The sequence below is a fragment of the Ananas comosus genome, linkage group 3, assembly GCF_001540865.1.
Source record: "Ananas comosus cultivar F153 linkage group 3, ASM154086v1, whole genome shotgun sequence".
Taxonomy (NCBI): Eukaryota; Viridiplantae; Streptophyta; class Magnoliopsida; order Poales; family Bromeliaceae; genus Ananas; species Ananas comosus.
The window spans coordinates 1,118,445-1,190,533 of record NC_033623.1 but is presented as its reverse complement, the minus strand read 5'-3'; the positions used below and the strand labels follow the sequence as shown (position 1 = coordinate 1,190,533).

Sequence of the window (72,089 nt, the reverse complement as noted above, 5' to 3'; positions counted from 1 at the left end):
ATTTATTTGCTCCGTCTTTGTCCGTGGACGTAGGCCGTTGGCCAAACCACGTTAAATATCGGCGTGCTTTTTTCTCTTATCTTTTCTTTTTCTGTATTAAATTATTTTCTGGATCTATTTTTCGCCATTCTGATTTTAACAGTTTCAAGTATTACCAATGCAGAAAAGCCTCCAAGAACATCAAACTCACTTCTTGCTAGGCGGAGGCAGTTGTACAGATAATCATGTGGAGTCCTTAACCTAAATCTGATGCCGAAACTTAGAGGGACACGAAAATAGAACAAACACGATTCGATAAACACTTGGCCCGCCACAGAATCTACCATGTTGAACGCGCATTCACCATTATGTGGAATCCACTAAAGCAATGGTTGAGTAACACTTGCCATTGCAAGGACTCTACCAACTACAGCAATTAAGCAACACTCTTCTTACAAGAAATTTACCTAAAAACTAACCGTTCCTAGAGCAAGTGGCAAAGAGCTTGATGGTTGGTATCCGAGACCCAAGTTCGAATCCTAATTGATTCACATTTCAAGCTAAGTTTATTTCTAAATAAAATAAACGAAGCGGGTAGTGTGCTACCTATCTCTCAAAAAAAAAAAAANAAAAAAAACCTAAAAGATAGGAGCAAGATAAGAAAAAATCCTTCTTCCCATATTAAAGTAGAAAACTCAATTCAACCTTTTTTTTTTATTTTTATCATGAAATTACATATATATATTTCATAAAAGACCTTTCGATTTCCTCATTAACTCGTCATAATTTTCATAAAAACCTAAAAGACACTCCTAGAAAGAAGACACATATTATGCTAGAATATTTTAATTCTTTTTTGAGAAAACAAATAGACTCATAATAAAACTAAAGGCCACACAAACACTCAATTATTGAGTAAATGTTTCATCCACCAATTCCGCGGACGGTGTCAAAATCACTCTACGTTTATTTTTTTTTTAAAAAAAAAACCTAAATCATTGGTTGGTTTGTGTAAAGTCATGTGCAATGCATTATTTGTCATCACAAACAGGCAACGAAGGGTATCTAGAGGGCAACATTAGATCTTGAAAGAAATGTAAGGGTTAAATTGTCTAAGTTAAAAGTTGAAAGTGTCGGATTATTGACGCTAATCATTAATCCTAATAACCTCGAGTTGTTACAAAGAGAAGACCAATTCACTTAAAGCATAGTCACACAGTACTGATAGGTTTTGATCGTGACTCTGCCGATCTCGGTCTTTACCAAGTAGCTTGTAAGCTTTTATCGTGACTTGTCCATCCCGACCTCTACCGCTTATCGCGCAAACTTTAATTGTGACTCGGCTCAATTTGGTCTTACACAAGTGACAAAATATTTAATGATTGATAACCACGGTTCCAAATTTAAAGTTTTTATATTTATAGCTAAATTTATTTTTAAAAATAATAAACTAAGCAATAGCATCCTACTATTATTCTCTCTCAATAAAACAAAAAACCCTTATGCGAACTCAGACACGTACGCCCAAAACTTCGAAAAGACTCACACACTAAAATAATTCATAATATGTAGGATGGTGAGATTAAAGTTGAACACGATTCATCGAAAATTCGTTTCGGTGCATGAGGCGTATGAATGCACCGGGTCCAGGGAAGAGTTTCCCCAAGACCGTGAAGGATATATTATTATTATTTTTAATTAATTTAGGTTGCTGGAGGTGGACGCGATGGTCGTGATGAGTAGCGAATATCAAAGTTTGCTTTAATCACCGTCCAATCAATTCAGATAGAGACGTCGACGGTGGATCTCGCGCGGGAGCATACTCACCACACACTCCCTTAGGATAACCCTTTTTGCATATTCCAATTTTACCCCCGGCATCAGTGCATTTACACAATAATCTCATATATTTTTGTGATTTATATTTTTCATCAAAATGCACCAAAAACCCCCTAATCTTTAGGTCTTTGCAAACAAACACCTACAATTTAGCCATGGGAACCACTATATAAAATAATTCACTGTTTTGATACAAAGTACTAATTATATCATCATTTTAATAGCTAATAATACAAGCACATAGAGTTTTAAAATAAAAAATTATTTTATATATCGTAAAGCATATGAAATAGTAATACAAATTGGAAATAAATTTAGCCTATTATTTAGTTATTATAATAAACTATTATAATTTAAAAATATAAATATGTTTTTAATTTAAAATTATATAAAATAATATGTAAGATATGCGATTTTATTGAGAAAAAGTAAAAGGTGAGATAAAGTTTAGAGGATCTAATTATTAAATCATTGGTGCACAAACCAATTTGAATACTGCAAAAGGTTAGGGGTTCTTTGTACATTTTCCCTTTTATTTATTTTATTTTTTATTTTTTATTCATAAGTAAACCTTCTTCTTCTTCCTCCCCATCCCAGTCTCTTCTCCTTTTTTCTTTCTCTCTCCTTCCGAGGTCGTCGCTCTGCTCTCTCTCTCTCTCTGCGTCAATGGCGAAGGATCCCGTACGAGTTCTCGTCACTGGAGCCGCAGGTATCGATCGCTTTATCCTCTATCCACTCGATCTTTGCTTCTCCTAGTAGAAGCTGACGATCTTCGTAATTTTTGGATCAACTGGTCTCAGATTTGGTAAAGTTTAGAGTTTTGAGCTTTAATTTGTGCAGTAGAGAGCTTCTTTAGGCTGTGATCTGCAACTGTGATGCAATTTCTCTGTGATTTTGTTATTGGAGTGTTGTGCAGTAGGCGAAGTGTTTGATCTGATAGAATTAGGGTTTATTTATGGAGAGGGTTTAGCAGAAGGGGCTATATTTCTTCACTATTTGAGTGTTCTTCTTTACCAAAGAAACTAATAACCATTTTGTGGGTCGAAAAATGGGTAACTTGAACCACTAGTCCCCTTTATATTAGCCTTACTTCAGTTTGGTCCCCCAAATCTTAAGCTAGAAAGCAGTTCACTTTAGTTTGTAAGATAGAAAATTATTATTTGCACTCAGATGCAACTGTCATCCCTCCATCTATCCCATTTCGTATTTTAATTAGGCTCCTTTTGGGATTGAGGGCCATCTAACGCTGACAGATAAAACAGAGTTAGGGCGAACGCGTGTAGGGATATACTTATTTGTTTTTTCACTGGAACCGCAAAAGATATATCTGATATGAGCAACATGATTTTACATATAGAAACAAAAACAGGATATTTTTTTTGTCGTACTTTTTCACTATATGTAACGCAATCTCTCTACAATTCCAAACAGAGTCTTAGTACAATGGTTAAGTTGCGGCCTCTTTCTAGTTAGAAATTAGGTGGTTGGATTCTGTGAATGAAATGGAGGGAAGGCCTAAGGACTTGTGGTGACTGCATATGTCGAAGCATCTGGTGCCAACAATAAATTTTTCTATAAGTTAAGAACTAAAATGGAGCACTTCCAAATGTTTGAGGTGGTTAATGTCCAACTAAAATTTGAGAGGACCAAAGTGAAACTTTAAAAGAAGTTAAGAGACTAGCAGTGCGGTTTGCTCGTTGGACAAGTGCATGATGAATTTGTATGTCTTTTGTTTAATGTGTACTTAGAATTCGTCACAAGAGAAAATATTGCTAATGATCAATTATGGGCTCATTTCTCGTTCAGGAGCAAAGTGATCTCATAAGCCTTTTAGAGTTATGAGAAATAGAATGTCAGTAAGAGTTCTTGTTTAGAACAGTAAAGAGTAACCGGAGAGTTTTAGTCACTGTTGCACTCTTTTTATTTGAGATTGGCCCTAACCTTTGTCTCGCTTGGAAGTGATAAACAGGTAGTATTTGTAAAGCATTACTGCTTTAGTTTTGTCCATTTAATGTGTTTTTGATTTATGAGTAAAAAGAAATCAAATATAAGTTGTGGACTTACATTATAAAATAATTAGACCTTTCTTCCTTTAGGTGGTTTCTGAGGTTTGCCTTCTTTTCAAGCTTTAACTATTATGTTGTTGTTAATCTTTCATATACGCATTCACATGCTATGGATTTGCTTCTATTTTGCAGGGCAAATTGGATATGCACTTGTTCCTATGATTGCTCGAGGTGTTATGCTGGGCCCCGACCAGCCTGTTATTCTGCACATGCTCGACATTCCACCTGCTGCAGAATCTCTTAATGGGGTTAAGATGGAGTTGGTTGATGCGGCGTTTCCTCTTCTTAAGGGTAGAATTTATTATTTTCTTTTGCCCATATGCTAAGATCTATCTAATTATGAATGCCATCCTTTTTCTTTTAGGTGTAGATATCATCTTTTTTGTTATGATGCTGAGCTTTTTAATGGTATTTCAGGAGTTGTTGCAACAACTGATGTCGTCGAGGCTTGTAATGGGGTCAACATAGCTGTGATGGTCGGTGGATTTCCTAGGAAGGAAGGAATGGAAAGAAAGGATGTTATGTCAAAAAATGTTGCAATTTATAAATCCCAAGCCTCTGCCCTTGAACAGTATGCAGCTAAAAATTGCAAGGTATCAAACGCTAGAGATTCAACCTATATTTCTCTGTTCTGTTTGAAACTCAGTAAACTGAAAGAGTAAATGAACATCTTGGTTACTTCAGGACTTTGAAGCCATGGTTTTGTTGTTCTGATCTTGATTTGATGTTTTGGCTGAAACTTTGAAACATAAACAAAATGTATTTCTTTACTCAGAATGAATCTAAATATGGCTTAGCTTTAGAACATCAGCCCTAATCAACCAAAACTGGCTTGCAGAACATTTGATATCGATGTTGGTTTTCTATATTTAGCATCCTGATCTTTCTGATAGACAACAAAATAATAGTTTGCTATGTTATTCTTTACATGATTTTCTACTGTTGCTAGTGTATTAGTACCTATTTTTTTTATTGCTAGTAATCAGTGTACACTTGCTGGTGACTAATCTCTTTCAATGTTATGTCTGATTACCTGTAGGTGCTGGTTGTAGCAAATCCTGCAAACACCAATGCATTGATCTTGAAAGAGTTTGCTCCATCCATCCCGGAGAAAAACATTACTTGCTTGACGCGGCTAGATCATAACAGGGCACTGGGTCAGATTTCTGAGAGACTAAATGTTCAGGTTAGTGATGTGAAGAATGCAATCATCTGGGGCAATCACTCTTCAACTCAGTATCCTGATGTAAGCCATGCAACCGTAAAAACTCCAAGTGGGGAAAAGCCTGTCCGTCAACTTGTCTCTGATGATGACTGGTAAGTTTGCATAGCGCTGCAGATTTAGATATTCAATTTTTCTAGTGATATAATTATTTTAATATTTGTTATTTAATTTATTGTCTTGCACTTGGTAGGCTAAAGGGAGAGTTTATCACAACGGTTCAACAACGTGGTGCTGCAATCATAAAAGCAAGAAAACTCTCCAGTGCTTTATCTGCTGCAAGTGCTGCATGTGATCACATTCATGATTGGGTGCTTGGGACACCTGAGGTTAGTTTCTCGTACAATTTGTTCGGCCCCTGTTGTTTTGTTTCTTTATGGAAAATCATTGAAGCTCTCATCTCATTGTAATAGGGTACATGGGTTTCCATGGGTGTGTACTCTGATGGTTCATACAATGTGCCAGCTGGGCTTATTTACTCTTACCCTGTTACATGTCGTGATGGGGAGTGGACGATTGTTCAAGGTATGTACATTGTAGGGACCTCTGATTTAGCAAATTATATGCATAAATTTTGTGTTAACTTCAGATTGTAAAGGCCATGGCCTATGGTCTATTGCCACACCAGCATTCTTGTCGTGGTTGCGAGGTGCAAGACTACCAACCGACTAATATAAATAACATTATTGATGTTGTGATTGTTTAAGGCTGTTTACTAGTCTACTTATGGAGAAGCTCTTGGTGTGACAAAATTATATACCAATTAATATTAGAAAAATGAACCCATGCCTTAATCTGCTAATGCTACCTTCATATCAATTAATGGAGCCAAGATTCTTTTAAGTCATATCTGTAAATATTGTAGCAAGCTACGCGTGCTTGTATGATTTGCATGTTTTTTTTCTTCTTTATTCTGACAGATCACAAAAAATAAAAAGACGTGTAGAATTGGCTGTCCGTGTATTTTTGAAAATGTTAGCTAGTCATCCTTGGTTTGACCACAAAGTTGAGAAACTTTTACTGGCTAGACTGTTCGATAAACTATGTTATGTGACTTTTTCACTTTAATTCAATCACCACCTGTCCATGAACTTCGCTGGCTTATTCGCTAGTCATGTCACAATGCTTAATAGCCGTAATGCACATATTAAACAGTACAGAAAGATTGAAATGACTATTCAAATTCCGATACTTGTTGTGGTTGCATGCTTGTATATTTATCTTGCCTTGTGATAGGATTCATAGACTACTAGAATTTGATCTTCCTTCCGACCATCTTTCTTTGGTCAGCATTCAAGCAGTAGTATATAAATTATTCAGATGAAAATTACACTTGGTTTCAATGTACACTTCTATTTGCTTGACATAAACATGTAAACTTAATCTATTATTAGGTGCTTCTAAAACTGTACGATTACTATATTTGTTTCTCCAGTTGATCAGGCCTTTTCAACAGCATTTTGGGAGCTAAGCTTTAATTTCACAAATTTGGTATGAACTTAGGAAGTTGGTTTCGATGAATTAGTCACTGGAAGATTTGCTGATCAGATTTTCTTACGGTTTAAGCCCTATTTTGGGAATTTTATTCAATTTCATGCTGCCTTTTGTTTGGCAAGTGCCTGCTTTCTTCTTGAGTAGACATCTTTCCCAAAGCTAGGCTAGTTGGCACTTAGGACTTTGTTCTGTAGGACTTAGGAGAAGAAATGAAATGCTGAACAGTAAAAATTTCATGGGGGAGTTGATCAGATTAAGTTTCTGATTCATCGGTAATATCGTGATATTTTACCCGAGTAATTTTAGTGAGTGTTTGTTTCGTATTGTGCTACTTTTATTGCAGTACCGTCAATGTTCAAATCTACTTATGCTTTCTAGCCATTGATGTTTCTTCCTCCAATTTTTGGCTAGGTCTTTCCATTGACGAATTCTCGAGGAAGAAACTGGACGCGACTGCAGAGGAGTTGGCCGAGGAGAAGGCTCTAGCGTACTCTTGCCTCTCTTGAATATCTCCCTTCTGACATCTTCATGGAGTGGTTGATCGCGCCTTTCTGGCTGTAAAAGGATACAAGTTCCTTCAAATTTTGAATAAAGTTTTTGAATAAATCAAACTTGCTTCTGCTGAAGCTGTTGTTGTATTTCTTGAAACTCTCTCTTTGTCGGTACTTGTTAGACTTGTGATAATCTTTCTGTTTAATTTTCATACCCTCTTTAATGCAATTGACTGCCTCATTTGATGCAGAATTAGGAATATGCCGTGTTTCGGTGCTGAGAACTTGGATTTTGTGCTCATTTGCATTAGAAATAGTTGCGTGTGCTGTGTATATGCTTCATGCTAATGTAACTACAGCTGCGGCTGTTGTCGTTCAGCAATCAGCGCATTAGATTGTTTGTGGTACAAATTGCGGTAAACATTAACGCAAAATATTTGTTTTTGTAAGCATTAGCTAGTTTTCAGTACAAATTTATGATTGTTTCTTATCGCCTTGCGTTCGAATTATACTTTATCAATTACCGTGCATAATCAATTTTGCCGGTGGTAACTTATCCGGGCCGAGAGCCATCACTGTTCAAGAACATGCAATTTGTTGATTGAATCAATGTTCCTCAGGATTGAGGTGTGCATTGGGCTCAGAGCTTAAATCTATGAGAAAAATGAGATGATGTTTATGGAGGGGAAGGATCTTCAATTGTGTGATCTGCAATAGACTTATAACAGTAAATAAACAGCAGTACAATGTTTATGTTAATATTATTCACTCAATAACTTAGCATGCCTCCATTCAGAAAGTAATGACTATTTACCATACCAGCTGCTCATGAAAATAACACGGCCAACATGTCGAAAAAATTATCTGTTTAGTCTCACTTCTGAAGGTTATCCATCCTAATACTATTTTGTTCCTAACATATTTAACCTTATTGACCTCTCAAACTTAGTCACCGTCTAAAATACTATAAAATTAAGCTATTCATATAATAAGTTATATAGTTTTTTTTTTTTTTTTAAAAAAAAGAAATGCTCAACGTGAACAACACTCCAAGGAAACTCTAGGACAAACTAGATTTCAAATGCTAACCAATCTCTCTGCAAACTGGGCTGGAGTGACAACTCTGACCAATTACGTACTCCAGCAGCCATGAGGACTCTGTAGATCTCTGTACCCGGCTTTTGCCAACTTGCAGGATATGTTTATCTTGTTGGTGTTCACATCTGAAGTGAAGACTCAAGTTGTAATCAATATATATATATATATATATACAAAATTGACAATTTTTAACGACCGATATGGAATACTTGCTAGTTTAACGGTGCAAAAAAATCTGAATAGGTTGAATTTTTGATAGAAAATTCTATTCACTATCTAGATAAAGATCAATAGCTCCGATCTTAAATTGAAGGATCTGATCATCTATTTTTAAGATGTCGTTCGATTTTGACCGTTCATTTTATACCCGTTTGATGGGCATTATTATGATTTCAAAAAATTACGAAATTTATTTTCTAGAAGTTTCAAATACTCTAGATCATATTTAACAGAGTGGATCGTCGATTCGGAAGCTCCATCATCGAAAACAACTTATGAGTACGAAGGGCTCAAAACTCATAAGAGTATAGTAGCCCTAATATATATATATATATATATATACTCATATTATATAGAATTAGCTGGAATACTATTAATGAGTAAAACGCTCTTTTTTTGCTACAAGTTTTAACCATGTGGAGAAAATTGTAGGTCAGGTGATATTAGTTTTTGCGTTAATTAGAGTGTTCCTCCTAGGTTGAGTGGTCCCCACTGGATTATAGTATTTAATCCACATGGTTAGAAATAATAAAAGAGTTTTTATCAAAGGGCCTAAAAAACTGATAGCTAACAAAATAGCGTTTGCTCTAAAGTAAGGCCCAGTCCAACTCCTATATATAATATATAATATATATATAATATATAACTATAATTATATACTATAGTAATTCAAAAATATATATATATATATAATTACTGGGAATCTACTTTAATAGTAAAACCTCTTTTTACTATCAGTTTTTAACCTTGGATGAAGAAATTGTAGGGTAAATGATATTAGTTAGTTAGAATTGAGTGGTCCCTATAGGGTTGAGTGGCACGCGACTGTTATAGTATTCTTAATCCAATGGTTAGAAATGATGAAAAGATGTTGATTCTAAAAGCTAAAAACTGGTAGCAGACAATGAGATTTTGCTACTAATAGTAGCCCATGTCCAACTTATATATATATATATAATATATATAGTGTAGGGTATTATCTATCGGAAGTATAGAGGAATCTGATATTTTTAACTTTTTCATTATTTATCAAAAAATTATACGTGCGATTGATGATTGCGATCCCCCAATCCCCAGGTTTGAGTTGTCTCCACAAGGTAATAGTATTAATCCAAGATTAGAGATGATCAAAGAGGTGATTTAAGGGTCAAAAAATCGAGCACCAGATTCTCTATGCTTCGCATAGCATATATATATATATATATATATTATATATATATTATAATATATATATTATATATATAATAATATATATAGTATAGATAGTACTTATAGGGTATATATGAGGACTACTATGCTAGTCGGAAGCCGCAGCCTTTCCGGCTTTCCAGCGCTCGTTTTCTGATGTTGGACTTTCGATATCTCGATCGTTCGTTAAACTTTGATCTAGAGATTTGAGTACTAGGGAAAATAAAATTTTATATTTACGATATCATTTGCCTACGTGAACGAAGGGCTCAAATCACCCGGCCGAAAATAAAAATCTTACATAAATATTAATAAATAACATTAAAAATTTAAATCTAAAGATATTTGATCTTGTTTTATATTAGATATAAAGAATTTTCTATTCAAAATTTTCCACGCGATTGCGATATTTTTCTATCAATTGAGTTTTTAATCCGTTATAAGCTTGCAAACCGCCTCACTACGTGCTCGTGTATAAATTGTTATTTTGAGCTCAATTTGTCGGTTATGTTCATTAGTCAAATGTATGAAAAATAATAAAATTTATTCAGGTACCCAAAATACTCTAGATCAGTTAACGGAGTCGATCGACGATTTGAAAGTCGTCAACCACGAAAACGAGCTCGGAAGCTAGGAAGGCTCCGTGGCTTCATAAGTATAGTAGTTCATCACTCTATATATAGTTAGACATATATATATATATATATATATATTGTATGGATTAGCCTATGTAACTCGTAATGCTCGAATACTTATTTTTGAAATACGGTGAAGATGATGGTGAAACATTTGATTTGCTCTTCGAGCTGATCATAATACACGTTAAGAATAATTTTAAACATTGAAATAATTGACTGTGACAAATAAATTTACAAACATGAAAGTGTACCGAGACCGCTGAACTATGGATCATTTTGGAATATGCCATATTTTACATCGATAATACCTCCTTAAGTTTCAATATTTATAATCAAATTATTGTAGTTAGTTAAATTAAAAAATAATTAAGTGTATACGTCGACCGAATCGTTTACCAACATCGTGGGTTTAATAAAAGTTTATTAATTTCTTATTAATTATTGGACTTTGGTTGTATTAATCTGATTTTTATGACAATGTATTGATAGCTATGGCCTTCACTAACTAGATCTGTCATTAATTTTGTCTACATTAAGAATTTAAGTGCTCATCGGCATTGGTCATATCGTACCAATAAGATATCGGTACAATACAAAATCCTCTGTTCTTTAAATTAGTAAGTAATTTTATCAGTAAAGTTCAAAAAATTTAATAAAAATATATAATAAGTAGTTAAAATATTTTGTTGCTAAAAAAGAAATATTTCATACTATTATGTGTTGACACATGAATTTTTTGTGACCGGTACACATTGATACAGTCTGATACGCAAAGTGCCGTACCGTACCGGCATATTTCTTGTATGATCCTGTGTTACGGCACTTAAATCTTTAGTCTACATCGTAATAGATTATTAATTGAGTTAAGTGAAATATTCAAATTTATAGCGGTCAAAATTTTCCTATTATAGAAAAGATGACCCTCTTTCAATGCCATAATTCAATTATATCAAGCTTCAACCCAATTGACTCTATCATCTCTAGCTGAACAATTATAGAGAATACTAAGTCATATGTGGGCCATAAGAAAAAGAAAAATAATTTATAATTTTTTTTAAAAAAAAATGATATCTACAAGGTGGCGGTGATTTCAGAAATGATCAAATGAAGAGCAGATTACTGGGTGATCCACGGGTGACATGGTGGGCATATGATGATCGGCAATTGTAAGAAAAATAACCGTTGTAAACTTATTATCTATACAACAGTTGTAGTGGAATTGCTTGTCAGATTGTCGCACTTGTCTTACGACCTCTTAAATCTTCGATCGGACGCCATGACAGGATCTGTAGATTGTATCATCGTGGGAGGCTATTAGATTATTCCATAATCGTCTACCCTCCAAAATAATAGAAACGTAGGTGGAAATACCAAAATGGACATAGAGATCGAGAGAAAAGAAAATAAAAAAAAGAGATGAATTCTTTTTTTTTTTTCTCTAATCCAACTTTGAGACGGGTTCCTATAGATGAGTACTATTTTTTTAAAATACTTTGATTCTTATACAGAGATTAGAAGAGTCCGGCTGAGATACTATCGATAGCACCAAGGATTTGGTGCTATCGAGTTTTCCACCGTTAGATTTAACCCTTTGATTATTTTTATCCGTTAGATTATACTATTCAACCAACCACTCACTCAACCCTAAAGGGCCCACATCATCCTAACCGCACATTTCTCAATCCAAGGGCTAAAAACCTAATAGCACCAAACCCTTGGTGCTATCGATAGTATTCCAGCCTACCTAGATATTCATTAGAAAATATATTTTTTAACTAATATAATACTTGATTTGCACCCTATATGGATTGGTTGAATTAGAGCTAATTAGCTAATGTGACACACCACATGACAATAGCAATCACCAGAAAAGTACAACTCATTGTTGAAAATTATAACTCTTTTTATTTTAAACCCTGAAGTTGGGTTAAAAAAATGTTTGCTAAGTTCTTTGCAAATTTTTGTCTCAACCTATCATTTTTCTATTTTGTTGCTTCCTTAAATGTGCCAATTTTTCTAAGAACTTGTCCAATTCTTGTATATATATTATGACCAAACCATGATAGGAGCAAAGAAGCAATCCTTCAACACGTTTTGCCAACTATATAACTGGGTGACAGCCACTTTTCTTTAAAAATGTAAACAGGTAGAGAATGATATTAATTTGATCTTAAGTTAAATGGAAGAAAATAACATTCATTAAACTAGAAATTTAGAAAATTTGGACCAAGGATCTACCATGATATATATTACGTGAAATAGTTGTTTGTTCTAAAATGTTAACGTGATTGATAATTGTATTTTAATACTTTATATTTGAAAATAAGAGAATTAGTGCTATAAACATGAAATTCCTCATGAGATTTAAACTTTGCATATTTGCAAATATAACAAATTAATTGATTGAAAAATGTAAACACATAAGGACGAATTTCCATTTAATGAACCAACTAACTGATCCTCATTATTAAACAATAAAAAAAAACATTTCTTGTTTGACTTGGACCATATATCAATGATCAATCTGTTGACAATTATTTAGACTCATGCACCACCTCACTTGGAAAGTTTGATGTTCATTAGTATAAGTTATGAGTAATTAATTATTAATTAAATCACCATTAAACTGGTTTAAAAGATGTGGTAATTAGCACAAAGCAACAAAAGACTCATTAAGCTTTTTTTAATCTTTTCCCTAATAGAATGGCTGCACCAAAGCTAGTGATAGTGTTCACATGAGAGAAATCTACATGTAGGGTTACAAAGTAATTGTTAATCTTATATAAAAAATATATAGAACTTAGTGCATATTAGTGCATTAATTCCACTGTATCTTGGTGGAGATTATGACATGTTTGAATGGACCTGTAATACCATACTTTTTTTTTTGTTGGGGGGGGTGTTCAATTCTACTATCTTTTTCCTTTTAGAGGATTACATGATTTCTTAGTTATATCACTTTGTGACTTATGTTGCCTTGCATCCTTTAGTTGTGATATCTCTTTACCAAAGTCTAGTTCCTTTCTCACTTTTTTACTAGAGACTTTTTTACTTGAAGAATTTAAGACTATATATTATGGATATTTAAATAATTAGATAGATCAATAAGAGGGTTATAACAAGTGTATGAAGCTCATAAAAAAGGAGTTGTCAAACTCCAAATTTCATAATTAACTTTAGAAATTGTGTGTTTGATTTTTTTGAAATTTTCAAGGATACACAACCGACACGAAATCGTAGTTAAAGTAACTTGATATGATCCTTAGCTTTTGACTTTTTTTTTTTTTTTCTTTTTTTGTTTGTTTTAACTACTACCAACTATATGTAAACTTTGATGGAAAAGTAGAAAGTTGTGATGCATTATCTTCGTATTTATATATTCATTTGAGAAGTTACCGACTCCTTAGTGTTGACAAGGCTCCCCCAATATGATATAATGCACTCGTCAGCAAACTATACAGTATACAAATGTGATAATTAGAGCCATGTATTGTCTACAATTTATGTGTAGAATTTTTATAGATACAAGATGATATATAGACCATTGTCCTTTCAATGGTGGGATGTATTCAAACCATTAGGTTGTGAGCCGTATAGTTGTAATTCACTAAATTGACCTAATACAAATTAAAAAAAGTACAATCGAAATCTTAATTCAATAGAAAATAGTTTAGAAATAATATATTAAGAGTAATTTCCTTTCTCTATGAGGATTCACCACAAGCAATGCAACAAATGTTACATCTAGCTCTAGGTTTGATGTAAGAGAGGACATCATAGGTGGCTAAACTTTTCAAGCTCCTACAAACAATACATTGAATTCAAATTGGTCTCTTCTTGGTTTGAACATAAATGGGTGGAGTAGTTGTAAATATAGAGCAGCAATTCCTGATCCATAATGTCTTTGACCTGTAAAAACTTTGCCTTGTTGTATATAATTTTCTCCTTTTGAAAAATGTATGATGCAAATCATCTGACTACAGCAATTGACTCACTGCTTTATTTAAATCCAATTTAAAATAAGGTTTTAATTTGATGATGGCTAATTGTTTCTTCTTTACTTTAAGATGACACCTCAAATTTGGATGTTGGAAATTATATGAGCTAAAATCAGTTGTATTGGTATGACATTTAAACTAATTTAACAAACTTTTGAAACCTCTAACCTTACCTTACAAGCCATTCAGAATATGCATAGTACTTTATTAAAAAAATAATTAAATATATACTGAAGAGCCGCTTGTTTGGCTGTTAATTAGAATAAGTTATATACTGATATCATATATGGTAAATATAAAAACATATAAACATCATTCTCTAACAATTTAAAATTTTAAAGTACAACGGTTGCTTTATATATTTTACAATATATTCGATGACAATTTCTGTCGGTAACTATAAAGTTGAACTTTGACTTTAGTCCATTGCTAGATTTGATCACGCTTTTAAAGGATAGTGCATTAATTCCCCTTATGAGATAATTTAACAATTCTAAAAAAAAAAAAAAAGATTGTCCATCTTAAAAGTAACTTGACATCTTTCAAAATTTGAGGCCTTTTTGCATTTTTGAACATGCTATTTGGTGATGACACGTTGAGACGGAGATTTTCTTTTCCGATTGCAATCTAAGATACCGCATTTTGTCCATCACAAGATCCTAATAATCATGATATCATAGGATAATACATGTTATATACAAGATGATTACATTCCAAAAGCTAGGGTATAAATTATCTAGAGTAGATCATACTTAAATTCCAAATAAGCTAGGAAGTGTACTATGAGCCCTCCTCCTGTAAAAAAAGAGATAAAGCAAACAAGTTGTTTATCTATATAGAGTGCGGCTGGTATGCTTCCGGAAGCACGGAGCGCTCTGTGCTTCCAAGTCGTTTTCGATATTGAGACTTTTGAATCGACGATCAGATCCATTAGACTTGATCTAGAGTGTTTTAAGTATTTATAAAATAAATTTTGCACTTTTTTGATATCATTTACCTAGTGATCGAAGTGGCTCAAAATCAACGGCTGAAAATAAAAATCTTACAAAATATGATGATATGACATTAAAATTTTAGATCAAAAATATTGGTCCTGTTTTATATAGTATAAAAAATTTTCTATCAAAATTTCACGTAATTTGAATATTTCTACACTGTTAAATTTGCAAACGGCTCACCACGATTGTTAAAATTATTGATTTTGAGCACCTTCGATCACTACACAAATGATATTGAAAAATCACAAAATTTATTTTCTAGCTACTTCAAATACTCTAGATCAAATTTAACGGAGCCAATTGTTGATTCGAAAGTCCCAACATCGAAAACAACTTAGAAGCACGAAAGGTTCCGTGCTTCCAGAAGCTTTTATATATATATATATATATATATAGTAGTGCTGCTGTGCTCTCAGGAGCACGGAGGCCTCCGTGCTCCTGAGCCGTTTTCGATGATGGAATTTTCGAATCGACGATCGGCTCCGTTAAACTTGATCTAGCGCATTTGAAGTTTCTAGAAAATATTTTTTGCGATTTTTTGATATCATTTACTTAGTGATCGAAAGGATTCAAAATCAATAATTTTTAATGGTTGATATCTGCCGTTTTCAAGTTTAACGGTGTAGAAGTATTCAAATCAGATGAAATTTTGATAGAAAATTCTTTATACTATCTACAACAAGATCTATATTGTTCTGATCGAAAATTTTAGTGCTATATCATACTTTTTATAGAATTTTTATTTTCAGCTGTTAAAAATTATAGATTTTGAATCCTGTAATTGCTAGGTAAATGATATCGAAAAATCGCAAAAAATTATTTTTAGAAACTCTTAAATATGCTAGATCAAGTCTAACGGAGCCGATCGTCGATTCGAAAATTTCATATCACGAAACGCTCAGGAGTACGAAGGCCTCCGGTCTGAGAGCACAAAGTCCTGCTCTCTCTCTCTCTCTCTTCTCTCTCTCTCTCTCTCTCTCTCTCTCTCTCTCTCTATATATATATATATATATATATATATAACTCTTATGAATATAGATCTTTTGGTACTGATAAGTTTTTGATCGTTAGATTTACATCTTTGATCATTTCCACCCGTAAGATTATATTATTTAACCAACCATCCATTTAACTTTAGAGAATTACTATTATTCTAACGGGAGACAATTATCATCCTAACTGCATATTTCTACATCCAACGGCAAAAAATTATAAAAACAAAGAAATCATAATCATAGAAGTCTAGTAAACCTATTATATATATGTTTTATACATTCAAATAGGGTTTTTATAAACGAGTAATAAGAGACACTTAATTAGTTATTCATTCCAGCTAGCATTCAAACTAGAAAAATCAATGGTAGTACTACGATTCGATATTAAGGGAATTCGTTTAATTAAAAAATTTGCAGTAACTCAGAAAACACTACCAATTAAGCACTGCAAGATCATTAATAATTCGAAAAGTTGGTGAATATAAAAGTATTGTAGATTCCTTTAGTAGTACCATACAATGTTTTGGTATTTGCCAAAATCCGAAGGACACCCACATCCTTTCCTATTTTTCCACAAACAAAAGGAGCAAAAAAGCTCTATTCCAATTTTTTCTTAACCCACTGTTATCCTTCAAGGTTACTTTTTCAAACTCTGAATCCACCAGTACTTCTCATTGGTCAGTGTACATATGAACTATTCAAAAAAAAAAAAAGAGTATATCCAGAAAATTAATTAATTGGTGATGTTAATTTTCATTTCCCTGTGCTTAGTTAATTAGATTAGTGCCAAATCCTTCATCTCTCCAGCTTCCATAAAGACCCTCCACCAAAACTCCATCCCTTCACTATTCGACGAGAGCGGACTCAACGATGGTTCGTTGATTTGATCACCCGAAGGGGTTTCGGAAGCTCCATATTGCATGGTGGTCGCAAAACAATCATCCATCGAAAGTGTTTCCGACCAAAAGCGCTCATCGATAATTTCTGTGAACTCTTCCGAAGAGAAGCTCTCTTCAACTGTGGCAGCTGAATTACCGTCGGCAACTGAGGACGAGAAGCCACTCATCGAATACTCGGGTGATGTGGCCAAGCCCGAGTCGGATCGGGGGATGATCGGTTTGGACTCGGTCTTGGGCTCGCTAGTGTGAATGGCCCTTTTCTTGGACTCTTTCACCGTTTGATTCGGCATGAGGCGCTTCTTTAGGTATGTGTGCCACACGTTCTTGATCTCGTTGTCTGTCCGACCCGGTAGCCTCGCAGCAATCGCCGACCATCTGTGAGCAAATAAAAATTTAACTTATAATTAGTAAATAATGATCAGATTCAATAAATCTTTCTCTCTGTCAATATTAAAGACATGGCATCACCTAGATTTGAGCTAAATTCCTCATGGTAAAATGGAAATGCAAAAGTTCACTAGTTATTTATTTATTTATTTAGCTTCTATGTTATAATTATCCCTGCAGGAGACATGAAAGGACAAGTGAATGAGATGCATGAACCAATGTGGGGTGGTGATGCTCACAGTGCAGTATAAATGTATGTGGTCCAAAAGGATACTGCTACATGGTTTCTTTTCAATATTGGTGATTAAGTCAAATGTAAAAAGAATCCTTAGAGCTCTCCAGTCAAAATTTCTCCTTAGAAAAAATGTGGCCTAACCCCATTAACTATAGGCTATTCTTAAATTGGCCCCCCATTTTTAAAATTTTTCTTTTTTTATTGAGAACCACCCTCAACTTTATATGGGTTATGGGTTAAGTTATTCTAGTAACTGTTTTATATATGAATGAACAATTAGCTCTTATATTAATGATTAATGAAACTTGTACTAGCTAGCTTGTTCGATTTGCTGAAATTAAGATGTTTAAGTCTTTAAATTTAATAAAATCAAATTTCTAAACTAATAGACAAATAATCAAAATAATGAAAAATTGAGAAAGTCTTAAAAAATTAAAATATAGTTGGGGCACCTATCTTCTAGGGGGTATATATATATATATATATATATATATATATATATATATAGTTTTTTACCTTTATATATCTTTTGCTCTATTATGTAATGAGTGTTGTGAAAGAATAAAAGAAGGGAAAGAGAGAGTGTTGACTTATGTAATATGCTTGATAATAGTTTCATCTTTATCAAGCCAACATTTTTTTTAATTAATGTTAATGAATTATTCAATCATACTACCCGCTTGTCGGGCAACATAGAATGATTGGCCTGTACCTATTCCCAAGCAACTCATGCAATTTGAAGATCATCTCCTCTTCCTCCTTCGTGAAGTTCCCTCGCTTTATATCCGGTCGCAAATAGTTGGCCCATCTGAGCCTGCAACTCTTCCCGCACCTCAATAGACCTAGAAAATATAGAAGAGAAAGCGCGCGTGATTCACTATTAGAATCAAAGATAATTTACTTAAAATCCTTTAAAAACTTTGAGTGTTCATAACTACATGAACAATCAGGGTTAAACAATTACCTGCTTGTTTCGGTAGTGCGCGCCAATTCCCATGGCCATATCTTTGTATGTAATCTACGAGTATTCGATCTTCTTCGGGAGTCCATGGCCCCTTCTTCACCCCCATCTTCTCACAGCATGGAGCTCTCACCATCTTAATTAACTTCGTATGTATACTCTCTTAAATACACCAAAACAGTACTCTCTAAACTCCCCCTCTCTCTCTCTCTCTTTCTCTCTATGTATCAAAAACTTAATTCCCTTTTTGTGTGTTTTTTTTTTTTTTTTTGTTTTGTGTTGGTTTTTCTCTCCAATTAATTTGTCTTTTAAATCCAAGAGGGGAAGAAATAGAAAGGGAGGAGAGAGCAACAACACGTACACCTCACATGTACCACCCTTGAGGGTATTTATATATGCTAGTGTGGAATTGAATCCTCAACGTGAAGCATTACTGTGTGGTCTAAGGAAAGATGGGGTGTCAACTGCGGCAACTTCTGGGAAAGTATTGGGCCACCTGATATATCAATAGTAAAGATCTATTATGTTAGTATTATATTTCCTATGCTTAGAGTGGGACACGTACGATTACCATATTTCCTAACATTCTCAAAGTATATATATATATATATATAGAGAGAGAGAGAGAGAGAGAGAGAGAGAGCTAGGTTGGAATACTATTGATAGCAAAAAATTTTTTTTGCTATCAAGTGTTTAACCTTTAAATTAAAATTGAAGGGTTAGAATAAAATTAGTCCCTTTTAGAGTTGAGTAGTCCCCATAGGATTGAGTGGTCCTCACTGGGTTATAATATTTAATCTAATGGTTAGATATGATGAAAGAAATTGATCCGAATAAAATTAGTCCCTTTTAGTGTTGAGTAGTCCCCAAAGGATTGAGTGGTCCTCACTGGGTTATAATATTTAATCCAATGGTTAGATATGATGAAAGAAATTGATCCAAAAGCTAAAAATTTGATAGTAAAAAAAACCTTTTGCTATTAATNTCCACCCAAGTACCCATACCGGGTTATGGGTGGGAACAACTTGTTCCCACCCAGTGGTGGGAATAATCTCCGGGTAGAGAGAGAGAGATATATATATATATAGAGAGAGAGAGAGAGAGAGAGAGAGAGAGAGAGAGAGTTGAGTTAGAATACTAGCAAACGGGCTTCATTGCCACCCATTTATTTTCGATGATAGAGTCTCCAAATCGACGATCAGTACTGTTGAACATGATCTATACCTTTTAAAGCATCTAGAAATCAAATTTTATATTTTTTCAATATTATTTTCTTGTCCATCAAGTGGGTACAAAATGTAAGGCTGAAAATGAATATTCTTTAAAAAGTGATGGTAGGAATCTTGTAACCAAGATCGAGAGTATAGATCATGTTCTAAATAGTTTAAATAATTTTTTAATCAAAATTCAATCGGTTTGGATATCTTTACACCGTTAAACGAGAAAACGCCTCATATCGACCTCTAAAATTACATATTTTGAAACCCTTTGATCATTAGGTTAATGATGTCGAAAAGATTTAAAATTTGGTGTCTAGATACTTCAAATGATATAGATCATGTTCAACGGTGTCGATCGTCACTTTGGAGGCTCCGTTGTAAAAAACAAATGGGTGGTATCAGAGCCCGTTTGCTACTGATAGTTTTCCAGCTCAACTCTAGAAATTTGGTGTCTAGATACTTCAAATGATATAAATCATGTTCAACGGTGTCGATCGTCACTTTGGAGGCTCCGTTGTCGAAAACAAATGGGTGGCATCGTAGCCCGTTTGCTACCGATAGTATTCTAGCTCCACTCTACAGAGTTGAGCTAGAATACTATCGGTAGCAAACGGGCTCCGATGCCATCCATTTGTTTTCGATATCAGCACTATTGAACATGATCTATACCTTTTAAAGCATTTAGAAATCAAATTTTATATTTTTTCGATATTGTTTTCTTGTCAATCAAGTGGATACAAAATGAAGGGCTGAAAATAAATATTCTTTAAAAAGTTGAAGTAGGAATATGGTAATCAAGATCGAGAGTATAGATCATGTTCTAAATAGTTTAAATAATTTTCTAATAAAAATTCAATCAATTTGGATATCTTTACACCGTTAAACGAAAAAACGCCTCATATTGACTATTAAAATTACATATTTTGAAACCCTTTGATCATTACGCTAATGATGTCGAAAAGATTTGAAATTTGGTGTCTAGATACTTCAAATGATATAGATCATGTTCAATGGTGTCGATCGTCACTTTGGAGGCTCCGTTGTCGAAAACAATTGGGTGGCATCGGAGCCCATTTGCTACTGATAGTATTCCAACTCAACTCTACTTATATACATATAGAGTAGGTCTTGTGTGCTATTAGGAGCATAGAGGCCTCCGTGCTCCTAAGCCGTTTTCGATGATGGAGCTTCCAAATCGACGATCGGCTCCGCTAGACTTGATCTAACATATTTGAAGTATCTAGAAAATAATTTTTATGATTTTTCGATATCATTTACCTAACGATTGAAAGGGTTCAAAATCAACGGCTGAAAATAAAAATCTCATAAAAAGTTGTGATATAGTATTAAAATTTTCGATCAAACATATTGATTTTGTTGTAAATAGTATAAAGAATTTTCTATCAAAATTTCATCTAATTTGAATACTCTACACCGTTAAACTTGCAAACGGTATACAACCATTAAAAATTGTTGATTTTGAACTCTTTCGATCGTTAGGTAAATGATACCGAAAAATCACAAAAATTATTTTCAAGATAGTTCAAATACACTAGATCAAGTTTAACGGAGCCGATCGTTGATCGATTCGGAAGCTCCATCATCGAAAACGGCTTAGGAGTACGAAGGACTCCGTGCTCTTAATAGCACACAAGACCTGCTGATATGAGTTGGGATGTAATACTATTAATAGTATTTTGCCTTTTTTGCTATCAAATTTTTAATCTTTTGGATGGGAAATTGTAGGGTTAGAATGATATTAGTCACTTACGGTTGAGTGGTTCTCACTAGATTATAATATTTAATCTAATGGCTAAAATTGATCAAAAAATTTTATCCAAAACCTAAAAACTTGATAACAAAAAGAGGCAGATGCTATTAATAGTCTTCTAGCCCAACTTGTAAACTTTGAATTGAATTATTTCTGTTTTAGTAAATTTTCTGTAGCCATATAATTAGATGGATAAGAGGCTATTTTCCACCGCAATAAGGTATAATAGTATTTAATAAAATATTATCCCAGTAGTACTATATATTAAGAAAAGTACTATATAAAAACGCAATGTGATTTTTCTCTGTAGCAAAAATAAAAGCACTAAATCAGAGAGCTTCTACTTAATTTGAATCCCTTAACAAAATTTACAAATTTTTCTATTTGTCAAATTCTCTACTGAAAGTAATAATTGCTGAAATTATAAATGAAAGCTTGGTAAAAAATGCATTAAATTAGAGCTAGATTTTTAAATAGAATCTACAACGATTCTAAATATATAGTTGGTATCCAAATATAACTTATTAACTACATTATTTTATTTTTCTTTTTTTCGAAATGCTTTAATTTCTTAGAAATAAAAATCAAAACAAAAATAAAATATGTTTTTTTTTTTAAATGATTCGGACCTTTCACACGCGCACGGGTTTGAAAAGGGGAGAAGCACTGTGTTCTTTCTCTAAGACATGTTAGTACAAAATTTGGCATAAAAAAATGATGTAATGTGTACGAAATGTTGGAGCCCAAATGTCGTGAAACAAATTTAAAATATTGGTGCAACTTCAATTGTGAAACACAACACTTACATCCCCCGAGAATGGTTTGTGTTCTTTATTTAAAGTAAATTTCGTTAGATAAATTAAAAATTTGTGCTAAATGATAACAGCAGTTTAATTAAATTCATCCATCTTATGTGCTTTTTTCTTTTCTTTTTTTGAGAGATAGGTAGTATGTTACCCATTTCGTTTATTTCATTTGGAAATAAACTTAGCTGAAAATGTGAATTAACTAGAATTCGAACTTATATGCTTTTTTATTTGATTAAGTTGTATCTTTCTTTAGTAGTTAGTGACTAAGGGCTAATTAATAAAGATACTAACTTTAACAAAGTATTTAAGGACTTGTTTATTTTCATTTTTTTTTTTTTTTTTTCTCATGGTGACCTCAGGGGAAGTGGGGCATCACAAACACCCATTAAGTCGTCTCGGATTAAATTCGTGTTAAATTTCTACCAGAGTTCAAAAGAAGTCAAAAAACTTTTTATTATTGCTAACTTGAAAGAAAATAAGAAAAATTAGTAACAGTAGAAAGATTTACTTGAAAAGATAAAAAGTCAAAATATTTATTTTATCACTAACTTAAAAACAAATATGAAAAATTGGTGACCGTAAAATATACTTGAAAGAGTAAAACAGTAATTTCACAGGAATAATAACTATTTCTAACAGTTTATGAATAGAATTTAATTCAAGAGTTATATTTGAAATAACTTGTAATGTTAAAAAGATATTTTTAATATTAGTCTTTTAAAAAAATAAATAAGAAAGTCAAAAAAAAATTTTAAGAATATAAATTTTTATATTCTATATGATGCACCAAAGATGAAAAAATAATATTGGAAAATGTGAACGGCATGGTCCTATAAGATAAGGTTACTTTCCCACATGGTAAAAAACTCTTTATTTTATTTATATAGAAATAATATTCAAGCAAAACCTTCATATTGCATGCAAATACAAAAATAAAATTTTTTTAAAACATTCGTTTTACATAAAATTATTCTCCTGCTCATTATTATAAATTTTATCATTTATATTGCATTTTTTCTCACAAACCGACCCTTCTATGTAAGCTATGGTTTATTTATGGGTAATTTCAAAATCATCCATGTGGTTTCACACCTATTCACTTCAGTATTCAATAATTTAAAATGTATCATTTTAGTATTTTATAGTTTTATTTTTTTCTTTTCGTCAGTACCTCCGTTACCTCTTCGTTAAATCATATACAAAANAAAAAAAATTTTAAGAATATAAATTTTTATATTCTATATGATGCACCAAAGATGAAAAAATAATATTGGAAAATGTGAACGGCATGGTCCTATAATACCACGCATGTGGTTTCGCATCACTTTAGTATTCAATAATTTAAAATGTATGATTTTAGTATTTTATAGTTTAATTTTTTTCTTTTCGTCAGTACCTCCGTTACCTCTTCGTTAAATCATATACAAAAAACTTCAGATACCATATCTATGATTTATCGAATATTTACTTTAGTATTCTATGATTTATCAAATTTTTATTTTAGTATTATGTAGTTTTAACTTTATCATTGATTAACAAAAAAATTAATATAAAGAATAGAAAAAAAAGGAGAAATTATAAAATATTAAAGTGATATATTTTAAATTGTAAAATAGTAAATAAAAAAATATAAAATCATAGAGCTAGTATTTAAAATTTTCTCTTTATTTATTTATTTATGAAATAATTAATGCGCTGCACGGGGCAGAGACAAATAGTCAACGTAACGTGGGGTTGGACCACAACTCGACATTTTGTTCATTTATTATTTTTTTTATCTCTATCCAGGTGGTGAAACACGTGGAGGTAGTTCATGAAGGAGAAATAAATAAATTAATTAATTAATTAAGAAGATGTAGTTTGTTACATGAGAGCAAATTAAAAAGTAAAAAAAAAAAGAAAAAAAAAAAGGATGGGGCACAAGAAGCAATGTGGAGCTTCAAAATTGGATGACGAGATTGTGTTCACACCGTCACCTTTTGAGCAGTATTAATTAATTATAAATTAACCATTCTTAATTTTCATGTGCAACACAAGGAGTCACAAATAAAAACATAGTTGAAAATATCTTTTTGCAAGATATATATATCATTACGTACGTCACACTGAGATCTTGGTGTTCAAAAGAGGCTTTGATTAGAATTACTACATAGTAGAATGCACTACACGTACGTAATGAGAAAGTGCAATTAAAAACTTTTATAAATAATAAAATATTTTGTAGGTTGTTGTAATTTTGATTAAGATATATATAAGCTTTTCAGTCCAGTATTTGAAAATCTAAAGAGAGTATTATAGCTACGAAAATTTTATTTAGTTGCATGCAATTGGAATGTACATAAGTACAGCTAGATATCGCTCCATTTTATAACTAGCGAGTAGATAGGTTTAGGTCGTTCAAGATGTAATAGTTAGTTTTTTTTTTTTTCTTTATTGATCCAACTAGCAGATACGAATTTAAAATAATTCTATATATATGATATAATATGACTAGATCTTTTAATTCAGATATAGCGTTTTAAGCGGTGATTAGACTCAACATTTAAGAGAATTAAACGTGCTAAGACTAAAAAAGTCGAAAATACATGGCACTCTTGGAAACCGGAACATGCATGCATGCACCTGCCTTTACTGTGTTCAGCTTGACATGCATACAAAATTAAGACTAGAAAAGTCGGTCATGTAGCTTCAAACTGCATGCAAAATTAAGATACAAAATTTTATAGTTTAAACACTCTTAAGTATACATATAGCCAAATAAAACACAGCATGTAACACAATATAATTAGTATATATTCGACCATATATATTTCCATGAAGTGCATTCGCATTTGTAGCTATAAAAAAGGCAAATAGCTCGTAAGAGGTGTATGAAAAGGTGTAGGGAAACTTTAAATAAATTAAAATAATAACAAATTTGTAAGCACAAGTAGCAAGAATCCAAATTCCTCAATCCTACATTGGTCAAATCGGTTGTTAATATGAGAGCATGTTTTCAAACAAACAAAGCTCCTTTCTAAAAGTTAGATATATTTTTATATATATATGCCCTACTGCTACAGCTGCTTTTTTTTTATTTTATGTTTCTTTAGAGCCTAAGTATTTTTATATTTGTATTTAATCTTCAAGAGTTGTGTGTCATCTCTAGCTTGACAATTCAACTTCTCATTTGTCACGCTACAAAAGAATTAGGTTATAGGGACACATGTTTAGGACACTTTTGAGAAAGTGTCCCATTTATGCTAAAATTTAAAAAAACATCTACTAATGCCTAAATATAAAGCCCAATCCAATAAAAAATAAAAGATTACTCTACTCAACCCACCACACCCAGTCCATTTGGCCGATTACAAACTGAAAAGAAAAAAAAAAAAGAAAAATCAATTACCATCTTTTCTTCTCTCTTCACTGAATTCACTAAAATTCTGGACGAAGAGCCTTTCCTGTCGTCCTCCTTTGCCACCGCAGCTAACGAGATAAAGTTTCGGCGGTCGTTAAATGCTTAAATAAGTGTTGGTAAATTAGCAACACTTTTTTAGGTTATAGTGACACTCTTTAACTGTCACTATATACCTAGCGACCCCACATATAGCAACATTTTTTAAAAGTGTCGGTAATTTTAGCTAGCAGCACTTTTTTGACATGTACCTACATTTAAAAGTGTCGCTATAGACCGTTTTTGTTGTAGTGTGATCATTTGAAGTTTTTTTTAATTATTTTATTATAAATTATTCAGAAATAGAAGGAGTTCCATTATTTTACATAGAGTGGCCTTTGTATACGTGGTTTGGGACTACGTACAAGAACAAAACTTAATTTACTGGAAATTAAAGATCTTTCATAAGAAGAGAGCACAAGTATGATCCGTAATTGGATCGTATATACTTAAGTGTGACCTATCTGATGGTTCATTTAATTATATTCACAATCCGCCGACCGTCCCTAGAGCAAGTGGCAAAGGGTTTGGTGGTTGGTACTCGAGATCCAAGTTCGAATCCTAGTTGATTCGCATTTCCAGCTAAGTTTATTTCTAAATGAAATAAACGAAGCGGCTAGCGTGCAACCTATCTCTCAAAAAAAAAAAAAAAATTATATTCACAATCCTTACTGAAGAGCTCCTTTTTTTTTTCTCTAAAAGAAAGATAGCGTGCTTAGTACCTGCTACATTCACCAAGGTAAATGAAATCAGCTATAAGAAGTGAGGCAGCAAGGCCTCGAGCACAAACTTAGCATAAATTGGAATTTTAGTTTGGTCGTCACCTGAGATCTCTTATTAGGAATTTCGTATCTACAAATTGGGATTAGGCCTTTTCTAACTAAATATAGGGTTAATTACACCGGTAGTCCCCAATCTTTCCACCAATTTTTACTTGAGTCTCCAACCTTTTTTTTTTTTTGCAATTGAGTCCCTAATCTTTTGATTTTATTACAATTAGGTTCCAATCGTTTAAAAAACTGTTAATATTAACGGAATCGCCACTTCAGCGCCTATGTTGCAGCCTTTTGCATGTCAATTAGGTCCTTAAACTTCGCACATTTTTCATTTTAGTTCCCCAAAAAAATTCAAAATTTTAAATTTAAATTCAAAAATAATATTAAAATTAATATTTTAAACTAACGAGAAATTAGAATTTTGAATTTGAATTTAAAACTGAATTAAAATTTTGAATTAAAATTAAAATTTTAAATTTAAATTTTTAATTGAATCTAAATTTTGAATTCAAACTTAAAATTTTGATTTTGATTTTGATATTTCAGTTTACATTTAAAATAAAAGTTTTGAAACTGAAATTTAAATTTAAAATATGAATTTAAATTTAAAATCATATTCAAAATTTTGATTTTAAATTTTAAATTTGAATTTAAAATTTAAATTTGAATTTAAGATTTGATTTCAATTCTATTTGAATTTAAACTTCGAATTCAAATTCACATTTTGAATTTGAAATTTCAAATCGAAGTTTGAAATTAAATTAGAATTTAGAATTCCAAATGTGAATTTGAATTTAAAATTAAAAATTTAAAATTAAATACAAAATCGGAATTTGAATTCCAATTTAAATTTGAATTCAAAATCAAAATTTAAATTTTTTTTTTGAATTTATAAATTTAATGGATTAATTATACCATTGGTTCTCAACCTTTGCACTATTTTTCAATTTGGTCCCCAACCTTTTTTTTGTTTGCAATCCGCTGGCACAGTGCCACCGTGGCGCTGACATGGCGCCTCCGTGGCGCTGATGTGGTATTTTTCGTCAATTTTAACAGCTATCTAACAGCTGGAATTTAATTGAAATGAAATAAAAAGATTAGGAACTTGATTGCAAAAAAAAAAGATTGGGAACCAAATTGAAAAATAGTGTAAAAGTTAGGGACTATTGGTGTAATTAACCCCTAAATATATATATAGCACCATATAACGTTTTTCTTTCATGCATAATAATAACTCCAATTCTTTGAATCCCAGAATCGGCTTTTCACACTAAAGAAGCTATAGAGCTTTTTCATTTAGAAGAAAGAAACATACTTTTTCTTTAGAAATAAGGCGAGTTATCTGTTTTATTCATTAGATTAATAAACTTCTAAACTAGAAAAGTGAGACAAGAGTTGATCTCCAAACAAAAAAAAAAAAAGAGGAAAGTACTTTTTCTAACTTGCACAATTAATGTTGTAAATCGAGGGGCAGTTTGGACGAGCTGAGTATGTCGCACCTGGAACTCGTATAATGCACGAAATTTTTTTTTTTTTTTTAGAGAGAAAGATAACATACTATCCGCTTCGTTTATTTTTTTAAAATAAATTTAGCTGGAAATGTGAATCAACTAAGATTTAAACTTGAAATCTCGAGTAGCAACCACCAAATCTTTTGCCACTTGCGTTAGAAACGGTCGGTCATAATGTGCGAAAGTTGGTTCAACATTTGTTCGGATAAATCAGCGAACTTGAAAATGAGACCAAAAGATATAGAAACTGTTAAATATAAAAAATATTTAAAATACTGTTTTTTACTGGCTTAAGTTTTTAAAGTATAATAGTTGTTTCATGTTATTTAACATGAAATGAGCACAGTGGGTGTTAAATATAATTTTTTTTTATATTATTGAAAATAAAAACCACATATTTAATTTGTTAGATAATTAAGGTGAATCAAATTATTACATGCATATATTTCATTTAACACACTCTTTAAAATGCTATGCACTATAACAGAATAAGATTATAGGGACACATGTTTGGAACACTTTTGTATATACAAGTGTCCCATTTATGCCAAAATTTTAAAAAAAATCTACTAATGCCTAAATATAAACTCCAATCCAACCAAAAATAAAATGTTACTCTACTCAACCCATCCCACCCAGTCCATTCGGCTCGATTATAAACAGAAAAAAAAAAAGAAAAGAAAAATCGATTATCATTTTTTCCTTCTCCCCTCACTCAATCGACTGAAATCCTAGACGAAGATCCCTTCCTCTCATCCTCCTCCGCCACCACAACCAACGAGGTAGAGTTTCGATGCTTGCTAAATGCTTAACTAAGTGTTGGTAAATTAGTAGCACTCTTTGTAGATTATAGTGACACTCTTTAACTGTCACTATATACCTAGCGACCCCACATATTGCAACACTTTTTAAAAGTGTCGGTAATTTACCCAGTAGCACTTTTTTTGACCTGTACCGACATTTAAAAATATCGCTATAGACCGTTTTTGTTGTAACGAAGTTAGAGGATACAAAATTAAAATCTAACACTAGATGCGTTTTATGATATTCAAAAAGCTTACATATAAGAAATTATAAATATTGGACGCCACATTCTCTTTATACTGCATGGATTGCATTTACCAAACTCGAATTTGAATTTAAGACATAATTTTAATTAAAAATTAGATGTGGTGCATAATTAAAGCAAATAGATAAACCGGGTGTGGGCTATAATTTTTTCATTTTTTGTATAGAGTATTCCAAAATCATTAACCATATAATTATGGTTTTAACATAGTTTTATAGTTAATTGGTCCTATATATGATGCGTGTCCATCACTAGGCGTATACAATTAATTGTTGGAATATATTTCACTTTTACAGCATTAATCAATACTACTTAAATTAATATTGAATTAATTAACTTTATTTATTATATAATTAAACTTAATCTAGTATATTCTAATATTGCTAATACAATATTAAAATCATCTAAAAATTAAATTTTATAATTTTTAGGCTTTGTTTGCCTAGTGAATTAATTAATAGCTTCAAAATGAACGGCTGAAAACAAAAAATTTATAAAATATAATGATAAAGACTTAAATTTTAAATTAAAATATTAATCATGCTGTTAATGGTAGGTAAACCTTTTTATTAAATTTTTGACTAATTTAGATTGTTCTACACTATAGAACTTAACAAACATGTCTTATCGGCCATTAAAACGGTCATTTTTTAGACCATTAATTTCATCACTTGATAAATAATATCGAAAAAATATGAAATTTATTTTTTAAATAGTTATAATAGTATAGATAATATCTAATAGAGCCCATTATCAAATTAAATATATTCTATCATATCAAAACAACTTATAAATACGAAAGTCTCCGTACTTTAGAAAATTCAAGAGACGTATTAAATTCGCTTTTCTTTTATGACAAATAATAATGCTAACACTCGATCCCACCCCAAAAACTTGAACTTTATGAACTCAAGACTTTTTTTTCTTCTTTCTTTTTTTTTTTTAGTTTTTGAAAAGGCATTAGTAAGATTTAAACCATTGAACTTAAAAGTACACCAGTTGTAATTTGTAAATTCCTGTTAATAAAAACTAATTTTGTGATGCCCTAACTTCCTAGGAGGTCACCCATCCTAGGACTACTCCTGTCCTAGGACGCTTAACTCTCTTAACCTCTTGGGTCTTGTCACCATCCAATATGCTTAAGTCGGGTTAAAAGTTTAGCCCTATTATATCTTATATATAGGACTACTCGGGGTCTCACAATCTCCACCCCTTTACGCCCTAACGTCCTCGTCAGGCTCAGACTCACAAGTATCAGGCGATGTGAGACTTGTCTCGCTAGCCCGTCATCCAGATCCTTGCTCAGCCGAGACTCATCTCACACTTCCGGCTGGTAATTGGCTCTGATACCATCTGTGACGCCCCAACTTTCCAGAGGGTCACCCATCCTAGGACTACTCCCGTCCTAGTACGCTTAACTCTCTTAACCTCTTGGGCCTTGCAACCACCCAAAATGCTTAAGCCGGGTTAAGAGTTTAGCCCTATTATATCTCATATATAGGACTATTTGGGGTCTCACAAATTTCCATGCATGGACCTTTTGGTGAAAGAAACATGGAGCACGTTTAAGTGGCCAATTCTAGTGAAACACAAGGCTAATTAATGTCGCATCTAATTAATTTTTGGGCTATAATTAGTCCTTTTCGTGCCAAATTAATTAACCTGACTTGACCGGCTCTACTTGTGTGAGCTAATCGAGCTTAAAATTAGTCCAAGCTGACAGCTGCTTGACCCATCAACTTGTTTGGCCAGTTGCCTGCTGTTCTTCTTAGTTGATTTTTTGAACTTAAAATGCTTGACCCATTTATTTATATATATAATAAAGAAAAATATTAAATCTACAACTCAATAAGGATTAGAATTCTAACAATCTTGGACAACCATTCAAGTGTTTAAATGATCAACCTCTTTTGAATTGATAGTATTAAAAGAATTAGAACAGTAATAATTAAAACTAGTGCGACGTTTCTGGTCTTTGGATGATGATATTGTAAGATTACGACTAAAATTGTGCAATTTATGGCTTTTGGATGGTGATATTGTAAGATTGCAACTAAAAATATTTGTACGTAGTGTTAAACCATATTAATATTATAATCGTATTTTCTGCCGTGATTTTTTATTTTCAAAATCGGATTGTAGACGATAGTTTTTTTTTTTTTGTGAAGGCCCGCGCTCCGCAGCGAAAAATTTGGATAATTTTTTTTTTTTTGTGATTCATTCTTGCTCACAATCTATAAAAAAAAGTAGATATTTCCAATCTATTCCTTATCCCAAGGGATGGAGCTATCACATGAACAAATATGGGATTAGGGTAATAGTTAATAGAGCAATTTAAGTTTAATAAAATTTTTAACTTAACTAACAAGAATAACTAAGGAGAATAACTAAGGTGAAAAAATGAGAGCAAAATGTGAGATGGTCCCTAACTGTCATTCATATTTTATTATGATAAAATAATATTTCATCGTGTTTAAAGTAGACTGAAAAGAGAGAATTGTATAAAATAGAATGATTCTTTTGTCAGAAAATTTAGAGTTTTTATATATATATATATATATATATATATATATATATATATACTTCCAAGGGCTAAAATGTTAACACCAAAAGTACAGAAATAACATCGCAATATGGAGATAATTAATCCATAAACTATCCATACACTTCATCGTAAAAATAAAAAATAGGGATAACTTCAAAAAAACCCCTGTTGTTTCGTACTTTCTCACTTTAGTACCCTATGATTTAAAGTGCATCAATTTGTCCCCTGTGGTTTCGTTTTTCTCTTTTTATTATCAATTTTTTTTCTTAAATCAGTGACAAAGTTAAAATTAAAAGGTACTAAATAAAATATTCGATAAATCTAGATGGGTATCTGAAGTTTTTTGTATATAATTTAACGAAATATTAAAAAAAAGCTGCCAAAAAGATAAAAACAAAACCACAGGAAGACAAATTAATACACTTTAAATCATATGGTACTAAAGTGAAAGAGTGCGAAACCATAGGGGGGTTTTTGAAGTTTTTCCTAAAAAATATAAGCTAAAAAAGTGTCCATGAAACAGAAATAAAAAAAAAAAAAATACAAACTTATATTTTAAAATACATAAAAATATGTGTAATGAAAGATCAGTATATTTGTAAGGGTATTCATAAAAATTTTAAAATTTAAACTTTGTAGTGACATCAATGAAATTAATTCTATAATAAGATATTTTTGCATACAAATAGAATTCAAATTTTCAACTCCCCCATTAGAATCCACTCATTTTGTGATGCTGATGTAAGGGTTTTAATGAAACATATATGTACACATCACTCTCACCTATGACCAGTTGAATTGATTGATGCTGATCGATCATAACTGTAGTCTAAGTCTAAAGGAATCGACTCAGCCAAATGTGAAGAGCAAATTAGACCATTGACATTTTTAAAGACTATTAATTCGTTGGACATGCTACATACATCGGTTGAGGAAAAATATGATATTAAAATCGGTTCTACACGGATGTACTCTTAATTTTCAACATCTCATAAATTTTTACCTTTTTCCGCCTTACTTATCATGGGTGTGAAAAAATATGGTATCCAAGTGGGTTCTTCGCGGTTGTACTCTTTTAATTAATTTTCATCTTCTTCTTACAAATTTTATATTTTTCGCCTTTCTTTTCATGTGTTGTATAGTTTATACAATCTAATATTCTATATATATATATATATATATATATATAATTGATCTAGGATACTTTTACAAGTATCATCTTCATGTTGCTATCACGTTTTTAGCCATTGGATCTACTTTTTGATTACAAATAGCCCTTGAATCAAACACTATTCCACCTACCACCACCTACCACCACCTATCCCCATCATCTCAACCTCACATCTCTCCATCCAAGGGCTNTATATATGTAGAGAGAGAGAGAGAGAGAGAGAGAGAAAGTTGAGCTGGAATGTTACCGATAGCAAACAGGCTCTATTGCCATTTATTTGTTTTCGGTGATCGAGTCTCCAAATCGATGATCAGCGCTATTGAACATAATCTACACCACTTGAAACATTTAGAAATCAAATTTCGTACTTTTTCGATATCGTTCTCTTATGTATCAAGTGGACACAAAAATGAACGGCCGAAAATGAATATCTTTTAAAGAGTAACGATAAGAGTATTGTAATTAAGATCAAGAGTATAGATCTTGTTCTAAATAGTTTAAAGAATTTTCTAACTAAAACGCAATTGATTTGAATATCTTTACGCTGTTAAACGAAAAACGTTTCATATCGACCGTTAAAATTATAAATTTTGAAACTCTTTGATCATTAGGCCAATGATGTCTAAAAAATTTAAAATTTTATTTCTAGATATTTCAAATAGTATAAATTATATTCAACGGCGCCGATCATTGTAAATAAATGGATGGTAACGAAGCCCCCCATTTACTACCAATAGCATTCCAGCTCAACTCTATATGTACATTAATGAGGTAAAGGTAATAAGATTATTTCTAAGTCGTTTTTTATATAATATCAAATTGATTGAAGGGTAAAATATAGATGACTCAATTTCAACACACAAGTCAAAATAAGGCTTGAAAAAAATAATAAATAGTTGTTTTATATTATTTAATATAATATCAGAGTACGAGATACTGAATTCGAATCTCGTGAGGCTCCTTCCGCTCGACCTATCAAAATATCTCGAGTCCAAATGTAAAGATAGAATATATAATATAAAAATTATCATTCTCTGATAGTTTAAAACTTTGGATTAACTTAAATTTCGCATCTTTTAATTGAACTTAAAACTAGATTAATTGAAAAGCATTGATGGTGCCATCTAAGTCAAGATGGTGGGCATAAAATGATTTAAAGAGAAAGAATCCATTAATTGTTGCTTTTTCTACTAAAACTTTTATTCATCACTATAGCTAGCTAGTTAAGTATCCTTTTTCTAAGATGGAGAAAGGTTATTTCTACTTCTAAAAGAGGATGCGGTTGCGCTTGCACGTTACGGCAAATCAATTTAATTGAGTCAAGTAAACTAGATTCATGTGCAAGGAACATTAGTTTAATTATTTATCTCATGAATGAATATATTTATATTTATTAATTTTGCATTTAATTTATATTATACTTTTCTTAATTGATATATTTTACAGTGAAAAGAATATTTGATCGAGCATGGCTAACAAAAATTGACCGTAAGAATGTTTTACACTGTTGTTTTATTTACTTACCAATTATTATTATTAATTGAGATCTTCATTTGGTTGATTAAATATGTCCTAGGATAATAAAACTTGTACTCTTAAATACTTTGTGATTAAAATTATTGAATATAAATATTAAAAATATTGTTCTTTGGTAACTTAATTATATGGAAGACAACAGTTATTTCATATAATGTAACGCAGTATCAGAAAAGAAAATTCTTAGTTCGAGTCCCACGAGGCTCCTAACCTTATTTACTTTTCTCTCATTTAATTCAAACCATGTTTTGAGCCTATCAAAAAATCCCAAGTCCACACGTAAGAAAAATTATTGGAAATAAATATTTCAGACAGATCTAAGTTCAGATACGAAGGAAGTGTTGAATATAAATATTAAAAACTTAAGATTATAGAAAGCAATGATTGCTTTGTATTGTTTAATAAAAAAATAGAATTCATGAGTCATTTGTTTTCTTAGTATAAAGGAATTAATTTGCTTGGATACTTTGGTTACTTATTGGTACAAAGGTAAATTGCAATTTTGTTAGCTTCCCCGAATTTTAATGAAAATTATTTTATTCTAGTTCTTATTCTCTTAAAAGTAATTTTTATGCTGATGCTAACGATTATTCTTCGATGACTTTGGTGTAGAACTAGGTCTTTAAACTTTGAAGTATACTATTTAAAGATTCTTTAATTTTATTATGTTTATTAGAATCAACACAATTGACTATTAATTCAAAAATGCTAAGCCCGTGTTTTTGAATTTTTAGTATTACTCGAAAATGGTACATAAAGTTGAACTTAACATCATAATTTAAAGCGACTGCACATATAACGTCAATTCGACACCTACATCATTTTGAGTAAACAGAACGTGCGAGAAATCAACATCGGAGATTAAAAAATGTCAAATAACTTTGAGATTTCAAATGCGTATAATAATTTTGTAAAAACGATATGACGGATGCAGAGAACCGCATTAAATTTTTTCAGACATATCTGAGTTGAATATTATTATGTGATATTATCTTTATGCTTATTCAATTCAGCTTAATCTAAAATACGAAGCGAGTCTACGAGTCCACGCGTGTACAAATGAAACAAGTAAAAATTATTGCAAAGACCTTCTAGAGAGTGAACAGAATAAATGGCGAGTCAAGCACAAAGGTTGTGAAGCAAAAAATTCATGGGGGTTTTAAAGTAGAACGTGTTCCACAGAGAGAAAGATCCCACAAAGGAGTCATTAATGGGATGTCGACAAAAAACACTTTGTCATTGTTGCGTGGAATAAAAGTGTACATTTGCACCCATACGGATCACAAAGGTTTAAAAAAAAAAAAAAAAAAAAAAAAAAAAAAAAAAAAAAAGGGGCAGCAAAAAGAAAAAAGTTAAGCCATAATTATTTGTGTGTGCTTTTCTCGTGTCCTAGATTCCACTTGTTACAATGAGGTTCGTGAGCCCCACACGAGCAAACGTACAAGCCGAACATGAACTGGCTCATTTATACATTATATATTGATAGTTTATTTTTGATTCATTTATTACTAAACAAGCTGACAAACAGTAAATTATTATTATAATATAAAAAATTAAAAAAACAAATAATTTTAATTTAATTTAAGAAATAAAATTTACACATTAACATAGATTTTTTTATCTTTGGATTTGCCTAAAATTTAAATAGTAAAAATTTATATAATATATATNTGGTTTCGTGCATTCTCACTTTGCTACCCTGTGGTTTAAAACGTATCAATTTGCCCCCCTGTGGTTTCGTTTTTATCTTTTTGTTATCAATTTTATTATTATTATTTTTTTAAATCAGTGACAAAGTTAAAATTAAAGGATACTAAAGTGACTATTCGATAAATATAGATGGTTATCTGAAGTTTTTTGTATATAATTTAACGAAATATTAACGAAAAAGCTTCCGAAAAGATAAAAATGAAACCACAGGGGGGTAAATTGATACGTTTTAAACCACAGGGTAGCAAAGTGAGAATGCACGAAACCACAGGGGAGGTTTTTGAAGTTTTCCCTAATATTTTTGCCTATTGAATCAATCCTAACGACTTTTGGATCATGCACAATGGGACGTCTCACAAGTAACCAATATTATTGACTTTTGATCTAATGATCAAAATGGTAATTCGAAAGATTGCAATTTTTTCGGTTATATATATAAAGAGAGAGACAGAGAGAGACAGAGAGAGAGAAAGAGAGTAGGGCTACTGTGCTTTTATTAGGAGCACAGTAGGTCTTGTGCTCCCAACTTTCTAATTATCTATCAATTTGATGGGTGGTTAGGATGAGAGAGAAGAGAAATTAGAGAGAAATTTAAAAAGAAGAAAAATTGAGATACCCAATTTCTTTTCAATTTCTCTTCTCTCTCTCACTCCCTAACCATCCTAAATACCTCAATTTCTCTTCTCTAGATCTCACTCCCTAACCATCCTAAATACACGTGTCGGACGATCGCAGGTCGGTCCGGCACGGCCGGGGCCATAAAAGATGGCCCGTTGACGGCTTAAGGGCCAACGCGGCACGGTCCTCACGGCCCACAGATTAGCCCAACATAGCCCACATGGCCCGCATATGATGTGGGCCGCGCCGTGCCTCTGGACTCATATTTATTTTTTTTATAAATATAAATAGAATCTAGTAAAATTCTAGAAAACTTTGAATTAAGAAAAAGGGGAAATCTAGTGCTTTGGTTAGTAAAAGTAAAATATACATGTAAAACTAAAAAAAAAAAAAAAAAAAATAAATATTTATGTCTAATCTCATGTCTTTTTTATCTTTAATGAAGCAAAGGCTAAAAATATAACATGTCATTCATTTGGATTCAAAGTAATCCACATAAATCTTGGTCCATTTGGATAACCAATGTATTGAATTAGAATTATTTTTTTCTTGCAATTTTCTTGTTAGTTAGTGAATGAATAAAATTATTCATTAAGCTGAAAATTCATGAATATTTATCAATGATTGTAAAAATAATAATATTGTGATTAATGGCTCTCACAATTCACCAATCACCATAAAAAAAAAATCAAATTATAGATTTATAATCATCGTCAAACATTCCTTTTAAGCTAATTTAAAATTTAAAAAAGGTTATTGCTAATGCATCATATGACCATTTAGAACATTGAGTGATTCTCTACGTAGTTCCCGCTTCGTTTATTTCATTTAGAAATAAACTTAGCTGGAAATTTGAATCAACTAGGGTTTGAACTTGGGTCTCAGGTACCAACTACCAAGTCCTTTGCCACTTGCTCTAGGGACGGTTGGGTCTCTACGTAGTTCATTAAAAAAGTAAAATAATATACAACGTAAACTCGTATACCTACACAATCACTATTCGGAGAGTGTGCGATCAATCCAAAAAACAATATAATATAATGCAACTATCTAAATCAAACTAAAATGTTGCACGAGGTAAAGAATTTTGTGCAAAATAAAACTAGCAAATGTTACAATATATATAAGAAGATAGATAAGCAACCACTTTATCCCTCACAGGATAGCCAATCAAGTACCAAACAGTAAGAAGTTTTTTTTTTTAATTTTTCTTTTATTTTTCTTTTTTGGTTCCAAGATAACTTATTTAAGAAGACACTGCTATAGCACCTCCAAGTTTCCAGGTTTTTTGTATGGCCTAGTGAAGGGCGATAAACGTCCGGAACTTAGAAAAATTTCAACCCAGCCAAAATTCCGCTAAGTGAGTAGCCAACGGGACACCAAACCTATGTTAGTTCATTCGCGAATTATTCGCGAATTTTTGAAGAACCGAATTAAACGGCCGAACTCGTATTTTTCTGAAAAATTTGGAAAAAAAACGCGTTTTTTTGGTCAAAAAATACTCATTCGCAAATAATTCGCGATGGCCGAATTATTCGGCCAAAAATTCGGCTCGCCGCTCGCCGCTCGCACCCGCTCTCGCACCCACGCTTACGCTCCTGCCCGTGCTCACGGGCCTCGCGGCTTGCTTGCGCTCGCAGGCCACGGGCCGCGCGGCCCGCCCAAAACAGAAAAAAGGAGAAAAAAAAAACCCTTTACAACCAAAACAGAAAAAAAAAAAAAAAAAACCTTTCGGAATCCCCCCAAAAAAAATTACTGGATCAAAAAAATTTAATCTCTTATAGACTATCTTAATCTCTTATTTGCTTATTTATTTATTTATTTTAAGGCATAATATAGTTTGCTATTTTTTTTACTTAATTAGCTTAATTTTGTAGCTCTTTATTCTTATATTCTTAAGAAATATGAGAAGTTATGCTAATAGCATAAATTTTGAGAGAAAAAAAAAGTAATTTAATAGTCGAATTTTTTATCCCGAATTTTTAATTGGTGAACATATAATATCCGTATAAATCATGTATCCGAATAAATAGCGAATCCGTTTTTTTGCCGTATTTTTCAACGAATTTAAAAATTAGAAGACAAATTTTATCTGAATTATATTCGTACCGAATTTTTGCCGAATCCGAATTAACTAACAATGCACCAAACCAGTAGCCATTATAGGAGGTTGTGCTGGATTTAGAAGCTCCATTACTGTCAACAAAAATTCAAAGATCATGGGCCAAACCTTCGGTTCATCTTATAATAATTAATTATAAGAGCCAAGTTTAATATATCTGAAGTGTATAAATAGGTGAGTTGACTAAGGCCAAGAGAGTAAGATCGAGTAGAGAGAGCATGTAATTTCTGTTTATAAGTAGTGGAGTACATTGTTTTTGCGGAACCTCTATCACACTTTCTCGCATTCTTTTTCTTGCACTTAGTCCTTGAGGGTGCGGAGTTTCAGAGTAGAAAGAATGAAGTAGGCTTACTCATTTTCGAGCAGAAAAGAGGGCGCCGCACGGACTTTGGCAAGCGAATTCACAAAGTCCGTGACGTAAAGCCCACTTCACACTAAAAGTGGAAGTTTCAAATTGGTTTTTTTGGCCTGAAGGCTTATTTGCCCAAAAAGCTAATTCATGGGCCCTTTTCTATAGGATGTAAAGTCTAATAAAATTTCAGGTATGAATGCATATTTCAATCGCTTTCGCCCTTCCTCTGTTTTGCCTAATAAAGTTAGATAGTCCTTGATACTGTTAGAACAAATACCGCACAGAAATCTGATTGTGATTTAAATTTAACTAAATTTTTATTATGAAAATAAATAAATCAACTTACAGATGATCGCTAAATCCAAATAAATACTTAATTGATCCGGAAGCGTGCAAGGCACTGCCCTAAGGCGTATTCCCGTCTTTACGTGCGGGATTAACCGGGAACAACACCCCAAGATACGACCGGAATTCCTCCTCCTGCGAGCACGATCGTGAAGAAGATTGACGGAGACTCTTTCAACACCCGATAATAAAAGAACAACAAAATATAAACAAATCTTCAAATGATTTAGCTTCAAACAGTATTTTGTTTCTTCTCTATTTTTCAAGTTAATTAACAAAGGTACACCCTCTGTATATATACAACCATGTGAACGTCACTTCAACATTCCAAAAAATAAAAAGACGTTGGAAGCATCACGCATCATCCGCGGAACGGACGCGCGCTCGCGCGCGTGGAACGGACTCGCGGGCGGAACGGCAGCGCACGATCTTCATGATCGTAACGTCCGGAAAAAATAAATAATTAGAAAAGATAATTAGTAAAATAAATTGAGAGATTTTGAATTTTACATCAACATATACTAAACATGTCATCACTAAGCTTAGGGAAGAAGGAAATGATGCACCAATAAAAACCAATTGATTAAAAATGAACACAGAGAGAGAGAGAGAGAGAGAGAGGGAGAAATAAAAAAAAAAAAAAAAATCTATTTATAGGGAAACAAATATTAATAAACTCAAAAACTCCTCTACAACAGGCTACATCATGGGTGCTCCAACATATTATGCAATATACATTGTGTGCTAACAGAGGCTAACCCATGTCTAATAATTTTTGGGGGGCCTTAAACTAACAAAGGTACCAATTGATTAAAAAAAAAAAAAAAAGAATTGTCCAAGGAGCTCCTTGGATATAGAAAATTTGTACAAGGAACTCCTTAATCTAAAATCAACAAGCCGACTTTTCTTTTTTTTTTTTTGATATAAATTTCTTTTTATAAAAACAACTGAACAAAGAACTGATGCTAATTATCAAGTTCTTAACCAGCTGCACTAGATAAAGTCGGCTTTATTGCATGCATTGCAGGTCAAAATTACTACTGCCTCTAGGTCTTCTTCAATTGCCATATTAATTGCGGACTGCGAGGACACTCTCGCAGCCATTGAGAGAGTCCAATTGCACTCAACCAAATTGGGCACCGTAGCGCCAACAACTGCGTATATTCGAACTGATAACGCATGTGCAAATGTCATCCTAAGCCTATATGGCACATTAAGAGACACATTTAGTGTCAAAGTTATAAGTTGAAAAACAGGGGAAAGGGAGAAAAACACTCCCAAAAAACCAAGTTGTTAGACTTATGAAACATTCTAATGTCCTCAAATAGCTAGTATCTTGGAGTACACTTAATAAATTTATACCTGATTTGACCATTGATTTTGTGCGCTCTCCCTTCTTAGCTGTACTAGAAGCTATTTGGATAGTTTGAAGAATCTCTTAACTTCAACTACGATTGCCGTGATGCGATTATCAACATGTATAATAATCGATGCTGCGATTAAATAATCATAGTTCTAGTTCCTAACTAGATTTTCCTCAAGCTTAAAAGATGATGCTGGTGAAAATAGACTCCTTCGATGGCGTGGCAATGTTCGACCGAACGAATCGCCACTAATAATGTATTAAAAAAATATTAAAAGAAATACGAAACCTCATGTTTGAACTGTGTGCAACAAGAGTCACGCCTGAACAATTACGCTATCATAATTATTTATTTTATTATGATGCTGATGACGATGACAGTAATTCAGAATACTTAATTTTGAAGCATGGCCTCAGGCGGGTATAGGACTATAAAATTATGAATAATTCAAGTTAAAAAATTCGCACTCCCAATTGTCACTATTAGTCAATAAATAAGTCGTACTAATTGAGTAGTTAATTAATTAATTGATTCCTATACTTAGAAAATAGTATATTTGGATGTACCTAATATATAATTCGCTAAGGTCAAACGGCAATTTTCAACAATAGTAGGGGCGAAGTTGATACGCATGGGTGGTCTGATTATAGCTTATCAGATTAGCAAATAAGACACGAAACGTATCGGTCTAAATGGCATATGCGACACATATTATCAGGTGCTTTAAAGTTCGGGTTTCGCCGTTACTTCCTCTTCGTTGAATAAAGGGAAAAGAGGAGGGGAGAGAGGGGGTCCCCAAAAATAAAAAAAAAGGGGGGGGGAGGGAACATGTCACGTTGTCCTGTCTCATACACGTGTCCAATTTTTACTGGTGGTGAAAAAGTGCGATTTTCTAAGTGGCGCGTCGCGATTCGTTCCTTTTACGCTAACAGTGTACGTCCCTCGTCCGGAAACGGTCCCCACGAACCACAGTTTGGTAGGGGTGGTCCCCGAGCGGTAATCACGTGACTGGCGCGACTCTTAAAGCAATGATGAACGGTGGATGGAGGGGTCTCACGCGCCGCGCTGTTACCGGAAACGGTCCGTTACTCTCTCCGAAGGCCGTTATCTCCTTAGGCACCCGCAGTTTCGCAGCCGTCCAAATCGGCTAGCCCCTAAACTAACGGCCGTGATTCGTTGCTTTCCCCGCTCCTAACTCTAATAACAAACTAATAAAACCCACTACCACGCTTGCGAGCGAATTAAACAATTTGACGGTTGTACCCCCGCGGTTAATGAATTCTCGTGCGCTTGAAGGGAGGGTAAATGTGGGAATTGAAGGGAGGATTCGGACTAGGAGTGGGAAAGGAGAAGGAACCGTTCGATCGGGGGTGGGGAGATCTGGGCCGTCCATGCGGAAGGGAATATTCCTGGGTCGAACCCTTTTCGAGTCCCGTGGCTATAAAAAAAGGAGAAAAAGATGAGTGAGGAGTTGAGGAGGGAGTACGAGATCGGGGAGGAGATAGGGCGGGGGAGGTTCGGGGTGGTGAGGAGGTGCATGGAGAGGGCGACGGGGGAGGCGTACGCGGTGAAGTCGGTGGAGAAGGGGGGGCTCATGGACGCGGTGGACCGGGAGGGGGCGGGGGTGGAGGCGAAGGTGGCGCAGCTCGCGGGGGCGGGGAACCCCGGGGTGGTGGGGGTGCGAGCGGTGTACGAGGACGAGGGGTGGATCCACGTCGTGATGGAGCTCTGCGAGGGGCCCGACCTCTTCGACTGGATCCGGGAGCGGCGTGGGGAGCCGGCGACGGAGCCGGAGGCGGCGGCGGTGGTGGCGCAGATCGCGGCGGCGCTGGCCGCTTGCCACCGCCGAGGGGTNAGCTCTGCGAGGGGCCCGACCTCTTCGACTGGATCCGGGAGCGGCGTGGGGAGCCGGCGACGGAGCCGGAGGCGGCGGCGGTGGTGGCGCAGATCGCGGCGGCGCTGGCCGCGTGCCACTTCCGAGGGGTGGCGCACCGCGACGTCAAGCCCGACAACATCCTCCTCGACGGCGCGGGGCGGCGCGCCCGCCTCGCCGACTTCGGATCGGCCGCGTGCTTCGTCCCCGGCGAGGGAGGGGCGGGGGCGATGGCGGGGCTGGTGGGGACGCCGTACTACGTGGCGCCGGAGGTGGTGGCGGGGATGGAGTACGGGGAGAAGGTGGACGTGTGGAGCCTGGGGGTGGTGATGTACGTGATGCTCACCGGGGGCGCCGCGGCGCCGTTCGGGGGGGACACGGCGGAGGAGATCTTCGCGGCGGTGCGGCGGGGGAACCTTAGGTTTCCGACGAGGCTCTTCGCCGGGGTCTCCTCGGGCGCCAAGGACCTGATGCGCCGCATGATGTGCAAGGACCCTTCCAGAAGGTTCTCCGCCGACCAAGTCCTCAGTAAGCAAACGAACCCCATCCATCCCCTCTCTCTCTCTCTCTCTCTCTCTCTCTCTCTCGCTCTCGCTCGCCTAGGGTTTCCGATCTCATCGGGATCGGATCCCCGGGCTAAGCGTACCCAATAACTACCCCAAATGTGGATTTACCACAATTTCCCCTATTTTCGGTTTCTAATAATTTTTTTCCTTTTATAACTTGGTTTTTTTAGGGCATCCGTGGATAATGAGTGGAGGGGGACTGAGCGAGAACGCGATCTGAAGAGGAGGAAGAGGGAGAGGAAGAAGACGACGTATGACTACCGTACATAAGCCGTATATACGCCGTATTAACTCTCTGTTTTTGGGTTTTGGGTTACTACTGTTGTCGTTTTGGTTTTACTATTTTGCCAGCGCTTGCGCTTGTGAATACGGTGCTCTGAAGATAGAGTTTTATTTTGGCGTTTCTCGCTGTGATGTAAATACGAAGAAAATACGAGTAAAATACGGGGCTTAGTATTTGCTGCCTCTGTACTTCCAAAGAGATGGAGTATATCTACTGTGTTTTTCATTACAAATAATATCTTTAAAATACTCTGAGTATCTTCGTAATTTTTCATTAATTTCATTAACAAATATTAATTAATTTATTTGTTATCCATTGAAGTGTTACATAACATATTCAACAAATTACATACTAAATTTGGACCTCGTATCTATTTGGAATGTATCAAATATTAATCTCATATTCCACCCTCGTAATCTATACAAATCAAATAATAGTTTGACAAGGGCCTTCCCAGAGGAACTAGTTCTCGTAAGTCTAATCCTCTTAATTTTTTGAACTTAATCACTATTTAAATACTATTGCAAATCTAATCTTATTATATCTTAATATATCTCATATATAGAACTATATTGAATTTTAAAATGTAATGTCACAATGTATCTTACTATTGGGTTATCGATCCTATCTCTGAATACTAATCTGACATTTCACCCAAGCATCTGCACCAATTAAGTATACTAGTTAAGCGCCCCGTGCGATGCCGCGGGCGCACTGCAACGGAAAAATAATATAACAGTAAATTATTACAACTATTAACATCAATTTTTTTTTATTATGTATTAATATTTTTTAATATTATTTATTTCATTATTGAATAATTTAAAATTAAAGAAAAAGAATTAAATTAAAATATATTTCTTTCTAAAAATATTTGAAGGATGTTATATATGAGATAACATACATAAATTGACGGATAATAAATTCTCCACTTGAATTTTAGATAATTTTATTTTGTCAAAAAATATTGTTTATACCTAAGTTGCTTGTAATATACTAATAATATATAGCTAAGCTGCGCATACATCCAGACATTCATTTGAAGTTTCACATTATTTATATCAAAATTGGTATGAATAATTTTTTAAAAAATTGTGTGGGCCCCATAACCCTTCAAAATAAGGAGAGACCTTTTTTAGGACTTCCAATTCATATATATTTTAGGAACTAAAGTGAAAAGCATAAAAAATTTAAGAATCAAAATTGACATGAAAAAAAAGATTAAATAGGCGATAACATGATAATTTCGATAATTATAAAATATTTTTTAACGATTGCTATTTTATCACAATGAAATTAAAATGTTTGAAAACTTAATTGTAAAAAAAAAAAAAATAGGAACCAAAAAAAAATGGTGGAAAGTTTGGGCAACACTATTCAATTAATCCTAAAAAAATCTCAAAAAAATTTGTGGACCCCACAATCCCATAATAAGGGAGGCCTTCTTTGAGTTCCAAATTAGATAAAATTTTAATTTTGTTATATATCTATAGTAAAAATAAAAAAAGAATTGTCCTAGGAAAAAATAAAAAAAAATATTGAGAGAAAAAAAATAAAAAAAATAAGAGAGAGAGAGAGAGAGAGTGTATGTCAGTGAGAGGCAAAAAAATAAAAAATAAAATAAAAGGTGGGACTCACCAAAGCTCCCCGCCAAACGCAGGGAGGCTTTGGTGGGTTTAGGGATGTCAATGGGTATGGATATCCGAAATATTATCCGAACCCGAATCCGAACGGGACGGGTTTACTGGAGCTAAACGAGTATGGATTCGGTTATGGGATAGAAAATAAAAATTCGACGGATATGGATACAGATATGGATTTTGTATTTATCCGATTCGAACCCGAACCCGAATAAATTATATATATACATACTTTATTTTATTTATTTATATAATATATAAAATATATAATAATTTTTATCTCTTAGATCTTCATTCAAAGGTATGGATTTTTAAAACCTGTCCGGTCCGGGTTCAGATTTCAGATTTTTGGTCCTGTATGGATATTGGTATGAATTTTTAAAATCCGCCAGATTCAGGTCCGAGTACTGGTTTTAATTTGGTTTCAGATTCGAATTCGGATTTTTAAAAATTCCATCCAAACCCAACCCATTGGCATCCCTAGGTGGGTTCCCAATTCATAATATAATAAATGTCTTACTATTGGAATATTGGTTTACAGAATTAGAATCGAATTTATGATACATCACATACCACCCGGGATTAAATGCCACTGTTATTAGAAATATAATTTACTATTATTCTTATAATTTTATTTTTTTATATTTTTTATTAATGTAGTTATTACTATTTTAATATGTTTATACAGAATCTATCCCTTGAGTGTACGCACAAGCTACAATGGGACTACTAGACCTTTCATGGGGGCCTTCATTGTGGTGCGGATTCTGTGGAATGGAGCATATTCCGGGTTTATTCGTTTTCACAAGAGTACTACGTACACTTCGGGGGGGGAGAAAAAGGTCGGGGGGAGTCATGAATTTTGACCGTACGATATATAAGTGGTTACATCTGATAGGTCCGTGCACTTATTTTCTCTATTGCGTTACAGTGACCACGATGACCTCGGGAACAGGAAAAGTTTACGGAGGCGTTGCTCACGAGGCCCCAATTTTTCTGCATGGGAAAATCGATTTCCAACTTTTTAGGCACCGTTTGGTCCAGGTATAAGCAAGAATTAACTATTACAAGAATAAATACAAGTATGAGGATAAAAAAAATAGTGTTTGGATGAAGATTGGGTTGTTCCCGAGGATAAGAACAATTTTAAGTAATTTTATATAGAAAATGAAGGTATTGGTGGGGATAACCGAGAACTACTATTATCGGATAAAAAATTAACGTTTGGGTATAAAGTGGGGGATAAGGGCCTATTTCTATCCCTATTTCCTAACCAAACGCTGCCTTTAATGAACTAATGTCATGTACAGCCTTATTAGAAAAAAAAATTCCCAACCTAGCCATCTTTTAAAAAAAATTTCTAACCTACCCTTCTTTTAATAATTAGAAAATAAAAGATAACTTTAATAGTATTTATATGCTAACTAGGAGAGAGAAATTTTTTTCTCTCTCTCCTCCCAACCCTACTAATATTTAAAAATAATTAATTTTTGTTATAATATTATTTATTAAAAATTAATATTTAATAATTAGTATTATTATTATTATTATTTAATATTTTTTTTCAGAAAGATAGCATGATGCTATCCTCTTCATTTATTTTTTTTAGAAATAAATTTAGCTGGAATAATAATAATTCAAACTCAGAACTTCAAATACCGACCACCAAGTGATTTACCACTTGTACTAAATACTAGTAATAATAATAATAATAATAAAATTATCATTCAATAATAATGATATTAAATATTAATTTTTAATTATTGTTATTATTATAAGAATTAATTGAGAGGAAAGAGAGAGAAAATTTTTCTCTCTCCTAATTAACATATAAATATGCTCTTAAGTCATTTTTATTTTCTAATCCATCAAAAAAAGACTAGATTAGGAATTTTTTTTAAGAAGAAGGCTAGATTGGAAATTTTTTTTCTCAATAAGGCTAGATGCCGCATTAGTTCCTTTTTAATTGGAAAAGCACTTCCCTTCTTCTTCTTCTTTTTTCTCTTTTTTTTTTCAAAGAAAAACTAAATTTTCATTAGTAAAAAATGACAAGAAGCTGAACAAAACAGAATACCAAAATATAGACGTTCAGAGAGTTCAAAATCCCTTCTTTTAATCACCCTTCTATATTAAAAATTTTAAAAAATTATGTAAATCATTATTTACAATTTTTTAATTTATTCTAAAAGTATTAAAATATTTTTTAAAAATTTAATTTTATTTAATAAATTTTGAGAAGAAATTTTTAAAATTAATAAAAATATTTTGATTCTCTATAAATAAATAAAATATTTTAAAGTTTCAAAGGACGTATTAGGTATTATCCTTTTTTTATTATAGTCTAGCAATTTAAATTTAGAGTAATTATTAAATTCAATTGTAAAATTTTGTAAAAATAGATTTACTGATAAAGTTATCGATAAGCAATACAATTGATCGTACAAATTTAATAAACTGCTCGGTAAACTATCAATTTTGACAGCATTAGCAAAAGAAAAGATCTTATTTATCTAAATTTTTTTATATGTTTTGAATTGGAAATGGCATATATTTTGAGATGTGGAATAATATAATAGATCAACTCGTTTTAGTAAAGTTTTATATCTTAATTTGCCGAATTTTTAAATATTTTTAATCTATTTGAAATTATGCCAAAATGTAGGGTAATAATTGATGCAATTTTAGTACATGGATAATTGAGATCGAACGTAAAGTGTAATGAAACTTTTTATAATTTAGCATTTTTTCTACAATAGAATAAATCATCTTATAAGTAAAATATACTATTTTAACAAGTCGTAAATTTTAAGATTTTTCAAGTATACTATTATAACAAGTCATGAATCCCAACATTATTTTCAAGGTGGAAATATTAAACTCCTAACTTTCAACCCTAATTATTGTTAGATATTTATTCCGACATCCAAATATTTATGTTGGAGATCATGAGATTGTTAGCTTTGAAAAGGGAAAAAAATAATATATTAATGCCTCCCTGACTATTCTACATTTTGAAATTGGACTTATATTTTTTTTTCTAATTAGCATCCCAACAGCTTCTATTTTTCTCTTATTTGAGTTATTTTAGCCTTAGACTTTTATTTTTTTTAGTTGTATTTGATTAAAAATCTTAGCAATGAATTTAATAAAATTTATCACTCACAAAGTCAATCAATTCTCAAAAATATAAAAGGCAAAGAAATACTCAAAATACCCCATATATATTTGAGGAGAAATCTACATACAATTTAGCTTTTATTATTCTCAATAAGTGATAACATGAATCTTGAAGTGGTATATATATATATATGAAAGTTATAGCTGCATTATTTTATGTTGTTTCTCTAAACTTACTCCAATGCATTAGTTTATTATTTTTTATATCATGGTGACATTGCTAAAATATCTCCATTATCCAAACAAACACCCACTAGCTAGGAACAGGGATATCCCAAATATTCTTATTCTACTAAAGGATACTTATTCATATTCTTAATTCTTTGGATATTTTTCTAAGAATCATATGCACTTGTACTTTAGCTTAGATACACTCTTCTTCCTATATATATATATTTATATATATAATGTGCAAGTGGTACCCTATAATGCATGCTATTTATATTTCTTTTCTCTTCACTAGGATGGAAATAATAGAAAATGCATTTTTATCTGCTTGGGCGTTTGGATTGACGAATTTGTAGATTCAACGTAAGTCAAGTGTAGTGGTGTTTGAGTTTTCCTGAAGTGTGATTATTTTTCTGTTGTTTGTTTTGACGTAACTCGTATCACTGAAAGTTAAATTCAATCACTTCTGCTGTTTGTTTTGATGTAACTTGGTGTTGGTAAAATTAGTTTTTTGAGTTCCGTTGTTTGTTTTGATGTAAGTAAGTGGATCCCATTATCTCCTAAATATAGTAATAAATTTATTACTATAAAATTTAACCTATTATATAATTAAATTTTTTATTATTATTTAAAGATAATCTTAATTTATTATAAATAAGGTAATTCTAACCCATTATAAAGAAAGTAGAGTTTAGGTTTTACTGTTTAATAAATTGTTTAGAAAAGGTTGAGTGTGGTGGAAGTCGAGTTCGGTACTTTAGAGCCGGAAGTCGAGAGTAGGTGAAGTGGAGCTCTAACATAACTTGAGTTACATTATAATTTTCACTTACACCAAAACAAATAATGGAAGTGATGGAACTTGAGTTCCATCACTCCACTTACACCAAAACAAACGGGCTTTAGCTGATGAAAAATTGTATCACCTGTCACATCTTCTAATAATCCTTCACAATTTATTCGTTCTCTTATTTTGCATGATCTATAAAATATTAGAAATTATAAGACAGAGTTATCGCTTAGAGAGTTTACGCGAAAATAGAGTTATCACATGCTAACGGTAATTAAATATTTCTCAATTTTAGGGTATAGCCGTATATATAGGACAACATCTTTACTTATTTTTTACCTTCATCCAAAACCAATTATGTAATTTAGAGTTTTAAAAAAATTAAAAATAAGAGGATGATGGACCTCTTCAGCCTAAAAAGTAAATATGAATCTGATGAGCTAACAAAATCGAAATCAAAATTAAACGTAACAAAGATATAGGATTGAATTGAAATAAAGAGAGAGAGAGAGAGAGAGAGAGAGAGAGAGAGTCCAGTTACTATATTTTTATGAGTACGATCGCCTTCGTACTCATAAGTTATTTTTTATGACAGAGCTTCCGAATCGACGATCTATACCGTTAAACATCATTTAGAACATTTAAAACTTCTATAGAAATCAAATTTTATAATTTTTTGATATCATTTACCTTACGATCAAAAGCTAAAAAATTGACAATTTTTAACGGCCGGTATGAGATATTTGTTAGTTTACTAGGTGTAAAAGAGTCGGAATAAGTTAAACTTTTGATAGAAAATTCTATTCACTATCTAAATAAAAATCAATAACTCTGATCTTAAATTGAAGGATCCGATCATCCATTTTAGGATGTCGTTCGATTTTGACTATTCATTTTATACTGGCTTGATATATAGACTTTATAATGATTTCGAAAAATTACGAAATTTATTTTCTAAAAGTTTCAAATACTATAGATCATGTTTAGCGGTGTAGATCGTCGATTCAAAAATTCCAACAGAAAATAACTTATGAGTACGAATGGCTCTATACTAGTATAGTAACTCTACTATATATATAAGTTCTATTCAAAGAGTCAAAGTGACACGTAACTTGTTGGTTGATTTTTTTTGCTTTCCCCATGCCCTATTAAAAATACTTTTAAAATAGAATAAAGAAAATAGTAGAAAGAAAGGGGACACACACATTGCAAGTGGCAAGTTGTCTAACATATCCTCTTTGTTCCATGTGTTGAGGCTTTTCCAAGAGAATATATAAATAGGAAATGAACATGGCTATGCAATTTTTTTTTTTACTTTTTGTCTCCAAATGAGGTGAGAAGACATTTTTAAATCAAAATACTCCCTCCTCTGTGGTCTTTTGCCCTATGGAGTTTGTCCCATGCTTATTTCTTTTCTTAACTTTGTCTCTAGGGATGCAAACGGGATGGATCCGGAGGCGGGAGAGTTTCTCCATCTTTCACTCTATTTTTTATCTGGGCGGGGCGGATTCGGGGGGGGTTACTTTTCATTTTATTTTTGGCTCCCACTTACCGCTCCATTCGGGGCGGATCGGGACGGGAGCGAATTTTTAACGGATCGGGATAGATTGAAGGAAGAAAAGAGTCTCCCGCCTCCTGCTCTATTTACTTGGCGGATCGGGGGGGATTCAGGGCGGGTTATATTTTTTTATATTTTTTGTTCCCACTTACCATCCCATTCGGGACGAATCGGGGCGAAGCTCCACCAATCCGGATCCATTTGCATCCCTATTTGTCTCCAATGGGTATTACACTTGGTTGTTAGTGGGAGTGATTGAGAAGCCACCAAGATATGCACATGCTTGCAGGGCCAACCAACTAATCAATATCCTTCATTTTTGTTTTTTTTCTTTTTTTTTTGAGGGAGATAGATAGCACGCTACCCGCTTCGTTTATTTCATTTAGAAATAAACTTAGCTTGTTAGAGTTATGATTTGTTTCTTAAGGGCGCGTTTGGTTTGGCGTATATAATATTACAGAGTATTTCGATATATCCAGATATCTTGAATTTTTAAATAAGATTACTACTGATGCTACATTAACGCGTTTGGTTTAATACAATAATGTACTACTTGATTGCAGTATTTATAATATTATTATATTTGGTTCAGTTTATAAAATTCAGTAATTTTGACACTAAAACATAGTTTATTTCAAAATTGCCCTTAGTTAAATTTTAGATTTAAAATCTAAAATCTAAAATTTTAAATTTGAAGTTTAAAATTTTAAATTTTAAATTTTAAATTTGAAAATTCAAAATTAAAATTCAAATTTTAAAATTTAAAAGTTGACAATTCAAAATTTTAAATTAAAACTTTTAAAATGATGTATTGAAAGGATTTCGATAGTTGGAGGGGTAACTTATAATTTTATAGAACATACAATATTAACCACCTTTACTAATCCAATTTGCATACCCCTCCTTTCGGTAATATTTTCTGTATAATCTTGCAATATTACTGACCTGATTACATAACGGATGAACCAAACACAGTAATATTGACAGAATTATTTGTAATTCTGTCAGAATAATCCAAACCAAATGCACCCTAAGAATATTTTAAGATTAAAAAGAAGGTAATATCGATCGTTGATTTGATTTTTAGTGCATTTCTTAGGTTTTGTTCAGGCTCGTAAATAAAAGTGTTAATGCATATAGTAAGAAACTTTCACCAAATTTTATTATTAAAAAGCATGTCGTGCAGATCATACTAGTGAAATTAAGATGGTGAGTACAGCAATACCATCTGAAACAAAGGAAGCACATCTCCATGCATTTATGTCCCAACTCCACCGATTGTAGCTTGTATAATTGATTAAATGCCTGATGGTTAGTACTTGAGAACGTAAGTTCGAAACTAATAACTTACCACGTTTCTCTCTCTCTCTCCACAAAAAAAAAAAGCGACACCCTTTTCGCCAAATGGCACTACTTCTTACTCTCTCTCTCTCTCCACAAAAAAAAAAAAAAAAAAAAAAAAAGGAAAAAAAGAAGAAGAAGAAACCCTTTTTCGCCACATGGCGCAACTTCTATCTCTCACTCTCTCTCTCCACAAAAAAGGGAAGGCCTTTTGCCACATGGCGCGACTTCTTTCCTCTCTTTTTTTTGTTCTTTTTGTTCTTTTTTTTTTTTTTGGTTAAATTTTAACTTCTTATAATAATGTCCTCTTCCTACATAGTCTTACAAGCTTCCAAGCCCATCAAACCCTTATAAAACCTCATTATCTCTGCATTGATTGATATTAACGGATTGAGATATTTGGACTACTCCATGTCGATCCTTTCTCTACCACCCAACAACACATGATGCATCAATCCCTTGTCAAAATGAGAAAAAGCACAATTGTGATAAGGGACCAACACATATCCTTTCTCCTGACCTTTTCAACCCTAGAACCTAACTAACTCTATGTCAACTAACTAGAGTTAGTTAACCTCATGTTACAAAGATAATGGCTTAATGACACCTCAAATAACATTTATCCAAACTAGAAAATTCAACCAACCAACCAAAGCTGTGAAAGATAGAGGCTAAGTGGTTTTATATACCAAGACTATATATATAGTACCATGTAATGTGACATAAATTGGCCTTTTGTGTATGCAAAAGTGAAACATACTGTTTGAGAAAGTGGATCTACTGTGCACCCTTGTACGACACAAATTTAAAGTGCATGTTACAACCACACACACAGTTGAATAATTAAGGACATGCAACTAACTAAAATACCTGTATTTACCTGTTAATAAAGTTCTAAACATGATTTATTTATTTGACTATTGCAGTCGTCGATCTAAGTAGCTGTAAACATGACCTAAATCACAGTTTTAGCTTGGTTTAATTACTAAAGTACCATATGCTTGTGTGATCTGTGCCATGTTTTAGAAAACAGTTCTCTCTCAAGTTCTAAAACTCTATTGATTACTCTTTGAAAACGTATCATGCATGTACATAGTAACATAGAAATAGAGAGAAGTTCTCGATATATTTCTCAATTTTTGTGCAAAAAGGAAAAAATGTTGAAACGCCTTCTAAAGTTTGAACATAAGTAAATAACCTATATATCTCTCCAAATTTTAAGTCATACACTTCTAAACTTCTAACATCTTATAAAATTTATCCTTCTGCTTAAATTTCTTTTGATTTTTTTTAAAATTTTCCCTCTTCTCTCTCCTTTCTTTCTTCTTTTTTTATTTTTTCTTTCCGAGCAAAGACTTTACCTCTTTCATAGCATTAATATTTGATGTATAGCACGACTTTTCTAATAGCAAAGAATCAAATTTTCACGAAGAATTCTCTTTCTCAATGCAGAATAATTAGCATTATGATTCTCTTTGAAGCGCAGAAAAAAAGTTAGTAACTGGAAACATAGGGGTGTTTGGCCTAGCTTTTAAAAAGTAATTTGAGTTGAAAAGTGATTTTTGATTCAATAGAGTGTTTGGCAACCTTATTTTTTAAATCTGATTCTGCTTTTCAGAATCAGAAAATTGATTTTGAAGCAACCAGAATCAGAAGCAGAAAAAAACTGCTTCTTGAAATCTGATTCTGATTTTAGACTGAAATTTCAAATTTTTATTTTTATTTTAATTTAATGTTTAAATTTAAATTTAATTTTAAATTTTAATTTCATTTCATTTTTGAATTTTTAAATTTTAACTTTTAAATTTTAAAATTTAAAAAATAGATTTCAAACTTTAAATTTTAAATTTTAATTTCAAATTTTAAATCTCAAATTTTAGATTTTAAATTTTCAAATTTTAAAATTCAAATTTCAAATTTAAAACTTAAGATAAAATTTAAAATTTTCACATTTTAGATTTAAAATTTAAATTTAAAAATTTAAAAATTTTAAATTTTAAATTACAAGTTTTAATCTTCAAATTATAAATTTCAAATTCTTAAATTTAAATTTTAAATATTCAAATTTTAATTTTAAATATACAAATTTTAAATTTTAAATTTTAAATATTCAAATTTAAATTTTATATTTTAAATTTCATAATTATTTTAAATTTTAAATTTTAAATTTCATAATTATTTAAATTTTAAATTTAAAATTTTAAATTTGAACTTTGAAATTTAAATTTAAATTTACATTTTTAATATTAAAATTTTATATTTTAAATTTCACAATTATTTATATTTTTAAATTTAAATTTTAAATTTTAAATTTTAATTTTAAATTTTTTTTAAATTTTAAATTTTAAATTTTAAATTTTTAATTTTAAATTTTAATTTTAAATTTTATTTTAAATTTTAAATTTTAAATTTTAAATTTAAATTTTAAATTTTAAATTTTAAATTTTAAATTTAAAATTTAAAATTATTAAATTATTTTTTAAATTACAATATCAAATTTTAAATTTTGTACAATTTTGAAATTTACAAATTTTAATTTTAATTCAATTTTAAATTTAAATTTTAAATTATTTTGAAATAAAATTTAGTTAAAATATTAATTTATGCAAACATCAAAAATATTTTGCCAAACTGCTTTTAAAAATCACTTCAGAAAAATCGCTTTTATTTAAACTCAGCCAAACGCTCTACAGCTTTTAACCAAAATCACTTCTCCAAACCAAAATTAGTTTTTCAGAAATTACTTTTTCAGAAATTAGACCAAGCCCATATTCTATGTCATAACATCACATCTTACCTATTTTACCTACCTAAGCCAAAGTCCCTTATCTTGTAATCTCACACCTAAAAGCTCACATGATATTTGTATCCTCTCCTCCATCCTAAAATTGAATGACATATATATGTATGGATAAGTAAATATTGAGTGGCCCCAAAACAACAATATATATCCATTAAATGTTAGGGGATATTGGTTTTCCTACTTATCCTCCCAATTTATTAGATCAGGGTTTTTGGTGAGTGGTTACAATAATTTGAGTGTACCCCACAGTTTGGAAACAGTTTCAAGAGGCTCTTGTGAGAAATCTTAAATAGGGAAAGGAACTATTTGGAACAACTCATGAATGTATAATTATATATACATTGTGGGGACAAAATTGCATGATTAACTTAATTATATATTGACCGTCCCTAGCGCAGGTGGCAAAAGGGATTGGTGGTTGGTACCCGAAACCCAAGTTCGAATCTTAATTGATTCATATTTCCAGCTAAGTTTATTTTTAAATGAAATAAACGAAGCGGGTAGCATGCTATCTTTCTCTCTCAAAAAAAAAAAAACTTAATTATATGATTATTGGAAATCTATGATTTATATAAAAAGTATTGTTTGAATATAACTATTTAATTTTTTTAATAGTTTTCTTCAGATTGACCGTAGGTTTAACTGGTCAGATTTTCCTTTGAGGCCTAGAAGATCATTTAGGTGATTATAAGAAAAATACTCACACTACATATGTTCTCTCGATGGCTTTATTTAATGTGAAATGATTTGTTCAAAAGAGCTACCATAGTTATTAATATTTATACACTTATTCGAAACGAAAACGATAATCCGTTTTCTTTAATTTTTAAAATTTCCGGGAAGCGACAATTTGTATAATTTCCTCCTTGATTTGAATTTTGAGGTGAGGTTTCTTATAGTGAGGGTGATTGAGCATCATGTATTTGAAAATAGCTTCTCTTCTACTAATTGACTGGTGATTAATCCGATTGAGACGGATTCGTACATTTCACGCAAGCTAATCCCTAGCAGGGAAAACTTCAAAAACCCCCTTTGTGGTTTCATTTTTTTTCACTTTAGTACTCTGTGGTTTAAAATATATCAAGTTAGTACCCTGTGGTTTATCACTTTATCACTTTAGTACCATGTGGTTTAAAGTGTATCAAGTTAGTACCCTGTGGTTTTGCACTTTATCACTTTAGTATCCTGTGGTTTCGCACTTTATCACTTTAGTATCCTGTGATTTAAAAATCACAGGGTACTAGCTTGATACAAAATTAAAACCGCAAGGTACTAAAATGATAAAGTGCAAAACCACAGGGTACTAACTTGATACACTTTAAACCACATGGTACTAAAGTGATAAAGTGAAAAACCACAGAATACTAACTTGATACACTTTAAATCACAGGGTGCTAAAGCGATAATGTATGAAACCACATAGGAGGTTTTTGAAGTTTTCCCTCACTATTTCATCAACCATATATTTTTTTGTTATAACTAATAATTAATCAATACTCTCTGCTCTAATAGTTTTTTTTAAAAAAAAAGAAAAAGAAAAATTGCTCTACAAGGCTTTGTATGTGACCTTCAAAAGTTCAAACTGGTTTAATTAAACTTTTAGAGTTTAAACTGGACTAATTGTTCCTAAGTGGAATGACTCAATAACCCACCATGAAAAAGATGTGCATTATATGTAGTGGCCTCTTACAAAGCATTTAGCTACTTTTACTGTTTTAGTTGATAAGATGCCATTTTTATCAAAAATGTGCTGTACTAATCAAGTACTTCACTTTTCCAAATGCCTGAGAAAGCAATCTTTAAATTATTGAACTAAATAATCGCGGACACAAAGTAACTGTTTGGTCCAACTTTTACTTTTATTTTTAGAAATAGTAATAGAACATCTCACAAAAACCCGACGGGTAAAATGAGATTTTAAGTATTCAAAGTGTTTTTGATTCTACTACGGATAAGTTATTTAAAATATTCTAATATTATAGCTATTCTTCTAATATCACTATTTATATATCATTTCATCAAACAACAGTACATTTATAGTGGAGCAAAGTAGAACCTTACATGAAAAGAGTTTTTCATATTTACGCATGCATAACGTTTGCCTTTATCTTATTCTTTTTTTAGTAATAAGAGATGATCAAACAAACCTAATATGAAAAAAAAAGCAGTTGCCCATAAACAAACATATCTTATAACTTTTAGAACTGTAGCTGGTATATCTTTCTCATGAGATATTGCAAATACAAGCAGCTCTGTTTTGTTTAGCTTAAACAATCAACACAATATTTTAGTCCCATGATTTTTTTTTTTTTCTCTCTTCTTGTGGTACTTTTGTCCATGTGCATTTGTCTCAAAACCAATCATCTAAACAAAGACAAAAATTGCCATGAGTTTTGCAATGTGACTTCTTAGGTAATCACACAACTTTTCATTTTATGTCATGTGTCACCATGATAACATGTAAGAAGAAGAAAGAAAAGTAAAGATAAAGGGATGTTAGGTATGCCCGCATAAACCTTAACTTTGTTGGTATGTAACAACAAATCTTCAAGTGATTCATTAATTAGAGATCACAAAATTCTCTTTATTAGGTGTTTGAAGCTTAGTAGTGAGCATTGCTTAAGCATCCAATATTTTCTTGAAAAAAATGATGATTCCACGTCGATTCTTAGTTGAAACAAATGAGGATTGCATCAATCAGTTAGTTGGTAATGCTTAAGAGACGCAAATAGGACCATTTATTTGTTTATTGCTTAAAACTTTGTACTTTTTGTTGGGAATCCGGTACTCACCCCGGTACCGGATTTTGTGAATCCGCAATTCGCTCCGATATCGACTGTTGTTGATCCAGTACCGATTGTTGGGATTCCGCAACGGAGGCGTTGTCGAATCGAGTTTTTATCATAAATCCGTCTCCTCAACAAAAGTTGATATAATCACAAAAGAAAGAAAAATCAAAACATAAAATATGCGGATAAAATAAGATTCATTAAATAAGATAAGATTACACCTGACTACTCTTCTGCATAGAGTAACTACAATCCGAGCCCTCTTTCTTGAATCTCTCCTACCCTTCTCTCGTCTTCTATAAACCCACAAAGAAGACAACTCTTTCTTTTTCTCTCTCACATGCACGCATGCACCTAGTGCACGCAACCATTACTTTCTCTCCTGGTATGGTTTCACCTAAGAAAGCATTCTCTCTCACTGTACTCTCTACTCCAAAAACATCCCAAAACGTGCTTTTACAATGCATCCTCTAAAACGTACACGAATCCTAGTCGAAAAAAGATTCCTACTCCAATAATTTTCTTAATTGATTTATCTCCAATAGATTTAAATATTTATTCTAATCTAGTTAGATTCATACTGTAATTAATATTTAAATTTTAATTTAACTCCAATAGATTTAAATATTAATTCTTATCCAACTAGGATTAACTACAAATTTAACCAAATCCTAACACTTTTAACATTTGCAATTATACTCGAATTAATCTCTATTTTATTCCCAGTAAAGCTTATAATTTCTGTTTACTGAACATTATCCATGAAAAATTTGTGGGTTTCTTTTATTTTTGTGACATGAACTTATGTAATCCACTAATGTTTTCATACAGGATGTCATGTTCTTTTTCTTTTAAAAAGTAACTTGTCCCTTTGCTACAACATCAAGAGGCAAAATTGGTGGAACCATTGATTGATAATTACCCACCAATTTGATTGCTTTTACCTACCTACCACAAGGCTCTAATGACAACAAAAAAGGGAAAAAATTCACCAGAAAAAAAAAAAAGAAAAAAAAAATGATGACATGGATATGCCACAGCATTTAAAGCCCTTGGGCATTGTAGGCCCTAAGAAAAATAGTGGCCATTTATAGTAGTATTATTGGACCCTCTTACCCTGATAGAGGAGTTTGCATTATTGCCCTCACACCTCTGAACATCCAAGATCAACATCTTATCCTATTTCATTATAGCCTTTTGTTCAACAGGAACAAATGGAGACATGCCACCTCTATGTTTCTGTATCACCTGATGTATTGGTCTGTAATGTAAAAGCCAATCCACACACGCTGGAGACTCTTCAGGAGACCTTTAATGCCACCTGTAAGTAAAAGTACCGGCATCAGTGCCCCGCTTTATTTCGCCAGAAGTTCTTCTCTAATATTATTGATGAGTCAGTACTCGCCTATGTCAGCAGATTAGTAACTCATCAGAAACACCTGAAAGGATCTTCTTGGGTATCCAAAGCATGACCGTTCACCACGACACTACCCTAATATAAGGTTATAGTAGTAACTAGTATCCTCTATTCCTTCATGTAGAGAAACTAAACAGGCCAAGCTGAATATATGAGCCCAGGGAACCCCCATGAGAAGCCCAATTAACACAGGTTCCGAAAAGTAATCCTGGGCCTGGGCCTTGTTCCAATGCAAACTGAGTTCCAACACATCCGTTTTAGGAGCAGGTCAAAATGGGCTGGCATTTGAAAAGGGAGCAAATTTTCTACAACCTGGTGTACAGAAACTTACTGCACATCTATCTACTGATCAGTTTAGTTATAATTAAGTTAACTAGTAATGAATAATAAGAAGTTTTCCGGCATTTCCTCCAACAAATCTCGACCATTTAGAATCCACAAAAGATTAATACACACTTGTTATAGAAAAACCAAAGAGCAACGCCATACCTACTTACACCGACCATCACCAGCGCAAGTGGCAAAGAGCTTGGTGGTTGGTATCCGAGGTCCTAAGTTCGAATTCTAGTTGATTCACATTTCCAGCTAAGTTTACTTCTAAATAAAATAAACAAAACGGGTAGCAAATATCTCTCTCTCTCTCTCTCTCTCAAAAAAAAAAAAAAAAAAAAAAAAAAAAAAAAAAAAAAAAAAAAAAAAAAAAAAAAAAAAAAAAGCCATACCCACTTACATCTTCTATACCATTTTGAGAGGACAGTGATTTAATTCATAGGTAGAGTGGTAATTATAATAGCCAAGAGAAAACTTGTAAGAAGGTGTCACAGCAGCTTACGTAAAAAGGCCTGAGAATTTGAATGAGACCATTTTACTAACATGGTGACATGGAGAATTTTAATTTGATAGTTGTTAAAATTCACAAGGACACTGATTTAATTCATCTTGCCTCCTCAATAATTCATTAAATTGATCGGTTGGAACGAGACACAAATTATCTATAGTTCTATGTACTTCGACTCTTTCTTCAATATTACAGGATTAGTTTTTAACTACAACAAAAAGGATTATATATTAACTCAAGTGTATTCACGAAAAACATTCTACCAAGAACAAGTCATCAACCAACATGAACTCACTGTATAAATAATCAACTAATCATTGAATTATAGACTAATCATATAAGCAATCAAGTTATCAACCATCTATTCAAGAAGCCAAAGCACAAGATTTCAAAGTATACTGCTTTTCTCATTCAGAATCTAACATTTACAAAGAGCACAAGAGGTTCGAAAAGTTCAATGTATCCACTTTAGTTACTATTACAGTCTTATCTTTGTAGCTGCCATTAAAGGGACTTCGAATATTAATAAACCATACTTCCTATTTTTCGATGACTGAGACAGTAACATTAACAACTACTAATCTCGTGAAAAAGTAGGTTTGGTTTCAACTTAATCAGCAGCCGAATCAAAATTGAATACAAAATGTGGACTGAATAAGCCAAGTGTGTTTGAAGCATCAGAAGAAGTAATGCTCTCACCTCCCTCCGAAATTGAATGCAGCACCCAATCCAATGAATGAGTCCTCCCATCCTCTTCTATTCCTTTCCGGAAACCTTATCCTTGGCCCCCCCTACCAATGATGTGGTGTCAACAACTTTGAGAACTTCGAGGAGCAGTAATATGCTCAGTTTCGCTTCGAGAGCCAATCCATTTGGAAAGAGATTGCTCCTATCCATCGGGCGCATTGTACCATTCCATACAGTTTCGTACAGCTTACCTGCTATTAAAAGAGAAAATAAAAACAAAATTAGTATATATATATATATATATATATATATATATATATATATATATATCCCATTGGACCTCCCATCCAACCAATCATCCGAGAATACCCATTTAATGCTTTGAGTAAAATCACTTGATAAGCACCTTACATGCCATTTAACCTTTAACATGGATCAAGAGGATTTAAAGCTCACTTCTAGCTATGTTTAACCGAGAAAATATCATCTGGACCTGGTGCACCCTGCCAGCCATGCACCACCATTCCTCATGTTTCAATCTAATCGTCCAACTCACTCTTACAGAGAATAATTTCTAGATCAAGAAAATGCTACAACTCCCTGCGGTGAGGTCCGAAGTATGAGATGGGAAGCACGACATCTCATTGGGTGGTGCGCAACTGATGTGGTGCTCCCGGTGCATGGTAGGATTTAACATCAATCATCTTATCTAATTCATGCAACCGCTCCAAGACCATGGCTCCCCTACAGTATATAAGCACATGTCATTCCTCATTGGCTCCACACTATTTTCAACTCACCACTAGAACCAATGAAGATACTAAAGGGGAGATTCCTCAAGGCTTTCCTGAAGAAGTGGAAGAAGATGCGCCACGAGTTCTCAACCTCCACAAGTCGGTATAATAAGTTAGAGAGGTCTCTTCTGAATAGTAAAGAGGAAGAGCAAACTACTATTCCAAAAGACGTCCCCAAGGGTCACATGGTAGTGTATGTGGGAGAGGAGTGCAAGAGGTACGTTATTAGGCTTTCCTACCTTGAGCACCCCTTGTTCCAGGAATTGCTTGATCGAGCTCGCGATGAGTATGAGTTCCAGCCCGATTCCAGACTCTGCATACCCTGTGGCAAGGATGTCTTCCTTAATGTTCTTCAGTGTGTTGATCCTTCGCAGCAGTTCTGCGAGTGCTGCTAGCACTGGAAACTTTTTCTTTCTAAATCCTGCTCACCTCCAAAGATGCGACTAATAAGCACCAAAGATGAGTTTTAAATCAGTAAATTTCACGAAAGAAAAAAGAAAAGTAAACACCTTGTTATAAACAGGATAAGCATGTAATATACCATTCGAATGTTTCTTTCGTGCACCACGATAATCTTGATGGAGCTCCCAAGATGAGACTGTCAAATGTCGAGAGTAGTAAACCATAAGTGTAATCAATTTTTCCTGCTACCTTCTTCGTCTGCTTAGCAAAGGATTATACAAAAATATTAAATAGAGAGTAAGGTCGTTTCATGAACGTAACAATAGCACGGCATAGCACTTCCAAAAAAATGAATACACGACATAGATGTAATTGCAGATCAAAGAAGAGTATAAATTCTGAAAACTGAACTTGGGCAGTACATTTGCATAATGTATAAATTACAATTTTGTGTAGCATACTACATCATGACAATAATATAATTCACACACTAGTTAGAAGAAGATTCTGGTTCTCACAATTCTCAAATTACAGAAGTTGAATCACTAAGGCTCAACATATCACAATAGATGCTTTACGATAGGTAATGCAGAAAGTAGCTGAGTGAAAAAATAAAGGACAGCGAGTTTGCACCGTGCACCCAATGTCAACAGATGTTATTGACTCACTTAATTTGGCGCTTCTTAACCAGACGAATTTTCCTGATATAACACAAAAATCTAAGCCATTATATGCAGTGATATATCAGCTAACTTTCTTTTGGTTTGTCTTCTGCTCCACTTCCTACTTCTTCTCAATACACCAACTTAGGAGACAAATAAACCTCATAGCAACCAAGACCAAAATAAACTAGTATGTTAAATGCTAGTATATGACAGATATCCACTTATTTGTTCCTAGATTTTTCTCATTTCGTATATGTTCTATAGTATCCTCTTGCAATTTGTGTGTATTACAAAATTGTGATATCACTGGTTGAATGACTTAGTGAATTAGTTACATGATCATGTAAATTATATAGTTGTTTTCCCATTTCAGGTTCTGAAACATCATTCAGAAGGCAAACAAGGGTTCACATATGACACTTGCATTCCAAACAACAAAGAAAATGAAACTCAAAAATGAGGGCTGGGATAGACCAAACAAAGAGTATAAGGAGCCCAAGTTGTAATGTTCATTTCATCTTATAGTTTTTTCTTTTTTCCTAAGCAAGAAAAAGATAGCATGTTACTTGCTTCTTCCATTTTTTTAAGAAATAAACTTAGCTAGAAATATGTAGCAACTAGGTTTCGAATTTGGAACCAACAGGTACCAACCATCAAACCATGTGTCACTTGCATTGGGGACAATCGATCATTTCATCTCATAGTTGATGCATAATTCTTGAGTATCGTCTTATAACAAATAGGACGATTAATAATTGCTCCATTAATGTAGTCATAAAATTTTGATAGTAAGATCCATAAGTGCAAGCCAAAGATTCTCTTCATAGAAGTCTCTAACTTAGCTTCATTCATTTCATGGTCAGCTGCGACAAGAGAGTACATGGTTCGTCGTTGAGATAGCGACATTCAACCACCACTTGTCACTGAAGCTTTGGCGACGTATGAATTTAAGTAACAAGTTTAGACAAGGATAGCATCACAATTCTTATGCTATAACATTTGTGACACTTCACTCCAAATACCTAGGGCGACCACCTTTTAGTATAAGGTAAATTACAAAAACGGATCGACATTATTTGGTCTCCTTGTTTATCAAATAAGTATAAAGAGCACACACTCGGTTTCGGCACCAAGATGCCTTACTACCTAAGCTAAGATGGTTTGGTTATTTTATTGGTCGGTTTCTGCACCAAGATGCCTTACTACCTAAGCTAAGATGGTTTGATTATTTCATTGGTTTATAGCGTCATAATCTCCAATGTCAAATTCTAAGCGCAAAAGAGCATCACCAACTAAGTATCAGACTAACAACAAACGCAGAGCTCCACAAAATCAATAAAATTTTGGAAAAAAAAATATTATTTACATGCAAATTGATCAATATACACAAAATTATGAAGAGAACACAAATCATAGTAGCTTGGAGCCCTAATTGTAATGAGAACAACTCATCAAATCGAAGGTACCTCCACATTTGATCCCATAAGATGGATCGTTCCGCTCAATCCATGAACAACGCCATTGATAGAGTCCTTCGAACCTCGAGGATTGGGGTTGGTGCCACATCCAAGGATCTGAGGCATCGGTGAAGAAGAAGAAGAGGAAGGGGGAAACCCTAATTTCCGAAGGATTTGGGGGCGAAATGAGAAACCCTGAACCGGACCGGGAACTAGGCTTGAGGACAAACCGGGTCCGGGTAGACCCGGTTCGCTTCAGCAAGGGGGTGTTTGGTGTTTGAAAATATTTTCCCGCTGAAAAATATTTGATTAAAAAATTTCAGATTTCATAAAAGAAATAGTATTTTTATTTTTCAAATTTTTTAATCTAAACAAAAATTATGGAAAAGAATAGTTTACGTTTTTTTTTTTCGAGAAATCAAAATTATGGAAAAAAATTTTCGCTGAAAAATACTTTTTAATTTGTTTGGCTCGGGCTCCCGATTTTTTTTTTTGAATTTTATGAAAAAGTAGTGTTCTCGCCTCTCAAACTATTTACTCTCCAAACTAAAAACTCTAAAAAGTTGAGCTTTTCATGAAAAAAAAAAATTAAAAGAAATTAATCTTTTTTTTTTAAGAAACCAAACACTTTGCAGATTGCAATTATGCTATTTTCAAAGTATTCTAAAAATGATGAATCATCAAAAACACGACTGAAGCAAATAGCTAGAGGCATCAATTTTGATTTGGATTCTGAAGGCAAATCATACAAACAATAGGCGTATTTAGATTGAAAGAGAAAGAATATTTTGGTATGACTATTTTTTTAATTATGTCAACATGAAAACAGAGTTTTTTTAAAAAAATAAAATAACATAAATAAAAAGTATTGTTCATAACTTGAATATTGTTCATCAAAAATTTTAAAAAAAAAAGAAAAAAGAAAAAACAGAGTTCAATATTCCGAAATCCTAACATAACCACAATTCCTAATTACTTTATTTTCGCAATTATAGAAAAAAACACTGATCATAATCACAAGTCATAACCATTCATCTTTATTTTCGATTTGATAATCCAATAACGGTGAAGGATGCTTCGATAGTGCACTTGTTCTTCAACAGAAATCCGTTGAATGGATCGTTGAAATCTTCGAGTGATATGAATCTCCCCCATCCCCAACTGGTGCACTTTGCGGTAAATTGAATTTGCGCTAGATTTATTCAAAATATAAAATAGGGGGGAAAAAAAAAAAGAATAACTATAAGTATACATAGAATGAAAATTATTCTCTCTAAAATAGAGAAAAATGTACCAACCTGTGTGGCGTTTATGGTTATCGTTGTTTTGATCCTTAATGCACAAACTTAGCTTTACGAGAACCCCGGAGTCGGGTGAAAGTGTGCTGGACTTGTCTAACGTTGCGTATAAAGATAAATAGTTTGTAGCCTCATCGCCTTCTGGATGAAGTTTCAAATACCTGCATATTTCATTCGAAACTAAATAAGATGAATGTAAATAGTGACAAATATACAATTTACGCATAAAATTAAAATATAGAAAATTCAATAGTTAATGATTTAAATCATATGTTTAAAATTAGTCTTATGAACATGAAAAAAGAAAGGAGCACAGTAAAATTGTCACTCTTTCTTATTTGGCTCGACTTTTAAAATATCATTTTATTGGCAAAATTACACTCTACTATATTGTGCTTTAGTGTTACTTTTATTTGCTATATTATATAAATTTTTTGTTTAAAGACACCCTCGTATTATTGTATTTTTTTAATCTCTACACCGTAGTTTAAATTTATTTTTTTTTCTTTCTTGGATTTTTTTTTTTATAGATATCACTAAACTATTTTTTTCTCTCGCCAATCTTTACATTATTGTTAACAAATATATTGCTTTGGACAAAATCCAACAACTTTATTACGAGACACCGGTTAAATAGTAGAAAAAATATAAAATAAATTTTCATAATAGACTCATTAAAAAAAATAAATTATTTTTAATTATTTTTACGTATTTTATTATCTTCATAATCCAACAAATTTGTTTTTGCATGACGCTTAAATATTATTCGTTTACGCAAAGCACAAACCAGTTGTATCCGCCCGCGGCGAAAACTTTAGAGGTGCTGTAGGGCTTCTGCAACTCCGTGAACTTCTCGATTTCCCACGAGAACACATCGGAAGCATTCTTGCTCTTCTGCACAAATAGCGTCTCCGACACGGTGTCCTGTCGCACTTTCCTAACTTTCACGACCTCCGCACCGAAGATGCAACTATCGTTGATGAGAAAACCGGCGGATGATTCTTTCAATGTATCGAGGGGGATCATGAATAAACTTCCTGAAGCAGTACTTGTAGCGTGGAAGTGATCGGTAACTGCAAATCGCAACATGACTTATCGATGTTAAGTTGAAGTTTTCTGCTGCGGCAAAAATATTAGCATTTTCATTGATGCAAAATCATAAAATTTCCTAACAAATATATATATAAATGAAGTAATGAACTAAGATTTGGCTAGGTCTAAATTTAGGTTGGATTTTTTTTTCTCTTTGAGAAATTGAAGTTTGATGATTTAAAACCTAGCTTGATAACTTGTAAATAGGTGTTCTTGCTAGGTTAGAAATCGATAAGAATGTTCGCGTAAGACTTTGTAAATATGTATTTTAATCTAGGACATCTTGGGGTTTTTCTTTTTCTATTTCTATTTGATGATCAAGTCTAATTTAACCATCTTTCGAACTCAATTTTAGAATTATAGGTAAGGATTAATCAACCGATCGAGGAATAACCTATCCACTTATAACAATAATAAAAACAATTTCATTTTATTGCTTCATGAGTGACACTAACTCTATGAACATCATGGCACCATATATACACACGGCAAAATAACGAAAACATTTGAAATTATTCATCAAATATAAGATTTAGAGCATACCTATGTTTTCGACATGCTTTCTGCGCAACTGATCATATATCAAAAGCTTGAACACTGCTTCTATCACAATATTAGGCTGCACAGATGATCGCACGAGTTCAAGTTTGAGAGATACATGTCTTTTTGTATCACCGCTCTTTGTATCCATTGGATTCACCCTTATGTACCTGCGAGTATGCATACATCGAAAAGCCATGCAAATGTCTCTCTAGGAGGCTCGATATATATATTCAAAACCTATTTTTCTTCGAGATTCTACTAGTTTTCTTTCATGAGCTCACTCAAACATTAAAGTGATTTGAAATATTATTAGTCATATATAAAAGGTGTAAAAAGAAGATCAAGAGGTAACTTAGGTTCTATTTATGATAGCATTAAGATCATATTAAGAAAAAAATTATCATCGGGCGAGAACGAACAAAATAAACGAATATACCATTTTAGGCCCTTCGCATCGAACGAGCTCGAGTTAGTCCACTCATTGCCTAGATTAATAAGGGAGGAGAACCCATCGATCCTCCACTTGAAAGCCTTCTCCCCTGATCGACCTGCGATCAAAACTCAATCCAACACATATATGTTTACAAATGTATTGAGTGGGTGTTCGGTCGTAATTCAACGCACACTAACTATGTGGTTGATCTAATTTTAAACTTCTACTTTTACAGCAAAATTTGAAGAGTACTTAACAATATATATAAGCTTGATGTAAAGAGAGAAAGAGAGAGAAGTACTTGTAGAATTGGAGGAGCCCATTGCAATTGCAAACACTTCAACAACACTACTGGAGAAATTGGAGAAAATTTTGTGTCATATATATATAGAGATATACAAAGTCAAATCTCCTTTTTCAAACTTGAACATGCAAGGAAAAGATCAAGAAAAGTTAAATAATATTTTGGAAATGGCTCATCAGTTCCTTCACCTGCTAAAGAAAACTACATGCATTTCCTAATTAGATCCACTTACACGCAAAAATTTTATTTTTGGTAAAAAATTATATGGAGACCCCCTCAATTAATTATATGCTATTTTTGAAATAGCCTCCTCAATTTTCTCTCTTCTTTTTTTTTTTTTTTTTTTTTTTTTTTTTGGCTGAGATTCTTTAACCTTTGATTTTTGACAAAAAATTTGAAAGCTTTTGCAGATTCATTGGCAGATTCATCCAATTTAATAATTTTAATAATCACTTTAAACAAATAATATTAAACCAATTAATGGCTATAAATTTGATACAAAGGGTATATACGGGATATAAATTAGTTATTTTTGAGTAAAAATAACAATAAATAGTTTTTCCTATAGATGCATCATCTATCCCTGGACACAACGAAGTTGTTGATGTGATAAGGGAGTGGGTATAAAGTTGTCGACTCTGACTAATTAGGGTTTGGCTTGTTGATTAGGATGTTTAAGCAGTGGGATGATAGGATTGGATAAATATATTATATATATTGTAGAACGCAGCAGAAATATTTGTTCGTACCTTTTTTTCGGAAGCGATTCGCGTTAGAACGCGATGAGCGCGGATCGTAGAGGTTGATTCACGTGTTATCGGATCGTCCTTGAAAATCTTCTATCGCTCCAAACTCGCGGTGGATCGAACTACAAACGAGCACGTTCGCAAATCCACCATTCAAACCTCACTGGAATAATAGGTTAATCAAAGGATGTGGTTTCTATGTTTTTCTCTCTCGATTTTTTTATTCTCTTTCTTATACTTTTTTGTGAGATCGGCCGTATATTTATAAGGGATTTCAAAATCCTAATAGAGTGTATAAGAGATAAGGTCAAATCGGTTATTAATTATTATCCTAATATGATTAGAATTTATCTCTAATTAGCTTTTCAATTTAAAAGCGAGATTAATTCTAATTTAATTAGATAACATAATAACCGTCGGATCAAGCCCGATCATGGATGCACCCGATTTGATTTAACCGAATGCTAACATATATATTTAATGTAAAACTCATTACTGACTATATATGCACGTCACAGGCTATTCACTTATTATAGGCCACTTGAGTACAAGCTATTTTTATTTAATTGTAGAATAGGTATAACTGGATAGATTGGAATTAATTTAATTTTGTATTTGGACAAGAATCAAGATATTTAGAGGAATAAGAAAAATTATGTTTAGTTGATTAGATTGGAATAGTAGGGATAAGAGCTATTATGATTGAAAAAATAATTTATAAGTTAATAAATAAATTAATTAAAATTATTATATGAGATGACAAAGATGACATTAATTAGTAAATAACTACAAAAAATAAGTCAATATGAATATTAATTAATTATTTAATCATTTATATTTTTAGTTAATATATTAATTATATAAATTAAAATACTAATTATTTAAATAGTGTAAATATTAGTTAATGATTGAATAAGCATATCACATGGCTAGCTATTTAATTAGATAAATAATAATAAATTATAAATAAATTATTATTTAAATATTTATTAATTCAATAATTTAAATAATTAATTAGTCAATTATTAAAAAATTTAATTGCATTAATTTAATTATAATTTATAATATTTTTATTTATAACTTAATTAGTAGAGAAATAAGATAGAGAATAACTCGTTCCACTTAATGGGTAGAACTAGGGATGTCAACAGTTCGGATTTGGATCGAATTTTCGAAAATTCAAATCTGAACTCGAAAATCAAATTAAAATCAGGACTCGGATCCTAATCCGAACCCGGCTGGTTTTAAAAATTCATACCCATATCCGAACCCGACTAAAAATCCAAAATCGAACCTAAATTCGAACCCGAAAATCAGAATCCGAAATAATGATTTCTCTTTATCATATTTCAAAATATATTATAGACCATTGTTGGGCTCGCCCCGAAATGGGCCGAGCCCAGTTGGAGCCTATTACCGGCAACACACATTTAAAAGAAAAGAAAAAACAAAACAAAAAAAAAACCGACAGGATCCCATGCCTGTCACTCGCGCAGCGCTCGCCCGTCACATCCCGTCGATCTGCCCACGACTCCGCGCCGTTCTCCGTCGCATCCTCGCCCCAAATCCAGCCCGAAATCCCGCTTCTGCTCCGCTCCGCTCAGCCATCGCCGCCGTCATCGCGCACGGATCCCGCAGAAGATCCGGAGTGAGAAGTAGAAGAAGAAGAGCTTGCAATCCTCTCATCTCATCACCTCTGCGTCCGATTCCGCCTCCGCCACCGCTGCCGCCGCCTCCGTCCAGCGAGGGCGCAATCAAATCGGCAGCATTTTCCCCTTCCGGCTCCTTTTGGTTCAGGTATAAGTAAAAATGGTTTATTCCAGTAATATATATAAATGTAGATATAAATGGGAACTAAGTCAATTTTGTGTTTGAATGAAATTAGGTTATTTATGAGAATAAGTCTTAGTTTGGTGGTAAGGTCTATTTATTACATAAAATAGAGTTAAGGAAAAAATATATAAGGATATATTTTTGTATTTTTCGATAGGATCGTAGAAAATATATCGTAACCGATTAATCGCGATACGCTAAATGTAATATTATATACATAAATAAACAGAGTATTTTTTTATTGTACTTTCTCACCGCATGTAATGTAACTTCTCCGCAGTTTCAAACAAAGCCTAAGTTGAATAGTGTTTGGATAATTAGATTGGAAAAAAAAAAGAGTTAAAAATATTTTAACTAATTAATTAATATCAAAATATTAATTAAAAATAATTTAATAAATTAATACATTTATTAGCTATAAATATTTTATACGATAATAAAAAATATATTAATTACTTAATTAAATATCAAATTTTAATTTTTTAATTAGTTAGTAAATTATTTTAATTAGTAATTAGATAATAAAAATATTAATGATTGATCGATATGAATATAAACACATTAAATTATTAATAGTTAATTAGCTAATTAATTATAAATGATAAATTATTTAATTACTTTATTATTTAAGTAATAGATAATGATTTAAATATATTAATTAGATTAATTAATAATTTACTGCCATTAAAATTAAATTTAGATTTTAATTAATCTTATTCCCATCTGGAAACAAACTTGTTTAAGGAAAAAAGATGGAACAACAGTTCAGACTTGTACCGAATTATACCCCTTCACAGTATATTCAAGTAAGTACCATATGCCTTTAGCATTAATAGGGTTTGGATTAGGGATGTCAACGGGTCGAGTTTGAGTTGGGTTTTTAAAAACTCGAATCCGAACTTGAAAATTAAATTAAAACCCGAACTTGGACCGAAATCCGACGAGTTTTAAAAATCCATACTCATATCCGAACCCAAAATCCGAATCTGAAACTGAACCCGAAAATCCGAACCCGAAATATAATGATTTCTTTTTATCATATTTAAAAGTATATTATAGTAAAATCAAAATTTTCAAAATAAAATTTTCAAAATACAATCAAATACAATATTAAAACATTCATATTATACAATATCAATATCTGGATAAGAAAAACATAAGTTTAAATAGTTAAAAACAACAATACATTATCTAAATATCTAATGCAATCTCTAGATATCAAAATGTTATATAATTTATTCGGGTTCAAAGTTCGGGTTTGGGTTCGGGTCGGGTTCGGGTTTGGATCGCGTAAATCTAAAATCTATACCCGTATCCATATCCGTCATTTTTTCATTTTCTATACTCATAACCGAATCTATATATGTTTAGCTCAGGTAAATCCGCTCCGGTCGGATTCGGGTTCGGATAATATTTCGGGTAACATCCCTAGTTTGGATTTACGAATTTTTAAATCCAACGTAACTCAAGTCCAGTAGTGTTTGAATTTTTTGACGTGTAGTTATTATTTTCTTATTTAATTTGATATAACTC

The 72,089-nt window shown here is 32.6% G+C and overlaps 5 protein-coding genes across 6 annotated transcripts; 3 read left to right on the top strand and 2 right to left on the bottom strand.

The window, feature by feature from the left end:
• Nucleotides 2,371-7,353, top strand: LOC109707587 (malate dehydrogenase, cytoplasmic-like). Its single transcript, XM_020228970.1, has 7 exons — nucleotides 2,371-2,527; nucleotides 4,017-4,175; nucleotides 4,302-4,477; nucleotides 4,924-5,201; nucleotides 5,300-5,435; nucleotides 5,520-5,631; nucleotides 7,012-7,353. Exons 1-7 carry the CDS (start codon nucleotides 2,485-2,487, stop codon nucleotides 7,104-7,106), a joined length of 999 nt encoding a protein of 332 aa, XP_020084559.1. The 5' UTR covers nucleotides 2,371-2,484; the 3' UTR covers nucleotides 7,107-7,353.
• On the bottom strand, nucleotides 16,810-19,078 carry LOC109707173 (myb-related protein Myb4-like). Its single transcript, XM_020228288.1, has 3 exons — nucleotides 18,711-19,078; nucleotides 18,459-18,588; nucleotides 16,810-17,499 (listed from the first exon to the last, which is right to left on the bottom strand). Exons 1-3 carry the CDS (start codon nucleotides 18,841-18,843, stop codon nucleotides 17,001-17,003), a joined length of 762 nt encoding a protein of 253 aa, XP_020083877.1. The 5' UTR covers nucleotides 18,844-19,078; the 3' UTR covers nucleotides 16,810-17,000.
• On the top strand, nucleotides 42,511-44,032 carry LOC109707031 (phosphoenolpyruvate carboxylase kinase 2-like). 2 transcript variants are annotated; one of them, XM_020228077.1, is made up of 3 exons: nucleotides 42,511-42,797; nucleotides 42,929-43,463; nucleotides 43,672-44,032. In XM_020228077.1, exons 1-3 carry the CDS (start codon nucleotides 42,522-42,524, stop codon nucleotides 43,719-43,721), a joined length of 861 nt encoding a protein of 286 aa, XP_020083666.1. In that variant the 5' UTR covers nucleotides 42,511-42,521; the 3' UTR covers nucleotides 43,722-44,032. The 2 variants fall into 2 exon arrangements, with proteins under 2 accessions (XP_020083666.1, XP_020083667.1); XM_020228078.1 differs by having other exon boundaries at nucleotides 42,511-42,857; nucleotides 42,989-43,463.
• LOC109707063 (auxin-induced protein 15A-like) lies at nucleotides 61,791-62,187 on the top strand. Its single transcript, XM_020228129.1, has one exon. The coding sequence runs from the start codon at nucleotides 61,801-61,803 to the stop codon at nucleotides 62,176-62,178; it is 378 nt and encodes a 125-aa protein (XP_020083718.1). The 5' UTR covers nucleotides 61,791-61,800; the 3' UTR covers nucleotides 62,179-62,187.
• LOC109708270 (ubiquitin carboxyl-terminal hydrolase 12-like) lies at nucleotides 65,281-67,996 on the bottom strand. Its single transcript, XM_020229941.1, has 6 exons — nucleotides 67,975-67,996; nucleotides 67,677-67,788; nucleotides 67,241-67,407; nucleotides 66,393-66,678; nucleotides 65,606-65,766; nucleotides 65,281-65,499 (listed from the first exon to the last, which is right to left on the bottom strand). Exons 1-6 carry the CDS (start codon nucleotides 67,994-67,996, stop codon nucleotides 65,345-65,347), a joined length of 903 nt encoding a protein of 300 aa, XP_020085530.1. The 3' UTR covers nucleotides 65,281-65,344.

Excerpts from the sequence above, each read along its gene's own strand:
- LOC109707587 (XM_020228970.1), top strand. The coding sequence starts at position 2,485 with ATGGCGAAGGATCCCGTACGAGTTCTCGTCACTGGAGCCGCAG. Across the intron at positions 2,528-4,016 it reads TCTCGTCACTGGAGCCGCAG|GGCAAATTGGATATGCACTT; the intron begins GTATCGATCGCT and ends TCTATTTTGCAG. Across the intron at positions 4,478-4,923 it reads ATGCAGCTAAAAATTGCAAG|GTGCTGGTTGTAGCAAATCC; the intron begins GTATCAAACGCT and ends GATTACCTGTAG.
- LOC109707173 (XM_020228288.1), bottom strand. The coding sequence starts at position 18,843 with ATGGTGAGAGCTCCATGCTGTGAGAAGATGGGGGTGAAGAAGGGGCCA. Across the intron at positions 18,589-18,710 it reads CGCACTACCGAAACAAGCAG|GTCTATTGAGGTGCGGGAAG; the intron begins GTAATTGTTTAA and ends TATATTTTCTAG. Across the intron at positions 17,500-18,458 it reads CATGAGTTGCTTGGGAATAG|ATGGTCGGCGATTGCTGCGA; the intron begins GTACAGGCCAAT and ends ATTTGCTCACAG.
- LOC109707031 (XM_020228077.1), top strand. The coding sequence starts at position 42,522 with ATGAGTGAGGAGTTGAGGAGGGAGTACGAGATCGGGGAGGAGATAGGG. Across the intron at positions 43,464-43,671 it reads CTCCGCCGACCAAGTCCTCA|GGCATCCGTGGATAATGAGT; the intron begins GTAAGCAAACGA and ends TGGTTTTTTTAG.
- LOC109707063 (XM_020228129.1), top strand. The coding sequence starts at position 61,801 with ATGAAGATACTAAAGGGGAGATTCCTCAAGGCTTTCCTGAAGAAGTGG.
- LOC109708270 (XM_020229941.1), bottom strand. The coding sequence starts at position 67,996 with ATGGGCTCCTCCAATTCTACAA. Across the intron at positions 65,767-66,392 it reads GCCGCGGGCGGATACAACTG|GTATTTGAAACTTCATCCAG; the intron begins GTTTGTGCTTTG and ends TGAAATATGCAG. Across the intron at positions 65,500-65,605 it reads TAACCATAAACGCCACACAG|CGCAAATTCAATTTACCGCA; the intron begins GTTGGTACATTT and ends GAATAAATCTAG.